The sequence below is a fragment of the Ranitomeya variabilis genome, chromosome 1, assembly GCF_051348905.1.
Source record: "Ranitomeya variabilis isolate aRanVar5 chromosome 1, aRanVar5.hap1, whole genome shotgun sequence".
Taxonomy (NCBI): domain Eukaryota; kingdom Metazoa; phylum Chordata; class Amphibia; order Anura; family Dendrobatidae; genus Ranitomeya; species Ranitomeya variabilis.
The window spans coordinates 610,666,550-610,738,074 of record NC_135232.1 but is presented as its reverse complement, the minus strand read 5'-3'; the positions used below and the strand labels follow the sequence as shown (position 1 = coordinate 610,738,074).

Below are 71,525 nucleotides of genomic sequence, written 5' to 3'. Positions count from 1 at the left end.
TTAAAGGGGGGGTACTGTTGTGAATTAGACTTTTTTGGCTCCCTCTTGTGGTCACTAGTGATATGACTCTGGGATTGTCTTTCCTCAGTTTGGCACCCACCTGGGTCGTTAGTCCAGGGGTGTTGCTATATAAACTTCCTGGTTTCTCAGTCCTGTGCCTGGCATCGTTGTAATCAGTTCCTTTCTGTTTGCTCCTGTCTGCTGGTCTTGGATCTTGCAAAATTAAGCTAAGTCCTGCTTCCTTGTTTTTTGGTTATTTGCTTTGCTCTTATTTTTTGTCCAGCTTGTACTAAATGTGATTCCTGATTTTGCTGGAAGCTCTAGGGGGCTGGTGTTCTCCCCCCGGGCCGTTAGACGGTTCGGGGGTTCTTGAATATCCAGCGTGGATATTTTTGATAGGGTTTTTGCTGACCATATAAGTCATCTTACTATATTCTGCTATTAGTCAGTGGGCCTCTCTTTGCTAAATATCTAGTTCATTCTTACGTTTGTCTTTTCTCCTTACCTCACCGTTATTATTTGTTGGGGGCTTGTATCCAACTTTTGGGGTCTTTTCTCTGGAGGCAAGAAAGGTCTATCTTTTCCCTTCTAGGGTTAGTTAGTTCTCCGGCTGGCGCGAGACGTCTAGAACCAACGTAGGCACGTTCCCCGGCTGCTGCTATTTGTGGTGCTAGGATTAGATATATGGTCAGCCCAGTTACCACTGCCCTATGAGCTGGTTTTTTGTGTTTGCAGACTTGGTATGTACTTTTGAGACCCTCTGCCATTGGGGTCATAACAGTATATCCTCCATGGTGGTTTCTCAATGCATGCTCCCTGCTAAGGTTATAATCGCTGGCAGTGAGCTGCCAATTTCGGTGTTTGTGGATAGTGGTTCAGCCACAAATCTCATTGATGAGGAGTTTGCGCGCACAGCAGATTTTAGGATTGAAAAACTGCCTCATCCTATCCGCGTGGTCACCATCAATGCTACTCCTCTCTCACAGGGGGAGATTACTGAATTTGTGGCTGAGGTGAAACTCCACATTGCGGTTCTACATTCCGAGCAGGTTACATGTAAGGTGCTCAGGAATCTTCCTGCTCAGGTGGTTTTGGGTTTTCCATGGTTGTCTATGCACAACCCGCTAATTGACTGGAAAACTCAGGACATAATTCAGTGGAGCGAATTCTGCCAGGAGAATTGCCTGGCCACATGTGTGTCTGCTGTGACTTCAAGCGTTCCGGAGTCACTTCTGCATTTTGTGGATGTGTTCTCTGAGAAGGGTTGTTCAGAGTTGCCGCCACATCGCCCCTATGACTGTACTATCAGATTTAAACCAGGGGCCAAATTGTCTAAAACAAGGATGTTTAACATCTCCGGTCCGGAGAGACAAGCATTAAAGGATTACAATGATGAAAGTTTGAGCAAAGGGCACATCAGGCCTTCATCCTCGCCTGTGGCAGCAGGGTTCTTCTTTGTGAAGAAGAAAGATGGCGGATTACGCCCGTGTTTGGATTTCAGGGAGTTGAACCAGATTACGGTTCGTGATCCATACCCTATGCCACTAATACCAGATTTGTTCAACCAGGTGGCAGGTGCTAAGTGGTTTACCAAGCTTGACCTCAGGGGGGCGTACAACCTCATAAGAGTCCTTCAAGGTGATGAGTGGAAGACGGCTTTTAATACCCCTGAGGGTCATTTTGAAAATTTGGTGATGCCATTTGGGTTGACTAACGCACCTGCAGTGTTCCAACATTTCATTAATGATGTGTTTTCGCATGTTTTGGGGAAATTCGTTATCGTGTACCTAGATGACATTCTCATATATTCTTGCGACCGTGATACTCATTTAGATCATGTCAGGCAGGTGTTACAGCTTCTCAGAGAGAATAAGCTGTATGCTAAACTTGAGAAATGTGTATTTTCTGTTCAAGAGTTGCCTTTCTTGGGTTATATTGTGTCTGCTTCTGGTTTTAAAATGGACGCCGCTAAGGTGCAAGCGGTGCTGCATTGGGAATGTCCTGATAACCTGAAAGCACTTCAGCGGTTCCTTGGGTTTTCTAACTACTATAGGAAATTTATCAAGGATTTTTCCATCATTGCTAAACCGCTAACTGACATGACTAAAAAGGGTACCAATTTCTCTGTTTGGCCTGAGGCTGCTGTGCGCGCATTTGAATTTCTTAAGAACAGTTTTGTTTCAGCCCCCATTCTTGTGCAGCCAGACGTATCAAAACCTTTTGTTGTGGAAGTCGATGCATCTGAGGTTGGTGTGGGGGCGGTACTATCTCAAGGCTCATTTTTGAGTGGTTTGCGTCCGTGCGCCTACTTCTCCAAGAAACTGTCGTCCGCCGAACGTAACTACGATATCGGCAACAGGGAGTTGTTGGCAATTAAGTTGGCCTTTGAGGAATGGCGACACTTCTTGGAGGGGTCGGTACATCAGGTTACTGTTATTACCGATCATAAGAATCTGCTGTATTTGGAGTCAGCCAAGCGACTGTCCCTTAGGCAGGCTCGCTGGGCATTGTTTTTCACGCGGTTCAATTTTGTTGTCACTTACAGACCAGGGTCTAAAAACACTAAGGCGGATGCTCTGTCCAGGTGTTTTCCGGGGGGAGAACCTCGGGAGGATCCAGTACCCATCCTCCAAAAGGGTGTTGTGGTTTCGGCTCTCACTACCGAGGTTGAGGCTGAGATTGCCGAGGCTCAGGAGGAGGTACCATCTGAGCTTCCCATCAACAAATCTTTTGTACTGCTTCATCTCCGCTTAAAGGTTTTGGCGGAGCATCATGATGCTGTCCTGGCTGGCCACCCAGGGGTTAGAGGTACCTTGGAGTTGGTGTCACGTCGGTTTTGGTGGCCCAAGATCCGACAGGATGTGGTCTCATACGTGTCAGCTTGTACCACGTGCGCTAGGGCTAAGACGCCCCGCTCCCGTCCTGTTGGCACACTACTTCCTCTTGAGGTACCTAGTAAGCCATGGACGGAAATCTCCATGGATTTCATCACTGATTTGCCCTCATCAGCTGGGAACACGGTCATCTTGGTGATTGTTGATCGGTTTTCAAAAATGTCGCACTTTGTGTCTTTGCCTTCGTTGCCTAACGCTAAGACTCTGGCTCAGGTATTTGTGCAGGAGGTGGTCAGACTTCATGGGGTTCCGTCTGACATCGTGTCTGATAGGGGTACTCAGTTTGTGGCAAAATTTTGGAAAGCATTTTGCTCACGGCTGGGGATCAAGTTGTCTCATTCTTCTGCGTTTCATCCTCAGTCAAATGGTCAGACTGAGCGTATGAACCAAAATTTGGAACAGTACCTACGCTGCTTTGTCTCTGATAACCAGGAGGTGTGGTCTGCCTTTCTTCCTTTGGCTGAGTTTGCCATCAATAATCATCGCCAGGAGTCGTCTGGGGAGTCTCCGTTTTTTTGTGTTTACAGGCTACATCCTCAATTTTGTACTTTGAGTCAGAGGGGCTCTTCCGGCGTTCCGGAGGAGGACCAGTTAGGAGCACAATTGTCATCAGTCTGGAGGAGAGTTAAACAGCGCCTGTTGAGTGTGGGTGCTAGGTACAAACGTGTGGCTGACAGTAGGCGTGTGCGCCAGGTCCGGACCTGAGTGTGGATAATTGGGTGTGGTTATCCACAAAAAACATAAGACTCAAAATACCGTCCCTTAAATTGGGTCCACAGTTTATTGGTCCATTTAGGGTCACCGCCGTCATTAACCCAGTAGCGTACCGATTGGAGCTCCCTACGGTGTATAAGATACACAACGTGTTCCACAGGTCTCTTCTAAAGAAGGTGGTGGGTTCTGTGGACGCGGCGTCTATGCCACCTCCAGTCTTGGTGGATGGTAATTTGGAATTTGAAGTCTCCAAGGTGGTTGACTCTCGTGTAGTGCGCCGCACTTTACAGTACTTGGTACACTGGCGTGGTTATGGGCCTGAGGAGAGGTCCTGGGTACCAGCCTCGGACATTCATGCGGATCGGCTGGTCAGGTTTTTTCGTCGCCATCTAGACAAGCCGGGTCCTATAAGCCGTGAGGGCCCTGGGGTCCCTCGTATTAGGCGGGGTACTGTCATGTCGGACGCTGTTCAGACCAGGCCGTTCGACAGACAGCGGTAATTCCGCTTTTGACCACTATGTGCTCATTGGCGTCGGCTAGATTTTATCTAGCTGTTTCGGGGTTAATTTACCGGATGCTCGGATTGGAAACTGGGCCATGCCCATTGCCTTTAAATAGTTCTCCTGGACATTGGGCATCGCCGATTATAGCTTCTGTCTTGTGCGTTGTTATCTCGGTCTGGAGTGGTGAGCTGGTAGTTGGAGATTCGTTGCTGGTGGTGTATTTTCCTTTGTCTTATTTACTCCTTCCTATATTTGTATTTATTTTGCCCTGCACATTTTTAGTGTAATCCTGAGTGACTGCGGCGTGGTGTATATTTTCCGTTATCCTTGTCTGTGCTAACTGTGGGTATTGGTGTATTACCTCTTCACTGGGTGGTGGGCGGAGGTTTCAGCCTAGGGTTGAAACAGGAGACAGGGTGAGGTTCGAGGCCTGGACATGCACACCATCAGTGTAAACTCCAGGTAGAGGGTCAGACAGGATTTCCCTAGTCTGAGGGAAATTGCAGGGGCCCGGGTTATTAGCTCTTGCCCACCTAGTCTCCCCGTGACATATATATTTTGAAATAAAATGTAATATCTCTGAATTTTGTGTCTTATTATTTTTTTTTTAATTATGTATTGTGTCATTTTGTATGATTTATCAAAATATAAATAAAATATTATATTTATTGATGAATATTTCTTTCGGGTTTATATATTGATTTAATATTCATTAAAACTTTTTTATTTATTGGATATTTTGGTATTTCTTTTCTATATAGGATTTTGTCAATCCACCATGAGTGCTTCAAAGTCTAGCTTGCCTATTGAGGGCCATGCTCAGCAATCTCCCAAAATTCACGGAGAGTAATATAATACTGTGGGACTGGAAAGAGCGGTTTAAGAGCATGTTGCGGATGCACCCCATGACCCCTGCTATGCAAGCTGAGAATGCTGTGATGGCCCTGGATGGTGAGGCTCGGTGCTCTGTCAATTTTCATCCCCCCATGAGCGGGATTCTCTGGATAAAGTGATGCAGATCCTGGAAGAAATGCATGAGGATCCCACCAACGTTGAGGAGTTATGGATGCGACTGTTCCACCGCATCCAGAGGGAAGGAGAGTCTGTGATCCAGCATATTAATGCATTGCAGGAGGTGAATGTGCATATCGTTAAGTGGGATGATGTGGGGGCTATAGGAGCGGGACCCCCTGATGTGATACTGAAGGATCACTTTGTGTCAGGTCTCAGGGACGTTCTGCTTAAACAAGCCTTGCGAGAGTGCCTGCATACTAAGCCACGTATGACCTTCCTAGACATAGGGGCGGAAGCGTGCGTGAGAGCAGGAACAGTGGACGGCGGCCTTAGCAGGGATGGTCTGGAGCAATGAGGTTCCCACCCCGCCAGCAGCTGAGCCAGAGTGGGCCCGGGAAATCTGGACGGAAAGACAGGAAATGCGGGAAGAGTGGTCCAGCCTTAGAAGAGTCCCCACTTCAACCCAAAGTTCGTCAAGAGATAGGAGTGATTCGGACTCATGCTTGTTCGTCAAGCCTCGCCAGGGAACGGGACAACCCTATGCAGAATGGAATCCGACTGCATCCATTTACCTTCGAAATTACTCTGGAGGGTTCAACCATAACTCCCAAGCAGCATGCTCGCTGTCTTGGGGTCATATTCGACACCGATCTTTACTCCCTATATCCGATCACTCACTCGCTCTTGTCACCTGCATCTTAAAAACATCTCCAGAATCTGACCTTTTCTCACCTTTGAAACTGCTAAGACTCTTACTGTCGCTCTTATTCATTCTCGTCTGGACTACTGCAACTCTCTTCTGATCGGTCTCCCTCTTACCAAACTTTCTCCTCTCCAATCCATCTTGAATGCGGCAGCCAGGGTCATATTTCTGTCCAACCGCTTCACCGATGCCTCCATCTTGTGCCAGTCATTGCACTCGCTACCCATTCGCTACAGGGTCCAGTATAAACTCATCTCTCTCACCCACAAAGCCCTCCACAGTTCTGCACCACCTTATATCTCCTCTCTCATCTCTGTCTATCGCCCTACACGTGCCCTCCGTTCTACAAATGACCTAAGGCTAACATCCCCCATAATCCGAACCTCACACCTCCGTCTACAAGACTTCTCTCGTGCTGCGCCAGCTCTCTGGAATGCACTTCCCCAGACGATCAGACTGATACCTAGCCCCGACCTATTCAAGCGCGCTCTAAAAACCCATCTCTTCAAACAAGCCTACCACATCAACTACTCAGTAAACTAACTTTGCCCTGTTCCCTCCTTCCAAATATTATTCTAAATCTGCACCCTACTATTCATCTGTCTCCACACCCTCCATGCTCATGATAACTGCACTTGATACTTGACTATTGCACTTAAACACACGGGCTGATGACCAGATCATGCAGCTTTATATGAAAATCCCTATTTATTATAATTGCCAGACCTGAAATAACAAGCACTTTTCACCTATTGTGTCCCCCCATTTCCTTGTAGATTGTAAGCTTGCGAGCAGGGACCTCACTCCTAATGTCACTGTTTAAATTGTCTTAACTTGTATTGAATTTGTCTGTATATGTCCCCGCTTAATTGTAAAGTGCTGCGGAATATGTTGGCGCTATATAAAGATTATTATTATTATTACCTGCCTTACATATGCAGCGCCCCAGAGTCCTGGTCGTTGCAGTAATGTCATTCTTCCACCAGGGACAGTGATGTTACGTCTGAAGGCAATAAAGGAGATCTCTTTACCAGGTATCACAAACCATACAACACACTTCACACTCCAGCCCACCAGGGGGAGCTATGCTCCTATTTATTAGGGCACTCTTCACAATTACCGTATATACTCGAGTATAAGCCGAGATTTTCAGCCCAAATTTTTGGGCTGAAAGTGCCCCTCTCGGCTTATACTCGAGTCATGATCGGTGGTGGGGTCGGCGGGTGAGGACTGTCATATACTTACCTGCTTCCGGGGCTCCTGGCGCTCCCCCTGCCCGTCCCACGGTCTCCGGGTGCCGCAGCCTCTTCCCCTGAGCGGTCACGTGGGACCGCTCATTAGAGAAATAAATAGGCTGCTCCACCTCCCATAGGGGCGGAGCCGCCTATTCATTTCTCTAATGAAGCGGTGCCGGTGACCGCTGATAGAGAAAGAGGCTGCGGCACCGAAGACAGGCAGGGGGAAGGAGCGGGACGCCGGGAGCAGGTAAGTATCGCATATTCACCTGTCCGCGTTCCACACGCCGGGCGTCGCGCCATCTTCCCGGCGTCTCTCTGCACTGACTGTGCAGGTCAGAGGGCGCGATGACGCATATAGTGTGCGCGCCGCCCTCTGCCTGATCAGTCAGTGCGGAGAGACGCCGGGAAGATGGCGCCGAGGAGCTGCAAGCAAGACAGGTGAGTATGTGTTTTTTTTTTTTTTTTTATTGCAGCAGCAGCAGCACAGATTTATGTGGAGTATCTATGGGGCAATGGTGCAGAGCATTATATGGCAGAGCTATGGGGCAACGGTGCAGAGTACTATATGGCACAGCTATGGGGCAACAGTGCAGAGCACTATATGGCACAGCTATGGGGCAACGATGCAGAGCACTATATGGCAGAGCTATGGGGCAACGGTGCAGAGTACTATATGGCACAGCTATGGGGCAACGGTGCAGAGCACTATATGGCACAGCTATGGGGCAACGGTGCAGAGCACTATATGGCACAGCTATGGGGCAACAGTGCAGAGCACTATATGGCACAGCTATGGGGCAACGGTGCAGAGCACTATATGGCACAGCTATGAGGCAACGGTGCAGAGCACTATATGGCACAGCTATGAGGCAACGGTGCAGAGCACTATATGGCACAGCTATGGGGCAACGGTGCAGAGCACTATATGGCACAGCTATGGGGCAACGGTGCAGAGCACTATATGGCACAGCTATGGGGCAACGGTGCAGAGCACTATATGGCACAGCTATGGGGCAACGGTGCAGAGCACTATATGGCACAGCTATGGGGCAACGGTGCAGAGCACTATATGGCACAGCTATGGGGCAACGGTGCAGAGCACTATATGGCACAGCTATGGGGCAACGGTGCAGAGCACTATATGGCACAGCTATGGGGCAACGGTGCAGAGCACTATATGGCACAGCTATGGGGCAACGGTGCAGAGCACTATATGGCACAGCTATGGGGCAACGGTGCAGAGCACTATATGGCACAGCTATGGGGCAACGGTGCAGAGCACTATATGGCACAGCTATGGGGCAACGATGCAGAGCACTATATGGCAGAGCTATGGGGCAACGGTGCAGAGCACTATATGGCACAGCTATGGGGCAACGGTGCAGAGCACTATATGGCACAGCTATGGGGCAACGGTGCAGAGCACTATATGGCACAGCTATGGGGCAACGGTGCAGAGCATTATATATATGGCACAGCTATGGGGCAACGGTGCAGAGCATTATATATATGGCACAGCTATGGGGCAACGGTGCAGAGCATTATATATGGCACAGCTTTATGTGGAGCATCTATGGGGCCATAATGAATGGTATGGAGTATCTATTTCTAATTTTGAAATTCACCGGTACCTGCTGCATTTTCCACCCTAGGCTTATACTCGAGTCAATAAGTTTTCCCAGTTTTTTGTGGCAAAATTAGGGGGGTCGGCTTATACTCGGGTCGGCTTATACTCGAGTATATACGGTAGGTAAAACTGGTGGTCTGGATAGGAAGTTAGGCAGAAGCTGACTGGGCTTCACCCAGGCAGCACCTGTGCTGTCAGGCAGAGAGGGAGGAAGAACACCTAATAGCTGCTGACAGAGTGGGTCCCTGTCAGAGACCTAGACAGAAGGCCATAGAGCTACGTCGGCCCGGCGTGCGACAGCATCCTAAGACAGAGACACGAACAGCGAATTGTGTTGTAGAGGGTGAGAAACTAAGTCATAGCAAAAGGAGAGGTCCTGGATTCGTGGCATTCAGGCCACCTGGTGTTGTGATGAGGGAATCCCTGTATAGGGGTACACCTTGCCAGGTGCTCCACTACGTGGTACAGTGTTTTGATCCAGAGGCTCTTTCCCTCTGACACCTTTTTGTTTTTACCTTGTTAATATCTTTTGGTTTATGAGATCCACTCTCCTGTCTTTTGAGTATCGGGTATACAGCCGCCACTGCACCATCAGTGGTCTAGTGAGTCCACTATACCTTGTCACACCCTTATAAAACTGTGTCCTGTAGTTGTCTTGTTCCATGCAAAGAGTCTCTAGAGTATCCTGTAATAATTATAGGGGATAACTCAGGAGACTCTTTGCGTGGAACAAGACAACTACAGGACACAGTTTTATAAGTGGTAAAGTCTATATTATCACACGGTGATTCAAACAGGAGCAGAGATAAACTCAAGTCCACAACACTTGGTGTAAATATTAAAAGCAGCTTAGCAGTCTATAGGAAACTTCAGAGGAAAATGCAATCAAGCAGAAAGTCTATGAAGCACAGTTATTCTTGAGGATACTTGACACGAATAAATCCTTGTCTTGGTCCAAACACAGATAGATAAGCTTATAAGGCAGTTCAAATCATATCTTAGCTCAACCAGGGAGGCCTGGTTAATAGTCTCAGGTTTTTGCAGAGCAGAAACAGCTTACATGTCCAGCAAATGCAGATGGAAGTAAACACGAGCAGCTGATGGAGGATTACTGGAAACTGGTGTATGCAGCAGGAACTCAGAGCAAAGTAGCAGGATCACCACACAGGTTCACAGGAGCAGGTATATAGCCGGGGAGTAATCAGAGGTCAGGAGCCGGATGCAAGGCAGAATACTCTAGCACAGACTGAAGGCTGGGGTGGAGTTTTATAGCAGGAAGACAGTGCACATGAGACCAAAGATGCCATCTTGGAAAAGGGCAGTAATGCACAAAAGGTAAAAAATGTTCAGTCATTACACACAGCTCCTCCCGGAGCCTCCTGATGCTCTTATTTGCTTTTTCATGCAGAGGTGACTAATAACCCGGGAACCAAAAATGGAAACACACTCCAGGGGCCCCGGAGCCCCCATCCTTCCTCAGTGAGGATGGCCTCACCTCCGTGAGCACTCAGCTTTCCTCTGGAAGGACATCATTATGCATGCTGGCAGGCTTATCCTCCATGTTGAAGGCTGTGGCTTCTCTGGGTGTCCACAGAGTCGGGGAAAGTAGGTGCCACATTACTGTGACTCCTGGTGGAAGATCTCACCCCGAGTCCTCCGATGTGCAGACCGGTTGCTGGCTTCTCCTGGTCCCCACCAGCCTGGTTTGGGGAACAGAAGCCTGGGACTAGGCTCCGTCACTCATCCCAGGAATCCCACTCCCTCCTTGGGTAGGGGGGGAAGCAGGTCCCCAGGTGGAAAGTTCCTGTTTCTCTGAGTTCAGGAGCATACAGCAGGATCAATAGAGACTACACTCTCCAATTACCACAGTGAGCAACAACTGACCAGAGCTGCACTCACTATTCTGCTGATGCACTCACTGTGTAGATACATTGCATTACTAATCCTGAGTTACATCCTGTATTATACTCCAGAGCTGCACTCACTATTTTGCTGTTGCAGTCACTGTGTACATACATTACTGATCCTGAGTTACACCCTGTATTACACTCCAGAGCTGCACTCACTATTCTGCTGGTGCAGTCACTGCGTACATACAGTATATTACATTACTGATCCTGTACTGATCCTGAGTTATAGTGGGGAAAGTATTTAGTCAGCCACCAATTGTCCAAGTTCTCCCACTTAAAAAAATGAGAGAGGCCTGTAATTGACAACATAGGTAGACCACAACTATGAGAGTCAAAATGAGAAAACAAATCCAGAAAATCACCTTGTCTGATTTGGAAAGATTTATTTTGCAAGTTATGGTGGAAAAAAAGTACTTGGTCACCTAAAAACATACGAAGACTTCTGGCTCTCACAGACCTGTAACTTCTTCTTTAAGAGGCTCCTCTGTCCTCCACTTATTACCTGTTGTAATGGCACCTGTTTGAACTTGTTATCAGTATAAAAGACACCTGTTCTTAACCTCAAACAGTCACACTCCAAACTCCACTATGGTGAAGACCAAAGAGCTGTCGAAGGACACCAGAAACAAAATTGTAGCCCTGCACCAGGCTGGGAAGACAGAACCTGCAACAGGAAAGCAGCTTGGTCTGAAATCAACTAGGGGGGCAATAATAAGAAAATGGAAGACATACAAGACCACTGAATCTCCCTCGAACTGGGGCTCCACGCAAGATCTCAACCCATGGGGTCAAAATGATCACAAGAACGGTGAGCAAAAATCCCAGAACCACATGGGGGGGGACCTAGTGAATGACCCGCATAGAGCAGGGACCACCGTAACAAAGGCTACCATCAGTAACACACTAAGGGTACTTTCACACTAGCGTTGTACGACGCACGTCGCAATGCGCCGTGCCGACGCATACTGTGAAAAAAAAACAACGGGGGCAGCGGATGCAGTTTTACAACGCATCCGCTGCCCCATTGTAATGTCCGGGAAGAAGGGGGTGGAGTTCCGGCCGCGCATGCGCGGTCGGAAATGGCAGAAACGACGCACAAAAAACATGTAACTTTTTTGTGACGACGGTCCGCCACAACACGACGCATCCGTCACACGACGGATGCAACATGTGGCAATCCGTCGCTAATGCAAGTGTATGGAGAAAAAACGCATCCTGCAGGCAATTTTGCAGGATGCGTTTTTTCTCCAAAACGACGCAATGCGACGTGCGTTGTACGACGCTAGTGTGAAAGCACCCTTAGCCGCCAGGGACTCAGATCCTGCAGTGCCAGACGTGTCCCCCTGCTTAAGGCAGTACATGTGTTAGGGCTAGCGGAACGCACCGAATGAATATAGAGATTTTATTATAATAGATGCGTTCGCAGCCCGGGGTCCACCGTGCAGGCGAACCTGCTGCTAGCCAACGGCGGAACTATATGGCGGTATGAGCGAACTCTGTTACTTCACAGAATAGCCGTGAACTCAAAGCACTGCGCCCTGTTAGACCTCACAGTGGCACAGGCTAACTACCCAAACGAGAGCAGTCAGTGGTCATGCACACACACAAAACTCCTAGCCGGAGGTGGCAGCGTTCTAGGGGCTTATTTCAGCCGGGTCCCTGAACACAATCATACATGACCACACTGGCGCAAAGTACATAACTTAGAACAATACTAGCGCATGGCCGTGCGGCCATGCGAGCCTTAAATAGTTGCAGCACGTACAGGACCTTCCTAGAAGGACCAATGAGAGGCTGCCACAGAGCGTGAGCACCAACAGGACCTTCCTGAAGGACCAATGGCCTAAGCTGCAGTATCTGATCATGTGACCCTCGATCTCCACTGAGAGATCTTACTCTGGGCATGCTCAGAACGAGAAAAGCAGGACTTAGTCCCAGAAGCGTCTGCTCGCCGCTGCCCAGCACTGACTTCAATGGCAGAAGCAGGGAAAGCAGCAGTAACTATGTACAGAGTCAGACTGAACGAGACGCTGGGACCGACGTCTCCGCTGAGCAGGCTCCACTGCGGCAGAAGAATGGGAGACCGCAGCGGAGATGGACCGAGATTCCCCCTGTGCAAAGGCGGGAACTCGACCCCTAACATTACCCCCGCTCCTACGGCCCCGCCCTCCTTGGGCCTCGCTACGTTCGAAGGCAGCAATGAGCTGCGGAGCCCGAATGTGCTCAGCAGGCTCCCAGGACCTATCCTCAGGACCGTAACCCTTCCAGTCCACCAAATAAATTTTTTTGCCACGAACCACCTTGCACCCCAAAATAGCGTTCACCTCGTAATCGTCCGTAGACGAACCCGATGTCCCGGCAGATGACTCAGAAAACCGGGACATGTATACGGGCTTAAGGAGGGACACATGAAAGGTGTCAGAGATACCTAGGCGTGGAGGAAGGGCTAGACGGTAGACCACAGGATTAACCTGTTCGAGGCCCTTGAAGGGACCCAAGTAGCGAGGTGCAAACTTAGCGGACTCAACACGCAGCCTGATGTTACGAGCGGAGAGCCACACTAAGTCGCCAGGAGCAAAGGTCGGGGCAGGGCGCCGATGTGCATCGGCGGAGGACCTCATTCTCTCCTTGGAGGCCCGGATAGCATCCTGAGTGCGGTCCCAAATGTCTCGTGCCTCCACTGCCTAGTCTGCCACCCTGGAATCAGCAGAGGACACGGGCATGGGCACAGGAACCCGCGGATGTTAGCCGTAATTAAGGAGGAAAGGAGTCTGACCGGTGGAGTCGGCTACAGCGTTGTTAAGAGCAAACTCAGCCCACGGTAACAAGGATGCCCAGTCTTCCTGCCTGGTAGAAACAAAATGTCGTAAATAAGTGACCAGAGTCTGATTGGCCCTCTCAACCAACCCATTCGTCTCGGGATAAGCCGAGGAGAGATTTAACTCAATTCTGAGTAGACGACAAAGCTCCCTCCAGAATCGAGATGCAAACTGGGGACCCCGGTCACTGACAATCTTGTCCGGCATACCGTGTAAGCGAAAGATATGCTTGATGAACAAGGCTGCCAGAGCCTGTGTAGAAGGAAGGTAGCCGTGGAAGAGGCACTAAATGAACCATTTTGGAAAAATGGACGGTGATCACCCAGATAATGGTGCAGTTACGAGACTTGGGTAAGCCCACCACAAAGTCCATCCCGACCATCTCCCAGGGCCTGTCTGCCACCGGCAGAGGGTAAAGCATCCCAGCTGACCGTTGCCGAGGAGACTTGTTCTTGGCGCAAGAGACACACGCCCGAACATAGTCTGCGACATCAGGAGCCATATGCGGCCACCAGTATGTCCTCGCCAGTAACTCAGATGTCCTTTGGGAACCAAAATGTCCACCCACCCTGGACGAGTGTGCCCAAGAGAGAACCTCCGGTCGCAAACTGGAAGGTACAAAAGTCTTGCCCGGAGGCACAGACTCTAGCGAAACCGGGGCCACAGTTCTCAGGCTCTCAGTGGGGACAATAAGCCGAGGCTCCTCTTCCTCCTCCACAGATAACACAACGGAGCGAGAGAGAGCGTCGGCACGAATGTTCTTCTCCCCAGAAAGAAAATGGAGGGTGAAATGGAACCGGGAGAAGAACAAGGACCATCTGGCCTGGCGAGAATTTAACCGCTGGGCTGTCTGCAGGTACACCAAATTTTTATGATCTGTGAAGACTTGGAAGGGAAAACGAGCTCCCTCCAAGAGATGTCTCCACTCCAACTTCATGGCTAGCAACTCCCTGTCCCCGATGGAATAATTCCTCTCTGCTGGTGAGAAGGTCTTAGAAAAGAAGAAGCAAGGATGCTTCTGACCTTGAGCATCCTTTTGGAAGAGGACTGCTCCAGCACCAACAGATGAGGCATCCACCTCCATGATAAATGGCTTATCAACATCGGGGCGATGTAGGATGGGAGCGCTAGCGAAGTGTGACTTAATGGAGTTAAAGGCCTTGGAGACCTCCTCAGACCACAATTTGGGATTTGCTCCCTTCTTGGTGAGGGCAATCAAGGGAGCTACCAAAGTTGAGAAGTGCGGAATGAACTGGCGATAATAATTAATGAACCCCATAAAGCGCTGCACCGCTTTAAGAGAATGGGGTTCCTGCCAGTGCATCACAGCCTGTAGTTTGGCAGGATCCATAGCCAATCCCTGGGCGGAGATGATATAGCCAAGGAAAGGTAAGGACTCCTGCTCAAACACACACTTCTCCAACTTGGCATAGAGGGAGTTTGCCTGTAGGAGATCGAAGACTTTGCAAACATCTCTCCGGTGGGAGTCAATATCTGGAGAGTAGATGAGAATATCATCCAGATAGACTACGACCGAGGTGGAGAGCATATCCCGGAAGATGTCGTTCACAAAGTCTTGGAAAACGGCTGGGGCATTGCAGAGCCCGAAGGGCATCACCAGATATTCATAGTGCCCATCCCTGGTGTTAAAAGCCGTCTTCCATTCGTCCCCCTCATGGATGCGAATCAGGTTGTAAGCACCCTGCAGATCTAATTTAGTAAATACTCTTGCTCCCCGAAGCCTATCGAAGAGCTCAGATATCAGGGGCAAAGGATATTTATTCTTAACGGTGATGGCGTTAAGACCCCTGTAATCTATGCATGGACGCAGTTCCCCATTCTTCTTCTGCACAAAGAAAAACCCAGCCCCAGCAGGTGACACTGACTTCCTGATGAATCCTCTTGCCAGATTCTCTTGAATGTACTGAGACATTGCCTCCGTCTCCGGGAGAGATAACGGATAGACTCGACCCCGGGGAGGCTCAGCACCAGGCAAGAGGTCAATGGGACAGTCATAGGGGCGATGGGGCGGAAGGGTCTCAGCCGCCTTTTTGGAGAACACGTCCGCATAAGACCAATATTGCTTGGGGAGAAAGGATAGATCTGCGGGTACCTCTGTAGTAGCAACCTGAACGCACTCCCTCTGGCACCTACCCCCACAAGATTCACCCCAACCCAAAATTCTGCCTGAAGACCACTCGATATGAGGAGAGTGGTACCGTAGCCATGGTATCCCCAACAGGACCTCATCTATTCCCTCAGGAATGACGAGCAGAGATATAATCTCCTGATGGGATGGCGACATGGACAGAGTAAAAGGGACGGTCTGGTGTGTTATCTGTGAGGGCAGTGTCGACCCATTCACCACTCGTACCGTTCCTGGTTGAGCTAGCATAACCAGGGGTATTGCGTGACGTTGGGCGAAGGCTGAAGACATAAAATTGCCCTCCGCCCCAGAATCCATGCAGAGCTCTACCGAGTGGGAGGATGAGCCTATAATAATTGTCCCCTTAAAGGACAATTTGGAGGCAAACGTCGCCGTGTCTAGTGTACCTCCACCTACTACCACTAGATGCTGACGTTTCCTCGACCGCTGGGGACATCTGGTGGCAAGATGTCCTGACTGCTGGCAGACATGACAGACCTTGAGTGCACAAGCGGTCCGGGACTTAGATCCCGCTCGTGACACTTCCATGGCCTCATGTGACTCAGGAACCAGTACCGGAGATTCCAGAGGTTTGGCGAAGGTGGGAGCCAGCCGAAACCTCTGTCTACACTGTGCTCGCTCAAACCTCCGCTCGTTAAAACGGAGGTCAATACGAGTAGAGACAGTTATTAATTCCTCCAGTGTGGCAGGAATCTCCCTAGTGCCCAGAGCGTCCTTCACGTGATCAGCCAGCCCCCTCCAAAATATGGGGATAAGGGCTTTATCCGACCACTCCAGCTCAGAAGCTAATGTACGGAAGTGGACGGCAAAATGGCTGACCTAGGACACACCCTGAGTTAATGCCAGCAGTTGGAGCGCCGTGTCATGGGTGACGCGAGGTCCTAAAAAGACCTGTTTCAAAGTGCTCAGGAACAACGGAGCACTCTGCACCACATGATCGCCACGCTCCCACAGCGGTGTAGCCCATTCTAACGCCCTGTCCGACAAGAGGGACACAATAAATCCCACCTTAGCCCGCTCTGTGGGAAAACGTGCAGCCAGGAGCTCGAGGTAAATAGAGCACTGACTCACGAATCCCCTACAGTATTTGCTATCTCCAGAAAATTTTTCTGGTAGCGGGAGGTGAGATAATGTCAGAACAGGGGTGGCAGTGGACAAGGTTGCTGCAGCCATGCTAGCAGCCTGTACAGCAACCGCGGTTACATCCAAAGCTGAGGTTGAGCTCTCAAGAGCTGCCAACCTACCCTCCAGCTGCTGGATATACCGCAAAGATTGCTGAATGTCCGCCATTTACTAGCCAGACCCTGGCACTAGTATTGTGTTAGGGCTAGCGGAACGCACCGAATGAATATAGAGATTTTATTATAATAGATGTGTTCGCAGCCCGGGGTCCACCGTGCAGGCGAACCTGCTGCTAGCCAATGGCGGAACTATATGGCGGTATGAGCTAACTGTTACTTCACAGAATAGCCGTGAACTCAAAAGCACTGCGCCCTGTTAGACCACACAGTGGCACAGGCTAACTACCCAAACGAGAGCAGTCAGTGGTCATGCACGCACACAAAACTCCTAGCCGGAGGTGCCAGCGTTCTAGGGGCTTATTTCAGCCAGGTCCCTGAATACACAAACACAAACTCCTCGCCAGAGGTGCCAGCATTCTACGGGCTTATTTCAGCCAGGTCCCTGAACACAATCATACATGACCACACTGGCGCAAAGTACATAACTTAGAACAATACTAGCGCATGGCCGTGCGGCCATGCGAGCCTTAAATAGTTGCCGCACATACAGGACCTTCCTAGAAGGACCAATGAGAGGCTGCCACAGAGCGTGAGCACCTACAGGACCTTCCTGAAGGACCAATGGCCTAAGCTGCAGTATCTGATCATGTGACCCTCGATCTCCACTGAGAGATCTTACTCTGGGCATGCTCAGAACGAGAAAAGCAGGACTTAGTCCCAGAAGCGTCTGCTCGCCGCTGCCCAGCACTGACTTCAATGGCAGAAGCAGGGAAAGCAGCAGTAACTCTATGTACAGAGTCAGACTGAGCGAGACGCTGGCACCGACGTCTCCGCTGAGCAGGCTCCACTGTGGCAGGAAAAGAATGGGAGACCGCAGCGGAGATGGACCGAGATTCCCCCTGTGCAGAGGTGGGAACTCGACCCCTAACAACATGTCCGGGTCCGTATGAAGTTTGCTAGACAGCATTTGGATTATCCAGAAGAGTACTTGAAGAATGTCATATGGTCTGATGAAACCAAAGTAGAACTGTTTGGTAGAAACAAAACTCATCGTGTTTGGAGGAGACAGAATGCTGAGTTGCATCCAAAGAACACCATACCTCCCGTGAAGCATGGGGGTGCCAATATCATGCATTGGGGCTGTTTGTCTGCAAAGGGACCAGGACGACTGATCCGTGTACATGAAAGAATGAATGGGGCCATGTTTTGTGAAGTTTTGAGTGCAAACCTCCTTCCATCAGCAATGGCATTGAAGATGAAACGTGGATGGGTCTTTCAGCATGACAATGATCCCAAGCACACTGCCAGGGCAAAGGAGTGGCTGCGTAAGAAGCATATGAAAGTCCTGGAGTGGCCTAGCCAGTCTCCAGATCTCAACCCTATAGAAAACCTTTGGAGGGAGTTGAAAGTCCATGTTGCCCAGCGACAGGCCCAAAACATCACTTCTCTAGATGAGATCTGCATGGAGGAATGGTCCAACAAACCACCAACAGTGTGTGCCAACCTTGTGAAGACTTACAGAAAAGTTTGACCTCTGATTGCCAACAAAGGATATGTACCAAAATACGGAGATGAAATTTTGTTAATGACCAAATACTTATTTTTTACCATAATTTGCAACATAAATCTTGCCAAATCAGACAAGGTGATGTTCTGGATTTGTTTTCTCGTTTTGACTCGTAAAGTTGTGGTCTACCTATGATGTCAATTACAGGCCATTCTCATCTTTTTAAGTGGGATAACTTGCACAATTGGTGGCTGACTAAATACTTTTTTTCCCCACTGTACATCCTGTTTTATACTCCAGAACTGCACTCACTGTTCAGCTGGTGGAGCCACTATGTAAATACATTACATTACTTATCCTGTATTATACTTCAGAGCTGCACTTACTATTCTGATTCTGGAGTCACCGTCTACATAAATTACATAACTTATCCTGTACTGTTCCTGAATTACATTCTGTATTATACCCCAAAGCTGCACTCACTATTCTGCTGTTGCAGTCACTATTCTGCTGGTGCAGTCACGGTGTAGAGTGGTTTGCGAAAGTGTTGGCATTTTTCTACCTCACTACCTGGAATTTCACTGTTTTTTTAAGGGTTTGCATCAGTTCATGGAAAGAACATGCCTCCTTTTGCGGCAATTACAGCTGCAAGTCACTTTGGTTAAGTTTCTATGAGCTTTCCACATCTTTCTAATGGGATTTTTGCCCATTCCTCATGGCAAAACTGCTCCAGCTCCTTCAATTTAGATGGTTTCTTTTGGTAAACAGCAATCTTCAAGTCTGACCACAGATTCTCAATTGGATTAAGGTCTGAGCTTTGACTAGGCCACTTTAAAATATTTACACTTTTCGCCTTAATCCACCCGAGTGTTGCTTTAGCATTATGCTTTAAGTCATTGTCTTGTAGGAAGGTGAACCTCCGTCCCAGTTTCAAATCACTGACAAACTGGAGTTTTGCTCAAGAATATTCCTGTACTTTGCACCATCCATCTTTCCCTTGACTTGGACCATTTTCCCCGCTCCTGCAGCATCCCCACAGCAGAGAATGCCAAGAGTGTGCAAAGCTGTCAAAGCAAAAGGTGGCTACTTTGAAGAACACACTTTTTTAACAAAAATATAATTATAACAAAGTATATAATTCCATATGTTTTAATTATAGTGCTTTGGAACAAAGCACTATACTGTTATTCCACCGTGGTAAACTTCTTCTTATTATTATTATAGTGCTTTGGAACAAAGCACTATACTGTTATTCCACCGTGGTAAACTTCTTCTTATTCTTATTATTCAGTCCGCACGTAATGCGGCCCGAACCGCTAAACTCACAGACTCCAGTGAGGTGTCATTTCGAAGCCAGCGTCCCCAAGAGGTGTGCTAAGTATTTTTCGTGTCGATCGGATTTGTAGTTTTTGCGCAATTTGTGTTTGAAAAAAGTCTTTCAATGCGTTTCAATGGAGAAATTTTCCTATACGTTTATAATGGGCTGGTTTCTGAGGCAATTTCTAAAAATAACTGCCACCTGGCTGATTAGCTCATTGATATGCGCAGTCAGACACAGTTACTATGCCAACGCCTATAAAGTCTACATCAGCTCACCAGGTCACAAGTTTTGTCAGATAATATCAGCTCTTAAATTGACAGTACAGCACAATTCCAAACCACTATCCGTAGTCTTATGATTATTAGACTGTGGCCCGATTCTAACTCATCGGGTATTCTAGAATATGCATGTCCACGTAGTATATTGCACAGCCACGCAGTATACAGTGCAGAGCCGTGCAGTACACAGCGCAGAGCCGCGCAGTACACAGCGCAGAGCCGCGCAGTACACAGCGCAGAGCCGCGCAGTATAAAGCGCAGAGCCGCGCAGTACACAGCGCAGAGCCGCGCAGTACACAGCGCAGAGCCGTGCAGTACACAGCGCAGAGCCGCGCAGTATAAAGCGCAGAGCCGTGCAGTACACAGCGCAGAGCCGCGCAGTACATAGCGCAGAGCCGTGCAGTACACAGCGCAGAGCCGCGCAGTATAAAGCGCAGAGCCGTGCAGTACACAGCGCAGAGCCGCGCAGTACACAGCGCAGAGCCGCGCAGTATAAAGCACAGAGCCGCGCAGTACACAGCGCAGAGCCATGCAGTACACAGCGCAAAGCCGCGCAGTATAAAGCGCAGAGCAGCGCAGTATAAAGCGGAGAGCCGCGCAGTACACAGCGCAGAGCCGAGCAGTACACAGCGCAGAGCCGCGCAGTAGACAGCGCAGAGCCGTGCAGTACAGAGCGCAGAGCCGCACAGTATAAAGCGCAGAGCCGCGCAGTATACCGCGCAGAGCCGTGCAGTACACAGCGCAGAGCCGCGCAGTACACAGCGCAGAGCCGCGCAGTACACAGCGCAGAGCCGCGCAGTATACAGCGCAGAGCCGCGCAGTACACAGCGCAGAGCCGCGCAGTACACAGCGCAGAGCCGCACAGTATAAAGCGCAGAGCCGCGCAGTACACAGCGCAGAGCCGCGCAGTACACAGCGCAGAGCAGCGCAGTACACAGTGCAGAGCCGCACAGTACACAGCACAGAGCCGCGCAGTACACAGCGCAGAGCCACCCAGTATACAGCGCAGAGCCGCGCAGTACGCAGCGTAGAGCCACGCAGTATGCAGCGCAGAGCCGCGCAGTATACAGCGCTGAGCCGCGTAGTATACAGCGCAGAGCCCCGCAGTATACAGTGCAGAGCCCCGCAGTATACAGCGCAGACACGCGCAGTACACAGCACGGACACGCGCAGTACACAGCGCAGAGCCGCGCAGTACACAGCGCAGAGCCGCGTAGTATACAGCGAAGAGCCACGCAGTATATAGCGCAGAGCCGCGCAGTACAAAGCGCAGAGCTGCGCAGTATACAGCGCAGAGCTGCGCAGTATACAGCGCAGAGCCGCGCAGTATACAGCACAGAACGCGCAGTACACAGTGCAGAGCCGCGCAGTACACAGCGCAGAGCCATGCAGTACACAGCGCAGAGCCGCGCAGTACACAGCGCAGAGCCACGCAGTACACAGCGCAGAGCCACGCAGTATACAGCGCAGAGCCGCGTAGTATACAGCGCAGAGCCACGCAGTATACAGCACAGAGCCACGCAGTATACAGCACAGAGCCACGTAGTTATACTGCCCAGTCACGTAGTATATTGTCCAGTCACATAGTATACTGCATATCCCTGTTAAAAAAAAAAAGAATTAAAATAAAAAAGTTACATACTCACCTCCTGGAGCGGCCGGTATCTGATGGTTGTTGTACCTCCTAGAGCAGCCGGTACACGATGCTTGTTGCACCTGGAGTGGCCGGTACCCGATGCTTGTTGCGCGCTCCGGTCCCAAGAGTGCATTGCGGTCTCACGAGATGATGACGTAGCAGTGTTGTGAGACAGAAAGACGGAAGTGCCCTTAGACAATTAGATAGTAGATTACCCCGCTCACCAATTCGGAACCCGAGAGGCCCGGCCCACCAAATCGGACCCCGAGGGGCCCGGCCCACCAAATCGGACCCAGAGTGACCCCGCCCCCTAAATCAGACCCAGAGTGACCCCGCCCACCAAATCGGACCCAGAGTGGCTCCGCCCACCAAATCGGACCCAGAGTGACCCCTTCCACCAAATCAGACCCAGAGTGACCCCTTCCACCAAATCGGACCCAGAGTGACCCCTTCCACCAAATCGGGCCCAGAGTGACCCCGCCCACCAAATCGGACCCAGAGTGACCCCACCCACCAAATCGGACCCTGAGGTGCCCAGCCCACCAAATCAGACCCTGAGGTGCCCAGCCCACCAAATCGGACCGAGTGACCCCACCCACCAAATTGGTCCCTAAGGTGCCCCGCCCACCAAATCGGACCCAGAGTGGCTCCGCCCACCGAATCGGACCCAGAGTGGCCGCGCCCACAGAATCGGACCAAAAGTGACCCCGCCCACCGAATCGGACCTAGATTTACCCCGCCCACAAAATCAGACCCAGATTGACCCAACCCACCAAATCGGACCGCCTGAGGGGCACCCAAGTGTGAAAGTCTTGCAGGGGCAGCCCGGGCACCATTCCAAAGCACTATCTGTAGTTCCTTCAGGAAATACCCATCTAGTTATTATTATAGTGCTTTGGAACAAAGCACTATACTGTTATTCCACCGTGGATAACTTCTTCTTCTTCTTATTATTATTCAGTCCGCACGTAATGCGGCCCGAACCGCTTCACTCACAGACTCCAGTGAGGTGTCATTTCGAAGCCAGCGTCCCCAAGAGGTGTGCTAAGTATTTTTCGTGTCGATCGGATTTGTAGTTTTGGCGCAATTTGCGTTTGAAAATGTTTTTTCCCCTCATTGTAATGCTTTTCAATAGGGAAATTTTCACATAGGTTATAATGGCCGGGTTTCTGAGGCAATTTGAAATGTACCTGCCACCTGGCTGATTAGCTCATTGATATGCTCAGTCAGGCCCAGTTACTATGCCAACGCCTGCGAACTGTACATGACCCTAGCAGGACAGTTTTGGCAGATAATATCAGCTCTTAAAGTGATAGCACAGCACAATTTCAAAGCACTATCTATAGTCTTATTATAATTATTGCCCCGCTCACCAAATCGGACCCAGCCCGCCAAATCGGACCCAGAGTGGCGCCGCCCGCCAAATCGGACCCAGAGTGGCGCCGCCCGCCAAATCGGACCCAGAGTGGCGCCGCCCGCCAAATCGGACCCAGAGTGGCGCCGCCCGCCAAATCGGACCCAGAGTGGCGCCGCCCGCCAAATCGGACCCAGAGTGGCGCCGCCCGCCAAATCGGACCCAGAGTGGCGCCGCCCGCCAAATCGGACCCAGAGTGGCGCCGCCCGCCAAATCGGACCCAGAGTGGCGCCGCCCGCCAAATCGGACCCAGAGTGGCGCCGCCTGCCAAATCGGACCCAGAGTGGCGCCGCCCGCCAAATCGGACCCAGAGTGGCGCCGCCCGCCAAATCGGACCCAGAGTGGCGCCGCCCGCCAAATCGGACCCAGAGTGGCGCCGCCCGCCAAATCGGACCCAGAGTGGCGCCGCCCGCCAAATCGGACCCAGAGTGGCGCCGCCCGCCAAATCGGACCCAGAGTGGCGCCGCCCGCCAAATCGGACCCAGAGTGGCGCCGCCCCCCAAATCGGACCCAGAGTGGCGCCGCCCGCCAAATCGGACCCAGAGTGTCGCCGCCCGCCAAATCGGACCCAGAGTGGCGCCGCCCGCCAAATCGGATCCAGAGTGGCGCCGCCCGCCAAATCGGACCCAGAGTGGCGTCGCCCGCCAAATCGGACCCAGAGTGGCGCCGCCCGCCAAATCGGTCCCAGAGTGACCCCGCCCGCCAAATTGGTCCCAGAGTGACCCCGCCCACCAAATCGGTCCCAGAGTGGCCTCACCCCTTTAGGGGCTACAACTACCAAGCCAGCGCCTGAGGGGCACCCAAGTGTGAAAGTCTTGCAGGGGCAGCCCGGGCACCATTCCAAAGCACTATCTGTAGTTCCTTCAGGAAATACCCATCTAGTTATAGTGCTTTGGAACAAAGCACTATACTGTTATTCCACCGTGGTAAACTTCTTCTTATTCTTATTATTCAGTCCGCACGTAATGCGGCCCGAACCGCTAAACTCACAGACTCCAGTGAGGTGTCATTTCGAAGCCAGCGTCCCCAAGAGGTGTGCTAAGTATTTTTCATGCCGATCGGATTTGTAGTTTTTGCGCAATTTGTGTTTGAAAAAAGTCTTTCAATGCGTTTCAATAGAGAAATTTTCCTATACGTTTATAATGGGCTGGTTTCTGAGGCAATTTCTAAAAATAACTGCCACCTGGCCGATTAGCTCATTGATATGCGCAGTCAGACACAGTTACTATGCCAACGCCTATGAAGTCTACATCAGCTCACCAGGTCACAAGTTTTGTCAGATAATATCAGCTCTTAAAGTGACAGTACAGCACAATTCCAAACCACTATCTGTAGTCTTATAATTATTAGACTGTGGCCCGATTCTAACTCATCGGGTATTCTAGAATATGTATGTCCACGTAGTATATTGCACAGCCACACAGTACACAGCGCAGAGCCGCGCAGTACACAGCGCAGAGCCGCGCAGTATAAAGCGCAGAGCCGCGCAGTATAAAGCGCAGAGCCGCGCAGTATAAAGCGCAGAGCCGTGCAGTATAAAGCGCAGAGCCGTGCAGTACACAGCGCAGAGCCGCGCAGTACACAGCGCAGAGCCGTGCAGTACACAGCGCAGAGCCGTGCAGTATAAAGCGCAGAGCCGTGCAGTACACAGCGCAGAGCCGCGCAGTACACAGCGCAGAGCCGCGCAGTACACAGCGCAGAGCCGCGCAGTACACAGCGCAGAGCCGCGCAGTACACAGCGCAGAGCCATGCAGTACACAGCGCAAAGCCGCGCAGTATAAAGCGCAGAGCCGCGCAGTACACAGCGCAGAGCCGCGCAGTACACAGCGCAGAGCCGCGCAGTACACAGCGCAGAGCCACGCAGTACACAGCGCAGAGCCTCGCAGTACACAGCGCAGAGCCGTGCAGTATAAAGCGGAGAGCCACGCAGTACACAGCGCAGAGCCGCGCAGTACACAGCGCAGAGCCGCGCAGTACACAGCGCAGAGCCGCGCAGTACACAGCAGAGCCGCGTAGTACACAGCGCAGAGCCGAGCAGTACACAGCGCAGAGCCGCGCAGTACACAGCGCAGAGCCGCGCAGTACACAGCACAGAGCCGCGTAGTACACAGCGCAGAGCCGAGCAGTACACAGCGCAGAACCGCGCAGTACACAGCACAGAGCCACGCAGTACACAGCGCAGAGCCGCGCAGTACACAGCGCAGAGCCGCGCAGTATAAAGCGGAGAGCCGCGCAGTACACAGTGCAGAGCCGAGCAGTACACAGCGCAGAGCTGCGCAATACACAGCGCAGAGCCGCGCAGTACACAGCGCAGAGCCGCGCAGTACACAGCGCAGAGCCGCGCAGTACACAGCGCAGAGCCGCGCAGTACACAGCGCAGAGCCGCGCAGTACACAGCGCAGAGCCGTGCAGTATAAAGCGGAGAGCCACGCAGTACACAGCGCAGAGCCGAGCAGTACACAGCGCAGAGCCGCGCAGTACACAGCGCAGAGCCGCGCAGTACACAGCGCAGAGCCGCGCAGTACACAGCGGAGAGCCACGCAGTACACAGCGCAGAGCCGAGCAGTACACAGCGCAGAGCCGCGCAGTACACAGCGCAGAGCCGCGCAGTACACAGCGCAGAGCCGCGCAGTACACAGCGCAGAGCCGCGCAGTACACAGCGCAGAGCCGCGCAGTACACAGCGCAGAGCCGCGCAGTACACAGCGCAGAGCCGCGCAGTACACAGCGCAGAGCCGCGCAGTACACAGCGCAGAGCCGCGCAGTACACAGCGCAGAGCCGCGCAGTACAGTGCAGAGCCGCGCAGTACACAGCACAGAGCCGCGCAGTACACAGCGCAGAGCCGCGCAGTATACAGCGCAGAGCCGCGCAGTACACAGCGTAGAGCCACGCAGTATGCAGCGCAGAGCCGCGCAGTATACAGCGCAGAGCCGCGTAGTATACTGTGCAGAGCCCCGCAGTAAACAGCGCAGAGCCGCGCAGTACACAGCGTAGAGCCACGCAGTATGCAGCGCAGAGCCCCGCAGTATACAGTGCAGAGCCCTGCAGTATACAGCGCAGAGCCGCGCAGTACAAAGCGCAGAGCCGCGCAGTATACAGCGCAGAGCCGCGCAGTATACAGCGCAGAACGCGCAGTACACAGTGCAGAGCCGCGCAGTACACAGCGCAGAGCCGTGCAGTACACAGCGCAGAGCCGCGCAGTACACAGCGCAGAGCCACGCAGTATACAGCGCAGAGCCGCGTAGTATACAGCGCAGAGCCGCGTAGTATACAGCGCAGAGCCGCGTAGTATACAGCGCAGAGCCACGCAGTATACAGCGCAGAGCCACGCAGTATACAGCACAGAGCCACGTAGTTATACTGCCCAGTCACGTAGTATATTGTCCAGTCACATTGATATATCGGGTATTCTAGAATATGCATGTCCACGTAGTATATTGCACAGCCACGCAGTATACAGTGCAGAGCCGTGCAGTACACAGCGCAGAGCCGCGCAGTACACAGCGCAGAGCCGCGCAGTACACAGCGCAGAGCCGCGCAGTATAAAGCGCAGAGCCGCGCAGTACACAGCGCAGAGCCGCGCAGTACACAGCGCAGAGCCGTGCAGTACACAGCGCAGAGCCGCGCAGTATAAAGCGCAGAGCCGCGCAGTACAAAGCGCAGAGCCGCGCAGAGCCGTGCAGTACACAGCGCAGAGCCGCGCAGTATAAAGCGCAGAGCCGTGCAGTACACAGCGCAGAGCCGCGCAGTACACAGCGCAGAGCCGCGCAGTACACAGCGCAGAGCCGCGCAGTACACAGCGCAGAGCCGCGCAGTACACAGCGCAGAGCCGCGCAGTACACAGCACAGAGCCGTGCAGTACACAGCGCAGAGCCGCGCAGTACACAGCGCAGAGCCGCGCAGTACACAGCGCAGAGCCGCGCAGTACACAGCACAGAGCCGCGCAGTACACAGCGCAGAGCCGAGCAGTACACAGCGCAGAGCCGCGCAGTACACAGCGCAGAGCCGCGCAGTACACAGCGCAGAGCCGCGCAGTATACAGCGCAGAGCTGCGCAGTACACAGCGCAGAGCCGCGCAGTACAGAGCGCAGAGCCGCACAGTATAAAGCGCAGAGCCGCGCAGTACACAGCGCAGAGCCGCGCAGTACACAGCGCAGAGCCGCGCAGTACACAGTGCAGAGCCGCACAGTACACAGCACAGAGCCGCGCAGTACACAGCGCAGAGCCACCCAGTATACAGCGCAGAGCCGCGCAGTACGCAGCGTAGAGCCACGCAGTATGCAGCGCAGAGCCGCGCAGTATACAGCGCTGAGCCGCGTAGTATACAGCGCAGAGCCCCGCAGTATACAGTGCAGAGCCCCGCAGTATACAGCGCAGACACGCGCAGTACACAGCACGGACACGCGCAGTACACAGCGCAGAGCCGCGCAGTACACAGTGCAGAGCCGCGTAGTATACAGCGAAGATCCACGCAGTATATAGCGCAGAGCCGCGCAGTACAAAGCGCAGAGCTGCGCAGTATACAGCGCAGAGCCGCGCAGTATACAGCGCAGAACGCGCAGTACACAGTGCAGAGCCGCGCAGTACACAGCGCAGAGCCGTGCAGTACACAGCGCAGAGCCGCGCAGTACACAGCGCAGAGCCACGCAGTATACAGCGCAGAGCCGCGTAGTATACAGCGCAGAGCCGCGTAGTATACAGCGCAGAGCCACGCAGTATACAGCACAGAGCCACGCAGTATACAGCGCAGAGCCACGTAGTTATACTGCCCAGTCACGTAGTATATTGTCCAGTCACATAGTATACTGCATATCCCTGTTAAAAAAAAAAAGAATTAAAATAAAAAAGTTACATACTCACCTCCTGGAGCGGCCGGTATCTGATGGTTGTTGCACCTCCTAGAGCGGCCGGTACACGATGCTTGTTGCACCTGGAGTGGCCGGTACCCGATGCTTGTTGCGCGCTCCGGTCCCAAGAGTGCATTGCGGTCTCACGAGATGATGACGTAGCGGTGTTGTGAGACAGAAAGACGGAAGTGCCCTTAGATAATTAGATAGTAGATTACCCCGCTCACCAATTCGGAACCCGAGAGGCCCGGCCCACCAAATCGGACCCCGAGGGCCCCGGCCCACCAAATCGGACCCAGAGTGACCCCGCCCCCTAAATCAGACCCAGAGTGACCCCGCCCACCAAATCGGACCCAGAGTGGCTCCGCCCACCAAATCGGACCCAGAGTGACCCCTTCCACCAAATCAGACCCAGAGTGACCCCTTCCACCAAATCGGACCCAGAGTGACCCCTTCCACCAAATCGGGCCCAGAGTGACCCCGCCCACCAAATCGGACCCAGAGTGACCCCACCCACCAAATCGGACCCTGAGGTGCCCAGCCCACCAAATCAGACCCTGAGGTGCCCAGCCCACCAAATCGGACCGAGTGACCCCACCCACCAAATTGGTCCCTAAGGTGCCCCGCCCACCAAATCGGACCCAGAGTGGCTCCGCCCACCGAATCGGACCCAGAGTGGCCGCGCCCACAGAATCGGACCAAAAGTGACCCCGCCCACCGAATCGGACCTAGATTTACCCCGCCCACAAAATCAGACCCAGATTGACCCAACCCACCAAATCGGACCGCCTGAGGGGCACCCAAGTGTGAAAGTCTTGCAGGGGCAGCCCGGGCACCATTCCAAAGCACTATCTGTAGTTCCTTCAGGAAATACCCATCTAGTTCTTATTATTATTCAGTCTGCACGTAATGCGGCCCGAACCGCTTCACTCACAGACTCCAGTGAGGTGTCATTTCGAAGCCAGCGTCCCCAAGAGGTGTGCTAAGTATTTTTCGTGTCGATCGGATTTGTAGTTTTGGCGCAATTTGCGTTTGAAAATGTTTTTTCCCTTCATTGTAATGCTTTTCAATAGGGAAATTTTCACATAGGTTATAATGGCCGGGTTTCTGAGGCAATTTGAAATGTACCTGCCACCTGGCTGATTAGCTCATTGATATGCTCAGTCAGGCCCAGTTACTATGCCAACGCCTGCGAACTGTACATGACCCTAGCAGGACAGTTTTGGCAGATAATATCAGCTCTTAAAGTGATAGCACAGCACAATTTCAAAGCACTATCTATAGTCTTATTATAGTGCTTTGGAACAAAGCACTATACTGTTATTCCACCGTGGTAAACTTCTTCTTATTCTTATTATTCAGTCCGCACGTAATGCGGCCCGAACCGCTAAACTCACAGACTCCAGTGAGGTGTCATTTCGAAGCCAGCGTTCCTGAGAGGTGTGCTAAGTATTTTTCGTGCCGATCGGATTTGTAGTTTTTGCGCAATTTGTGTTTGAAAAAAGTCTTTCAATGCGTTTCAATAGGGAAATTGTCCCATACGTTTATAATGGGCTGGTTTCTGAGGCAATTTCTAAAAATAACTGCCACCTGGCTGATTAGCTCATTGATATGCGCAGTCAGACACAGTTACTATGCCAACGCCTATGAAGTCTACATCAGCTCACCAGGTCACAAGTTTTGTCAGATAATATCAGCTCTTAAAGTGACAGTACAGCACAATTCCAAACCACTATCTGTAGTCTTATGATTATTAGACTGTGGCCCGATTCTAACTCATCGGGTATTCTAGAATATGTATGTCCACGTAGTATATTGCACAGCCACGCAGTATACAGTGCAGAGCCGCGCAGTACACAGCGCAGAGCCGCGCAGTACACAGCGCAGAGCCGCGCAGTACACAGCGCAGAGCCGCGCAGTACAAAGCGCAGAGTCGCGCAGTATAAAGCGCAGAGCCGCGCAGTACACAGCGCAGAGCCGCGCAGTACACAGCGCAGAGCCGCGCAGTACACAGCGCAGAGCCGCGCAGTACACAGCGCAGAGCCGCGCAGTACACAGCGCAGAGTCGCGCAGTATAAAGCGCAGAGCCGCGCAGTACACAGCGCAGAGCCGCGCAGTACACAGCGCAGAGCCGCGCAGTACACAGCGCAGAGCCGCGCAGTACAAAGCGCAGAGTCGCGCAGTATAAAGCGCAGAGCCACGCAGTACACAGCGCAGAGCCGCGCAGTACACAGAGCAGAGCCGCGCAGTACACAGCGCAGAGCCACGCAGTACAGTGCAGAGCCGCGCAGTACACAGCGCAGAGCCGCGCAGTACACAGCGCAGAGCCGCGCAGAGCCGCGCAGTACACAGCGCAGAGCCGCGCAGTACACAGCGCAGAGCCGCGCAGTACACAGCGCAGAGCCGCGCAGTACAAAGCGCAGAGTCGCGCAGTATAAAGCGCAGAGCCGCGCAGTACACAGCGCAGAGCCGCGCAGTACACAGCGCAGAGCCGCGCAGTACACAGCGCAGAGCCGCGCAGTACAAAGCGCAGAGTCGCGCAGTATAAAGCGCAGAGCCACGCAGTACACAGCGCAGAGCCGCGCAGTACACAGAGCAGAGCCGCGCAGTATACAGCGCAGAGCCGCGCAGTACACAGCGCAGAGCCGCGCAGTACACAGCGCAGAGCCGCGCAGTACACAGCGCAGAGCCACGCAGTATACAGCGCAGAGCCGCGCAGTACACAGCGCAGAGCCGCGCAGTATACAGCGCAGAGCCGCGCAGTACACAGCGCAGAGCCGCGCAGTACAGAGCGCAGAGCCGCGCAGTATACCGCGCAGAGCCGTGCAGTGCACAGCGCAGAGCCGCGCAGTACACAGCGCAGAGCCGCGCAGTGTAAAGCGCAGAGCCGCGCAGTGTAAAGCGCAGAGCCGCGCAGTACACAGCGCAGAGCCGCGCAGTACACAGCGCAGAGCCGCGCAGTACACAGCGCAGAGCCGCGCAGTACACAGCGCAGAGCCGCGCAGTACACAGCGCAGAGCCGCGCAGTACACAGCGCAGAGCCGCGCAGTATACAGCGCAGAGCCGCGCAGTACACAGCGCAGAGCCGCCCAGTATACAGCGCAGAGCCGCGCAGTATACAGCACAGAGCCGCGCAGTACACAGCGTAGAGCCACGCAGTATACAGCGCAGAGCCGCGCAGTACACAGCGTAGAGCCACGCAGTATACAGCGCAGAGCCGCGCAGTATACAGCGCAGAGCCGCGTAGTATACAGCGCAGAGCCCCGCAGTATACAGTGCAGAGCCCCGCAGTATACAGCGCAGAGCCGCGTAGTATACAGCGCAGAGCCACGCAGTATACAGCGCAGAGCCACGCAGTATACAGCGCAGAGCCACGTAGTTATACTGCCCAGTCACGTAGTATATTGTCCAGTCACATAGTATACTGCATATCCCTGTTAAAAAAAAAAAAAAGAATTAAAATAAAAAAGTTACATACTCACCTCCTGGAGCGGCCGGTATCTGATGGTTGTTGCACCTCCTAGAGCGGCCGGTACACGATGCTTGTTGCACCTGGAGTGGCCGGTACCCGATGCTTGTTGCGCGCTCCGGTCCCAAGAGTGCATTGCGGTCTCATGAGATGATGACGTAGCGGTGTTGTGAGACAGAAAGACGGAAGTGCCCTTAGACAATTATATAGTAGATTACCCCGCTCACCAAATCGGACCCCGAGGGGCCCGGCTCACCAAATCGGACCCAGAGTGACCCCGCCCACCAAATCGGACCCAGAGTGACCCCGCCCACCAAATCGGACCCAGAGTGGCTCCGCCCACCAAATCGAACCCAGAGTGACCCCTTCCACCAAATCAGACCCAGAGTGACCCCTTCCACCAAATCGGACCCAGAGTGACCCCACCCACCAAATCGGACCCTGAGGTGCCCAGCCCACCAAATGAGACCCTGAGGTGCCCAGCCCACCAAATCGGACCGAGTGACCCCACCCACCAAATTGGTCCCTAAGGTGCCCCGCCCACCAAATCGGACCCAGAGTGGCTCCGCCCACCGAATCGGACCCAGAGTGGCCGCGCCCACAGAATCGGACCAAAAGTGACCCCGCCCACCGAATCGGACCTAGATTTACCCCGCCCACAAAATCAGACCCAGATTGACCCAACCCACCAAATCGGACCGCCTGAGGGGCACCCAAGTGTGAAAGTCTTGCAGGGGCAGCCCGGGCACCATTCCAAAGCACTATCTGTAGTTCCTTCAGGAAATACCCATCTAGTTATAATTATTGCCCCGCTCACCAAATCGGACCCAGCCCGCCAAATCGGACCCAGAGTGGCGCCGCCCGCCAAATCGGACCCAGAGTGGCGCCGCCCGCCAAATGGGACCCAGAGTGGCGCCGCCCGCCAAATGGGACCCAGAGTGGCGCCGCCCGCCAAATGGGACCCAGAGTGGCGCCGCCCGCCAAATCGGACCCAGAGTGGCGCCGCCCGCCAAATCGGACCCAGAGTGGCGCCGCCCGCCAAATCGGACCCAGAGTGGCGCCGCCCGCCAAATCGGACCCAGAGTGGCGCCGCCTGCCAAATCGGACCCAGAGTGGCGCCGCCCGCCAAATCGGACCCAGAGTGGCGCCGCCCGCCAAATCGGACCCAGAGTGGCGCCGCCCGCCAAATCGGACCCAGAGTGGCGCCGCCCGCCAAATCGGACCCAGAGTGGCGCCGCCCGCCAAATCGGACCCAGAGTGGTGCCGCCCGCCAAATCGGTCCCAGAGTGACCCCGCCCGCCAAATCGGTCCCAGAGTGACCCCGCCCACCAAATCGGTCCCAGAGTGGCCTCACCCCTTTAGGGGCTACAACTACCAAGCCAGCGCCTGAGGGGCACCCAAGTGTGAAAGTCTTGCAGGGGCAGCCCGGGCACCATTCCAAAGCACTATCTGTAGTTCCTTCAGGAAATACCCATCTAGTTCTTATTATTATTATTCAGTCCGCACGTAATGCGGCCCGAACCGCTAAACTCACAGACTCCAGTGAGGTGTCATTTCGAAGCCAGCGTTCCTGAGAGGTGTGCTAAGTATTTTTCGTGTCGATCGGATTTGTAGTTTTGGCGCAATTTGCGTTTGAAAAAAGTGTCTCAATGCATTTCAATAGGGAAATTTTCCAATACGTTTATAATGGGCCTGATTTCTGAGGCAATTTCTAAAAATAACTGCCACCTGGCTGATTACCTCATTGATATGCGCAGTGAGACCCAGTTACTATGCCAACGCCTATAAACTCTACCAGCCCACCAGGTCACAAGTTTTGTCAGATAATATCAGCTCTTAAAGTGACAGTACAGCACAATTACAAAGCACTATCTGTAGTCTTATCATTATTGCCCTGCTCACCAAATCAGACCCAGCCCACCAAATCGGACGAGAGTGCCCCCGCCCGTCAAGTCGGACCCAGAGTGGCGCCGCCCGCCAAGTCGGACCCAGAGTGGCGCCGCCCGTCAAATCGGACCCAGAGTGGCGTCGCCCGTCAAATCGGACCCAGAGTGACCCGGGCCACCAAATCGGACCCAGAGTGACCCGGGCCACCAAATCGGACCCAGAGTGACCCGGGCCACCAAATCGGACCCAGAGTGACCCGGGCCACCAAATCGGACCCAGAGTGACCCGGGCCACCAAATCGGACCCAGAGTGACCCGGGCCACCAAATCGGACCCAGAGTGACCCGGGGCCACCAAATCGGACCCAGAGTGACCCGGGGCCACCAAATCGGACCCAGAGTGACCCGGGCCACCAAATCGGACCCAGAGTGACCGGGGCCACCAAATCGGACCCAGAGTGACCCGGGCCACCAAATCGGACCCAGAGTGACCCGGGCCACCAAATCGGACCCAGAGTGACCCGGGCCACCAAATCGGACCCAGAATGACCCGGCCCACCAAATCGGACCCAGAGTGACCCGGCCCACCAAATCGGACCCAGATTGACCCGGCCCACCAAGCCTCAACCCTGAGGGGCTACAACTACCAAACCAGCGCCTGAGGGGCACCCAAGTGTGAAAGTCTTGCAGGGGCAGCCCGGGCACCATTCCAAAGCACTATCTGTAGTTCCTTCAGGAAATACCCATCTAGTTCATAGTTGTGATGCCTTCAGTGTGAATTTACAATTTCCATAGTCATGAAAATACAGAAAAATCTTTAAAATGAGGTGTGTCCAAACTGATATATATATATATATATATATATATACACACACACTATATATAACCATTTAAACAGGCGGATTGGACACCCGTTAAAGGCAGCGTATGGCTTCAGGGGGTGCGGTTTACAAAGCAAGAGGAACAGAGCTATTACATTTTATATATTTAATACAGAAAGGTAGGTAGTGCCTATAGGAAATATATAAAGATGACACAAAAGTGAAACAAAACAATACAGTACATACAATTACATAAATAAAAAGGAATAACGAAAGACAATTACTAAACCTGATGATGCAGGAATGGCTCTTACCTTTATGAAAGGAAGCGCTCTGATCAGGAAAGTGGAACTCTCAAAGCGAACTATATCTTCCGGAATGATAGATGGACAGACACCAAAACGGCTTATTATATCAATACACCCACATACCTCCCATTGGTGAGCTCACATGAGGGCTGGTTGTGGGATGTGCTAGGTCTGTGAGAATTTTATGCGATCCCTAAATTTCAGGATATCTTTGCCCCTGGAGGTCCCAGGTAGTAGATATTGTTGTCATGCTTCCTATTGCAATCTTGCTCTATAGAGATGAAACATGACATGGATAGTATCATCCATTTGACAGATATTAAGTTGGAGGGGTTAGAACGCCCTTATGGTGATGGGAATAAATGTGTTATGTTCATCCCTTCGCTACAACGCTGAAAATATATCTCCCATAAATACTGTATCAACACAAATCCCAATATTCATCAATGACAACTGGCTCCCCAACATCTCAAAACTGTGCTTTGATCAGACGAAGCTCTATCCCTGGGTACTTCCCCAACTCTTCGTAAACGGATAGCAGTCTTAGTGGATAGTTCTCAGAACAGGTCTTGGTGTAATTACCTGGTCACTGCAGGAGACCCCTTCAATGGAGGTTGAATGTTAGGTCTTTCTCACTTACCCAGTTAAAATTAATTCCACATGTTCATTGTGGAATCCTACTTCAATGGAGGTTGAAGTGTTCGTTTTTTTTCTCTCTTTTCCGAGCTATAATTATTCCCATATGTTCAATGCCAGAGTGTTTGGTCCCCTCTTCAAAGAGGTCTTATGGATTTTAATTCCTCATCAACTCCCTTCTCTTCTGTTGATTTGCATGCTTAAGTGCCTCCCTTAGTATTCGGTCAGGATAACCTTTTGAAAGAAATCTTTGGAGTAAATAATCCGCCTTGGTTTTAAAGTCTTTCGCGTCTGAACAGTTTCGCTTCACCCCAAGATATTGGCGCTTAGGTATCCCCTTCTTCAGGGAGTAGGGGTGGTGACTTTCCCACCTCAACGAGTTGGTGGAGGTGGGTTTACGAAAAACGGTGGTATCAAGGGTATCCCCCCCTCCTCGACCTCGTGATTAAGACATCAAGAAAGGGGAGCACATTAAGGTCTATCTCGGAGGTGAATCTAAGGCCAATCTCACTTTTATTCAATAGATAAATTAATTCTTGAAACATATCCTTAGTACTCCGCCACAAAGCAAAAATGTAATCTATGTGACCCAAAGGTCAATGCAGCTGATGAAGTTTCTGTATTTGTCTGAAAAAACAATGGTATCCTCCCACCAGCCCAGGAACAAATTGGCGTAACTTGGTGCGCATGGATTACCCATGGTGGTGCCACTGAGCTGATGGAGGATTTTGCCATCGAAAGTAAAGAAATTTCTATGTAACACGAAGCCGAGGAGACTTACCACCAACTCGTTGTGGGGGACAAATTGACATCCCCTAGTTGCCAAGAAATGTTTAACACCTGTGATGCCATAACTGTGTGGAATTGATGAATAGAGCGATTCCACATCTATACTTGCCAAGTATACCTCTGGCTCTATATTAATGTTCTCTAATTTACTTAAGAGGTCTGCCGTGTCCCTGATATAGGAGAGAAGAGAACTCATGAATGGTCTAAGAATTTCATAGAGATATGAACCCTACATTGTGGCTTTTACATCCAATTCCTGATACAATGGGCCTCCCTTTTAAAGGGGTAAACCCGTTGTGTATCTTGGGTAGTGCGTAAAATGTCGCTGTGACCGGATGTTTTGGAAGGAGGTAGGTGTACTCATGCTGGCTAATTAAATCCTCTATCTTAGCTCTATCAAGAATAGTTTTAAGCTTATGTCTTGTTTCCTCAATTGGATTTCTTGTTACCCGTGCATATGTAGTTCGGTCATCTAGAAGGGAAAGACATTTCTATATCCATCCACATTCATTATGACTATATTTCTGGCGTGTCTGCATTCCACCATGCGGTCCACGGTCCGGAAGCTATCACGGAGATCGGGAGGTATGTTCTAGTTGCGTTCTGACACATGTGCACTAACCGGAAATGATAGAAGACGCCAAGCAATTAAGAGGGGGAACAGGAAACTACTTAAGGAGGGTACTGTGGATGGTGATTTTATCCTTACCAAACATAGATTGAGTCTGAACCTAAAACTTGGGTGACTGTACATCCGAGCCACCTGCCAATGCAGGGGCTTTTGAATTCCCACAATTTTTACATTTCTCTCCCCTGATGAATCCCCCCGAATGGGGGAAGAAACGTGTAGGAGATCCTACATGGTTTGGTAGGCACAATTTATTAGTCTTACTTGGGGACTGTCCTTGTAAGGGCAGGAGCACTACAGGGGCACGACCGGGGTAAAATAGAAACTCTTCCCTTCTCCCTGATTTATATAATTTGTCATATGTGCTCCTGCAACCGGCAGAAAGAGACTACAGATTTGGTGAGATAAAACCATTTTTTATTGAGCACTGCTTACATTGAGCACTTTATCACTGTTTTGTCTTGTTGTGAATTATCCATTAGTTTTAATAGGAACATATTTATTAAAAGTTATGCTTTAGTTTATAAACTGCCTCTCCTGGCTATTCGTATACAGAGGACATAAAGGTATGTTGGACAGAATACGCCTTATTTGCTGATTTTTATATACAGTCACTGTGTACATACATTACTGAACCCGAGTTACATCCTGTATTATACTCCAGAGCTGCACTCACTATTCTGCTGTAGCAGTCACTGTGTACATACATTACATTACTGATCCTGAGTTACATCCTGTATTATACTCCAGAGCTGCACTCACTATTCTGCTGGTGCAGTCACTGTGTACATACATTACATTGCTGATCCTGAGCTACATCCTATATTATACTCCAGAGCTGCACTCACTATTCTGCTGGTGCAGTCACTGTGTACATACATTACATTACTGATCCTGAGTTACATCCTGTATTATACTCCAGAGCTGCACTCACTATTCTGCTGGTGCAGTCACGGTGTACATACATTACTGATCCTGAGTAACATCCTGTATTATACCCCAGAGCTGCACTCACTATTCTGCTGGTGAAGTCACTATGTACATACATTACATATCCTATATTATACTCCAGAGCTGCAATCACTATTCTGCTGGTGGTGTTAGATAATGGAGCGCTCACATTGGACAGACTTTCAATCTGTCATAACTTTATTGTCCAAATAAGAAAACCATGACATGATGTGTAATAAATACAGTCCATTCAGTGAGTCTGCCATTGGTATCTCATTCCATGCGGGTGGAGCACTTGTGGGATTTTCACCAGCGTTTCCTGGTCTCTGATAGGCTGGGAGCCATCATCACACAAAGATTCGATGACTATAAATTCCCATTTCCATCTGCCATATTGCACACATACGACCATGTAGAGAGCACTGGATGGTACCAGATACATGAGAGGATCCAGGATAAGAAAACGGATGGCTCTTGCATTCCGCAGGGGCAGGTCCACTGTGACTCTGCAGTCTTGGACCGCGCCCCTGATTAGATGGACTCAATCTGTTTGCGCACTTTCTCCAGTGCTCGCCGATCCAGTGTCCTCTGCCGTGAAATCACCAGGAGGGAAAGTGCAACGGTCCCCGCCAACATGACCCCCACAAACTGCCAGAACACCCGCTTCTCCATGGGGGCAGAGCGACAGCTGTGGGGAAGGGGCAGAGGCAGTTACACTGGGAGAACGCACCCAGAGCCCCCTAGACCCAGGGGACCACTCACCTCTTATACTCTGACTTGTCGGAGGCGGTGCAGGCGACCTGCTCGATGAACCCGGTGATGCTGCACTGACCAAGGGTCTTCTGTAGGGGGGAACAAGATGGCGGTTATCATTATATAGCGCTAGGGAGGAGTGTGAGCTTCACAGATGAGGACATGTGACTACGAGAGGGGGCACTCACCGCCTCAAACTGGCTACAGCTGTAGCACTCCTGGGATATAGTGTACTCCTCTGTCTGCCAGCAGGGGGTGCTCACAGCTGGGGGGTCTGCAACAAAGGACATCGGGGGTCACATAACAGGATGGGGGGCACAAAACATAACACGTGTAGGTCAAAGGGCACACGTACCGCGCAGCACCAGAGACTGCTCCTCCTGCGCAGGAAATGACAGCAGCCAACTACAACGAAGACAGCAAGATCACTGACAACTGAGGTGGGGGAGAGGAAGGTATATAAAGTGACACCCAGGAGATGAGGGGACGGTATATAATGTGACACCCAGGAGATGAGGGGACGGTATAAAGTGTGACACCCAGGAGATGAGGGGACAGTATATAATGTGACACCCAGGAGATGAGGGGACGGTATATAATGTGACACCCAGGAGATGAGGGGACAGTATATAATGTGACACCCAGGAGATGAGGGGACAGTATATAATGTGACACCCAGGAGATGAGAGGACGGTATATAATGTGACACCCAGGAGATGAGAGGACAGTATATAATGTGACACCCAGGAGATGAGGGGACGGTATATAATGTGACACCCAGGAGATGAGGGGACGGTATAAAGTGTGACACCCAGGAGATGAGGGGACAGTATATAATGTGACACCCAGGAGATGAGGGGACAGTATATAATGTGACACCCAGGAGATGAGGGGACAGTATATAATGTGACACCCAGGAGATAAGGGGACAGTATATAACGTGACACCCAGGAGATGAGGGGAGGGACGGTATATAACGTGACACCCAGGAGATGAGGGGAGGGACGGTATATAACGTGACACCCAGGAGATGAGGGGACGGTATATAATGTGACACCCAGGAGATGAGGGGGCAGTATATAATGTCACACCCACGAGATAAGGGGACAGTAAATAATGTCACACCCAGGAGATGAGGGGACAGTATATAACGTGACACCCTGGAGATGAGGGGACGGTATCTAAAGTGACACTCACGAGGGGACAGTACACAATGTGCCACCGGGGCTGGGAGGGGACGCTATATGAGGGGCAGCTCTCACCGGTGGACGCTCAGCAGAAGGAAGCCTCTCAGGATACATCCTGTCGTCTCCATCTCTCTTGTCACGATGCACTTCCTACTAGAGGATTCAGCACTTCCGGCCGCGCCCTCTTGTGGCTGAAGGTAGACTAACAGCCCTGTCCGGAGCGAGGGGGTGTGCTGCCCTCCGGTGGTGATTGGCGGTGTTGGAGGGGACGGTGATATTTCGTGTTGGGGGTCTGGGACGCAATTGATGGGGCCATTGGGGGGGGGGCATTGGGGGGGGGGGGGGCAGTGTAGTGATGGGCAGTCCGGCTCTTTTTGGTGATCCGGCTCTTTTTTTAAATAAAAATAGATTTTACACTGTCATCGTTCCCGGTCTTTGCCTGTAAAGTGACAGCCTCATGATACACCTGTATAAGTATCTAGTGAAGCAGTAAAGGCTGTTTTTTAGCATTGCTGTTTCTGCAGATTGTTGGCTTTTGTGAACGGAGCCCGCGCTACTCGGTTGTAGTCCTAAGGCTGGGTTCACACTGCGTTAGCAGCAGCCCGCTCAGCACATACGGTAACGGGCTGCTGTTAACGCAAGTGCCAACGTTTACATCGCGCTAGCGCAGATAGAGCTAGAAGATGCTCTATCTGTGCTAGCAGTGACGGACCCGAAACTTGCGTCTCGGGGTCCGTCACTCAATGACGGCACATCGCTAGTGATGTGTCCGACATTGCAGTCAATGGCGGCCATAACGGACTACGTTACACCGCGTTTATGCTGCTGTGTAACGTAGTCCGTCTAACGGACACCATTAACGCAATGTGAACCCAGCCTAACCTGTATTACTTTGTAATATGTGCCGTTTTCTGTACACGTCCTTTCTGAATTATTAAGTGCTGTGCTATATGTTGGTGCTGTATAAGATTGTAATTCATAAAAATAAAGGCATGCTGCAAGCACTGTGCTAAGGCTACTTTCACACTAGCGTCGGTACGGGGCCGTCGCTATGCGTCGGCCCGATGTACCGACGCACGTTGTGAAAGAAATGAACAACGGGGGCAGCGGATGCAGTTTTTCAACGCATCCGCTGCCCATTGTGAGTTCCGGGGAGGAGGGGGCGGAGTTCTGGCCGCGCATACGCGGTCGAAAATGGCGGACACGAGGCACAAAAAAAGTTACATGTAACGGTTTTTTGTGCCGACGGTCCGCCAAAACATGACGCATCCATGTGGTAATCCGTCGCAATGCGTCGCTAATGAAAGTCTATGGAGAAAAAACGCATCCTGCAGACAACTCTGCAGGATGCGTTTTTTCTCCAAAACAACACATTGCGACGTCCGTCACACAACGCTAGTGTGAAAGTAGCCTTACACGCACACTGTACACACTACACACACTGTATACATACACACTGTATACACATACACTGTACAAACACACACACTGTACACACACTGTATACACACACACACACACACACACACACACACACTGTGCAAAGCATACGGAATAGTAAACTTAGTTTATTTCAACCTGGAACAGAAACGTATAAATGCTACTATACCATGGTATCAACTTCTCCTGCTGCTGGTACACAGCACTACAAATCCCAGCAAGTCAAACAGAATATGGCAATGCAACCCTAGTTACATACCAAGTTTATTAACAGTTAAGTTACAGTAAGGCCATGTTCACACTTTGCGGTTTTTACCACGGAACCGCGGCGTTTCTGCAGCTGCGGGTCCGCAGCAGTTTCCATTGCGTTTACATTTACATGTAAACCTATGGAAACCGCAATCCGCTGTGCACGTGCTGCGGGAAAAACCACGCAGAAACGCAGCGGTTTACAACCCGCAGCATGTCACTTCTTTGTGCAGAATCGCAGTGATTCTGCACCCATAGAAATGCATTGATCCGCTAACTTCCCGCATGGGGCTGTGCCCACGTTGCGGGAAGTAAGCGGATAATGTGCGGGTGGTACCCGGGGTGGAGGAGAGGAGACTCTCCTCCAGGCCCTGGGAACCATATTTGTGTGTAAAAAAAAAGAATTAAAATAAAAAATCATGTTATACTCACCTCTCAGCGCTGCATGCGGCCGTCCGGTCAGAGTTGCTGTGCGAACAGGACCTGCGGTGACGTCGCAGTGACATGACCGTGACGTCACGAAGGTCCTTCTCGCACATCATCTTTGGAACCGGACCACCGGGTGCAGCGCCGAGGACATCGGGACGTCAGAGGGTGAGTATATAAACTTTTTTTTTAATTTTAACATTACTATTGATGCTGCATATTGCTGCATATGTAGCATCAATAGTATAGGCGGAAACCCGCAGCGGAAACCGCGGAACAAACCGCGATAAATCTGCAGGGATAACCGCAGCGGTTTTGCCCTGCAGATTTATCAAATCCGCTGCGGGAGAACCCGCAGAGGTCACCCGCAAAGTGTGCACATGGCCTTACACATAGAAACAGTTTAAAGAGATTGTCCATGACTAAGGCTAGTTTCACACTAGCGTTAACTGCAATACGTCGCCAATGCGTCGTTTTGCCGAAAATACGCATCCAGCAAAAGTTCTTGCTGGATACGTTTTTTCGTCAGACTAACATTAGCGACGCATTTGCGACGCATTGCAAAACGTCGCGTCCGTTTTGCGACGCTTGGGCGTGTGGTAGCGGACCGTCGGGAGAAAAAAATGTTACATGTAACGTTTTTTGCTCCCGACGGTCCGCTTTTTCCGACCGCGCATGCGCGGCCGGAGCTCCGCCCCCACCTCCCCGCACTTCCCCGCACATCACAATGGGGCAGCGGATGCGTGGGAAAAATGCATCCGCTGCCCCCGTTGTGCGGCGGAGACCACGCTAGCATCGGGAACGGCGGCCCGACGCACAGCGACGGGTTGTTCCCGACGCTAGTGTGAAAGCCTTAGATGTCGGTTTTGCAAGCCTGCGCGAAAATCTCGCAGTACGGATGCCATACGGATTACATACCGAGGATGCCATGCGCAAAATACGCTGACACACCCTGACTACGGATCACTATTTTGGGAACATTTCTCCGTATTACGGCCGTAGTACGGACGTAAAAAACGGACCGTATTGTCTTACGCCGAGTGTGACGCCGGCCTAAGGCTGGAGTCACACATGGCGTAAGACAATACGCCACGTATTATACGTCCGTACTACGGCCGTAATACGGAGAAATGTTCCCAAAATAGTGATCCGTAGTCAGGGTGTGTCAGCGTATTTTGCGCATGGCATCCTCCGTATGTAATCCGTATGGCATCCGTACTGCGAGATTTTCGCGCAGGCTTGCAAAACCGACATCTAATGGATTTATGTGCTCAAATGTTAGGGAAAACATATATACAGTATATATATATATATATATATATATATATATATATATATATGTCATTGAGACACATATATATATTCTGTATTTAGATTTCATTCAGCGCGATATCTGTGAACAGCCGGTAATTCAATTGCCGGCTTTTCATTTCTCCTGCACAAACCCGACATGATATGAGACATGGTTTACATACAGTAAACCATCTCATATCCCCTTTTTTTTGCATATTCCACACTACTAACGTTAGTAGTGTGTATGTGCAAAATTTCAGCGCTGTAGCTGCTGAAATAAAGGGTTAAATGGCGGAAAAAATTGGCGTGGGCTCCCGCGCAATTTTCTCCGCCAGAGCGGTAAAGCCAGTGACTGAGGGCAGATATTAATAGCCAGGAGAGGGTCCATGGTTATTGGCCCCCCCGTGGCTAAAAACATCTGCCCCCAGCCACCCCAGAAAAGGCACATCTGGAAGATGCGCCTATTCTGGCACTTGGCCACTCTCTTCCCACTCCCTGTAGCGGTGGGATATGGGGTAATGAAGGGTTAATGTCACCTTGCTATTGTAAGGTGACATTAAGCCAGATTAATAATGGAGAAGCGTCAATTATGTCACCTATCCATTATTAATCCAATTGTTGGAAAGTGTTAAAAAACACACACACACATGATTAAAAAGGATTTTAATGAAATAAACACAGCGGTTGTTGTAATAATTTATTGTTCTCGCAATCCATTTCCAGGCCCTCGCTTGGCAAAATAATAAACACACAAGATACATACCTTCTGATGTCAGATCACGTCCCACGAAGTAATCCATCTGAAGGGGTTAACTAATATTACAGGCAGAGCTGCGATAAACCACTCGCTCGTGCCTGTAATCCCCGGGTGCTGAAAGGAAAGCAGGATCTATACTTACATTGAGTCGCGGTGAGGCGCCCTCTGTTGGATGTTCTCCTGAGCTGCAGCCTGGGAACTTTTTCCCACGCTCCAGGTCATATGAGGACATCCACCAGGGGGCGCATCACCGCGACTGAAGGAAATGTAGGTCAATGACCTACATTTCATTCATTCGCCGGGGATTACAGGCACGGAGCACAGCTGCATTAGCAGGGCTCCTGCCTGTAATATTAGTTAACCCCTTCAGATGGATTACTTCGTGGGACGAGACGGTTCACCAGAAGGTATGTATCTTGTGCGTTTATTATTTTTCCAAGCGAGGGTGTTCCTGATGGATTGCGAGAACAATAAATTATTACAACAACCGCTGTGTTTATTTCATTAAACTACTTTTAAATCATGTGTGTGTGTGTTTTTTAACCCTTTCCAACAATTGGATTAATAATGGATAGGTGTCATAATTGACGCCTCTCCATTATTAATCTGGCTTAATGTCACCTTACAATAGCAAGGTGGCATTAACCCTTCATTACCCCATATCCCACCGCTACAGGGAGTGGGAAGAGAGTGGCCAAGTGCCAGAATAGGCGCATCTTCCAGATGTGCCTTTTCTGGGGTGGCTGGGGGCAGATGTTTTTAGCCACGGGGGGGCCAATAACCATGGACCCTCTCCTGGCTATTAATATCTGCCCTCAGTCACTGGCTTTACCACTCTGGCGGAGAAAATTGCGCGGGAGCCCACGCCAATTTTTTCCGCGATTTAACCCTTTATTTCAGCAGCTACAGCGCTGAAATTTTGCACATACACACTACTAACATTAGTAGTGTGGAATATGCAAAAAAAAGGGGATATGAGATGGTTTACTGTATGTAAACCATGTCTCATATCCTGTCGGGTTTGTGAAGGAGAAATAAAAAGCCGGCAATTGAATTACCGACTTTTCACTAACACCGCTGCGTATTTCTCGCAAGTCACACTGCTGGTCCGTGTGGAATCCGTATTTTTCTCGCCCCCATAGACTTTCATTGGCGTATTATTTGCGCAATACGCTGACAAACGCAGCATGCTGCGATTTTGTACGGCCGTAGAACGCCGTATAATACTGAACCGTAATATACGGCTAATAGGAGCAGCCCCATTGAGAAGCATTGTGCCGTATGTAATGCGAGTTTTACGTACGTAGTTTTTGTGCTCTTACGTCCGTAAAACACGCATGTGTGACGCCGGCCTAATTGTGTACCAACCTCTCCACATTTCTCTGTGTACCGAGCAGCAGCCCACAAATGATCAGTGGAACTTTTTTTTATCACAGCTTCAATGCTCTAATTGAAAAATTTGGGGCACAGCTCTTCTGTGGGGTTCACTCCAGAAACATATCAGTGCTCCCTGGTGCCCATCACCCTGGCAGCGGCTGTACTTTCCTGGACATGATTAGTAAATACTAACCACTGCATATGGTAGCACCCTGTGAGGTGCGGAGTATGCCAAGAGCGACCACCGAGGCCCTGTACCAAGAACATCTCTGGAGGCCCGCCCTATGCCAAGAACATCTCCCGGGGCCCTCCCTATGCCAAGAACATCCCTCGAGGCCAGCCCTATGCCAAGAACATAGCTCAAGGCCAACCCTATGCCAAATAAGTCTTCTGAGGCCTGCACTATGCCAAGGACGTCCCTTAAGGCCCGCTGTATACCAAGAATGACTCTCAAGGTCCACCCTATGCCAAGAACGTCCCTCAAGGCCCACCTTATGCCAAGAATGTCCCCCAAGGCCCGCCCTATGCCAAGAACGTCACCTGATGCCCGCTCTATGCCAATAACTTCCCTCGAGGCCCGCCCTATGCCAAGAACATAGCTCAAGGCCAAACCCTATGCCAAAGAAGTCTTCTGAGGCCTGCACTATGCCAAGGACGTCCCTTAAGGCCCGCTGTATACCAAGAATGACCCTCAAGGCCCACCCTATGCCAAGAACGTCCCTCAATGCCCGCCCTTTCCCAAGAACTTCCCTCAAGGCCCACAGTATGCCAAGAACGTCCTTTGAGGCCCACCCTATGCTTAGAACATAGCTCAAGGCTGACCCTATGCCGAAGTTTTCTGAGGCCTGCCCTATAACAAGGATGTCCCTTAAGGCCCGCTATATACCAGGTATGACCTTCAAGGCCCACCCTATGCCAAGAACGTCCTTCAAGGTCCACCGTATGCCAAGAACGTCCCTCAAGGCCCACCCTATACCTTGAACATCACCAGAGGCCTGAATTATGCCAAAAACTTCCCATAAGGCCTGCCCATTGCCAAGAACGACCTTCAAGGCCCGCCCTATGCCAAGAACTTCCCATAAGGCCTGCCCTATGCCAAGAACGTCACCTAAGGCCCACTCTATGCCAAGAACATCACCTAAGGCCCGCCCTATGCCAAGAATGTCCCCCAAGGCCCGCCCTATGCCAAGAACGTCACCTGATGCCCGCTCTATGCAAATAACTTCCCTCGAGGCCCGCCCTATGCCAAGAACATAGCTCAAGGCCAAACCCTATGCCAAAGAAGTCCTCTGAGTGTCTGCACTATGCCAAGGATGTCCCTTGAGGCCCCCTGTATAACAAGAATGATCCTCAAGGTCCACCCTATGCCAAGAACGTCCCTCAATGCCCGCCCTATCCCAAAAACATCCCTCAAGGCCCACCCTATGCTAAGAACATAGCTCAAGGCCGACCCTATGCCAAGAACATCCCTCAAGGCCCACCCTATGCCAAGAACGTCCCTCAAGGCTCGCTCTATACCAAGAACATCACCAGAGGCCTGAATTATGCCAAGAACTTCCCATAAGGCCTGCCCATTGCCAAGAACGACCTTCAAGGCCCACCCTATGCCAAGAACTTCCCATAAGGCCTGCCCATTGCCAAGAACGACCTTCAAGGCCCGCCCTATGCCAAGAACTTCCCATAAGGCCTGCCCAATGCCAAGAACATCACCTAAGGCCCACTCTATGCCAAGAACATCACCGGAGGCCTGAATTATGCCAAGAATTTCCCTTAAGGCCCGCCCTATGCAAAGAACGTCCCTCAAGGCCCACCTTATGCCAAGAACATCGCTCAAGGCCCGCCCTATGCCAAGAACGTCACCTGATGCCCGCTCTATGCCAAGAACTTCCCTTGAGGCCCGCCCTATGCCAAGAACTTTCCTTGAGGCTCTCCCTGTACCAAGAAGTATCCTTGAGGCCCACCGCATGACAAGAATATCCATCGAGGCCCTGTCCTATGAGAATGTCCCTCGAGGCCCCGCCACATGTCTGGAAAGCCCCACGCAATGCATCGTTTACCGGATTTCCATGCAATGCCATCATGTACCATATATGATACATGAACCTTGGTCTACTGAACCACCGCACGACCAGATCTACCCTCTCCTAGTATATCCTCCCCCATCCCCTGTAGACTGTGAGCAGGGTCGGTGTTTGGCACAGGCAGACCAGGCAGACGCCTGGGGCCCCCACCTAGAAAGGGGGCCCCCTGTTTCTGCAGCCCCTGTATGAAGTGCCCAGAGGGTGTACAGCAGTGAATAATACTGTGCATTGCTCTGTTGTTATGGAATGTCTCTCCCAAACCCCCCTTGAGACCCCCTCAGTGATGTGATTTACTCATGTGGTCCTGGAGCTCTGTGCTGTTTGCTGTAGGATCAGGTTTCACAGTCACATACAGCAGCCATCAGCATGGGCTCTGACCACAGTCACTAAATCACTGCTTGTAATCTGACAGGGCGACCTGCTGTCACTACTCTCTGGATGACATAAGACAGGAATATTGTCTGCTGAATCAGGATCTTTATTATATTGAAATAAATGAATTCCCATGTGAAATAATAAGGGTAAACCATACACATATAGTACAGGTGTGCATAGGAATCAGCGTTTTTGGTGCATTTTTTTTTGCAGCCAAAGCCTGCTCTCTTGGCAGTAAAAACACTGCTTTCAAAACACCCATTTTTTAGGGTATGTGCAGAGGATCCGGAAATGGCAGCCCTTTGGATGCAGTGGACACGTGTGGTGTCCAAAGTGCTGCCATCTTTTGAACACAGGTGATTCCGCATGTGTTCATTGAACCGAGCAGAATCACCGCGTCCTATACATTGCACGGGTGAGATTTCTCTTGCGGAGACTCATGACATGCTGCAGCCTGGACAGATGCGCAACATGTCCGTCTCTGCAGGTGAGGTGCAGGTATCAGTGCACGCATAGTAGAGATGGAATTTCTTGAAATCCCATCCACTATACTGTAACATGTGGCCGCTGCTGGTTGGACGCTGCACAAGTACACAGCAGCCGACCTGCAGCGTTTTCTGATTGTGGGCACATACCCTTAGAGCTTTTGCGGTTTGTTTGTTTTTTACAGTATGTATTTTGTCTACAGTACATGTTTAATAAAGTTAGTGTTATTCTCAAAAAATGCAGCGAAAAACAACATTGCAACATTTGCAGCATTTTTTAAACTTTTTCATTGCTTTCTACGGGTGAAAAAAATTGCTGACATGCTGCAGATTTAAAAAACGCTGCAGTTGTGAAATTAAGTCAGGGGAAAATAAAAGGGTGTGCAGGAGATTTCTGAAAATCTCAGTTTTTGCTTGTGCTGTAAAATGCTGTAAACTTCTTATTTGCAGAAGAAAGAGCTGCAAAAATTCTGCATATGAACATGGCGAAAAGCTGCTTTATAAAGTGCCAGCAAAACATAGGAGATTTCCGAAATCTCCTGCAGGCGCTTGTTTGTTTTCTGACTGGATTTCAGAACTGTATCGCTTTTTAAATCTGCAGCGTGTCACTTCTTGCAGTGTGTTTTCACCCATAGAAAGCAATGAAAGAATAAGAAAGCTGCAGATATTGCAACGGCATTTTACACTGCAATTTTTTAAGTGGTTTTGGTGAATTAAACTATTAGGTCTCGTTCACATGTTCAGTATTAGTAATGCAGAAACAGCAGTGGAACAATGAGGCTATGTGCACACGTTGCGGAATCTGCCGTGGATTTTTCCACGCAGATTCCTAAAAATTTGCAGGTAAAACGCCCCGCAATTTAACCTGCAGATTTACCGCAGATTTATCGTGGAATTACCGCGGTTTTTGTGCGGTTTTAAACAGCGTTTTTACCCCTGCGGATTCCTATTATGGAGCAGGTGTAAAACGCTGCGGAATCAGCACAAAGAATTGACATGCTGCAGAAAATACAATGCAGCGCTTCCGTGCGGTATTTTCCGCAGCATGTGCACTGCGGATTTTGTTTTCCATACATTTACATGGTGCTGTATAACGCATGGAAAACTGCTGCAGATCCACAGCAAAATCCGCAACGTGTTCACATAGCCTGAGAAGCACGTCACCACTTCTGTATTTCTCTCCCTCCTGGTTTTGGCTTACATATGCTGATTTGAAATACTGTCCAAACACTCAACGTGCGAACATGGCCTTAAACATACTGTAGACAAAGCAAACATCCTCACTCCAAAAAAAAGCTGAAAAAAGTGTGAAGAACACCACAAAACAAGCTGAAAAACAGGGGTTTTGAACACAACATTTTTACTGCTAATAGAAAAGGTTTTGGCTACTGAAAAAAATGCTGCATGTGAGCATAGTCTTAAGGTACCGTCACACTAACCGACGCTGCAGCTATACAGACGATGCCGATCGCTGCAGCGTCGCTGTTTGGTCGCTGGAGAGCTGTCACACAGACCGCTCTCCAGCGACCAACGATGCCGAGGTCCCTGGGTAACCAGGGTAAACATCGGGTTGCTAAGTGCAGGGCCGCGCTTAGTAACCCGATGTTTACCCTGGTTACCAGTGTAAAATGTAAAAAAAACAAACTACATACTCACCTTCGTGTCCCCCGGCGTCCGCTTCCTGCACTGACTGAGTGCCGGCCCTAACAGCAGAGCGGTGACGTCACCGCTGTGCTGTGCTTTCACTTTACGGCCAGCGCTCAGTCAGTGCAGGAAGCGGACAGCGAGGGACGTGTGACAGACAGCAGAAGGTGAGTATGTACTGTTTGTTTTTTTACATTTTACACTGGTAACCAGGGTAAACATCGGGTTACTAAGCGCGGCCCTGCGCTTAGTAACCCGATATTTACCCTGGTTACCATTGTAAAACATCGCTGGTATCGTTGCTTTTGGTGTCAAACACGACGATACACGCCGATCTGACGACCAAATAAAGTTCTGAACTTTCAGCAACGAACAGCGATATCACAGCAGGATCCTGATCGCTGCTGCGTGTCAAACACAACGATATCGCTAGCCAGGATGCTGCAACGTCACGGATCGCTAGCGATATCGTTTAGTGTGACGGTACCTTTACTCTAAATCACTATGTCTACATGTGGTGTTACATAGGACTGCATGTGATATATACTAAATTATCTGTTCTCAGAGAGTTAGCAGTTTTATCTGAAGAGTTAAAAAAAAATTATAAGAGGGGGTTGGGGGCAACTCTTTGTCTTGGGCCCCCAATCTTTTCTAACCCTAGCAACGCCCCTGCGTACAGCTAATAGTGGCAGACCCGTTGGCCGATATAAGGCCCCTAAATATGGGGGCCACAGTGCAATGTTATCATTTGGGGCCCCCACTTTAAATTTTTGCCTAGGGCCCCACTTTGTGTAAAACCGGCCCTGACTGTGAGCCCTCGGGGGCAGGGTCCTCTCTCCTTCTGTATTTGTGTGTGCCTTGTATTGCTCATGTTTATTAGTACTTGTCTATGTATGCCCCTTTTTTCACATGTAAAGCGCCATGGAATAAATGGCGCTACAAAAATGAATAATAATAATATCGGGAAGACCCCCTGAGATGCGTAGTGCACCAAGAACGCCCTAGAAGAGCTGTCATATACACCCCACAGTGGCCGTTTTGGAGATGCTTTGATCCCCCTCGTCTGGTCTTGTCACAGTCGCTCAGATCCTTGCGGCCATTTTTCTTCTTCTGTTGTCACCATATGTCAGTGTCATCACTGCACCGGCCACTGGTATTAATGTTGTGGCTGACTGGTGGATACATAGGAGCAGATTTATGATAACTGTCTTCATTTCCCCTAGCTACCAATCACAGCACAGCTTTCATTTTACCAGAGAAATATAAGTGAAAGCTGCATGCTGATTGGTTGCTAAGGGCCAGTGTTGATATATATTCAGGACTCTGACTCCAGCGCTTTTAGAAATTCCTCTTTATTACACCATACCTCCTGCGGTATTAGTGCCACCCTGGGATCCACAGGAAGTATCATCACTGGACAAGCTGGTAGTCAAGTCTCGTGGAGCTGGATGTCCAGGAGTTATTTATTATTGTGCAGGTGATTGGTCATTGTGTGGCCCCTCACATAGAGTACAGTCACATACATAAATCTGAGCACAGGGTTGCAGGACAGAGCCGCAGAAAAACCTCTAGTCACAGTCAAAACTGCAGCAACGATTCATCTCCATTTGTGGTGGACTACAAATCCCAGCATGCCACATACTACATACATCCTCATTACATCCCCAGTCCTTCATCCAATCCCCAGCCTGTGGTCCATAATCATTTCCGAAGATCGGGGAGGGATCACCCCAAAATAGGAGGAGGCCCAGTGCCGGCCGGTGAGGTCTGTTCCCTGAGGCCCACATTCACAGTCCACATCTGGGTCCCCCTGGCCCCAGTACAGTCCGCTACTCCTAGATTATAAGGCTTCTAAGGAAGGTCCCTGCCTGGTACTGGGGACAACGCCAATTAATTCTGTATTAGTTCTATATCTGGATGAACGGTGCCCTTATGGACGAGGTGCCACTAATCTCCCTCCGGCCAATTCTTAGATCACAGAACACTTATTGCTTCCCTTCTTGGAGGAGCTCTTTAAATCCACCGGATCTTTCAGCCCATGAGCCTGCAAAAAAAGAGAGAGAAAAAAAAAAAAAAAGAGTCATCAACGGGGGCTTGGGGTTTGGACAGTGACTACAGAGGTCTCACTTACCGCCCTGCGTGACATCTGCATTAGGATGTCAGTGGCCAATGCATTAAAAGCCTGCGGAGAGAAGGGGACGAGTCAGTAGAGAAGAATCCAGGACACTAGGCTCTGTGGCTGAAATATAGCGGGTCACTCACCTCGTCCACATTCTGACTGGACTTAGCACTCGTCTCAAAGAACCGGATTCCGTGATCCTTAGCAAGCTGACAGGCAAGGGGGCGTAAAAAGGATATGATAAAAAAGGTAGATATGTTATCAAAAAGGTACACAAGAACAGCGCAGAGGTGCCCCTCAGAGTGCGCCGGACACACGGGCAGAGGCGCCCCCAGAGCTCGCCGGACACACGGGCAGAGGCGTCCCCAGAGCACGCCGGACACACGGACAGAGGCGTCCCCAGAGTGCGCCGGACACACGGGCAGAGGCGCCCCCAGAGCTCGCCGGACACACGGCCAGAGGTGTCCCCAGAGCGCGCCGGACACACTGGCAGAGGCATCCCCAGAGCTCGCCGGACACACTGGAAGAGGCGTCCCCAGAGCGCGCCGGACACACGGGCAGAGGCGTCCCCAGAGCGCGCCGGACACACGGGCAGAGGTGTCCCCAGAGCGCGCCAGACACACGGGCAGAGGCATCCCCAGAGCGCGTCAGACACACGGGCAGAGGCACCCCCAGAGCGCGTCGGACACACGAGCAGACAATGATTCCAATCACACAGGACACGCGCTCACCTTTTCCCCTCGCTCTTTTGGGACTTTCCGTCTGCTCTCTATGTCACATTTATTCCCCAGAAGCATCCGCTCTACACCCGGAGCAGCGTTCTGCAGGAACAAAAACATGTCACAGGAAAGGAACAGTCCATCCCACTCCCCCCCCCCCCCCTAAAATGACCAAACCAAGTCAAGAGTCCAATAGAGTAAGAGCATGTAGTGTTCCTCACTCTCCAACAACCCAAACGCTCCAGGCCTTCAGAGCTGCAGGACCCCACACTCACCGAAGATGTTCCTAATCCTTTGGAATGGATATGCGCCCCAAGCAGATCTTCGATACTTCTTACCTTTTGGACTTACGGACCTTGGACTACACTCACCATCTGGACATCTAACAGCCACTACTCCCTAGGGTCCTCTAATAATCTTCCGCCTTCTGTTGCTGCTCCGATCACTCACCTCTTTTATGCTCTTCATCCAGTTCTGAATATTTTCAAAGGATCGCTCGTCCGTGATGTCATAGACCAGGATGATCCCCTGAAACACAAAGCCACTATCCCCTTATATTCGAATACATAGTAGGTTGCCATAGGGAGCAGGCCTCCAGCAGACGTTGCCTCCTGCTGGATGACTGGTAGAACTGCAGCATAAAAGATCAGAGCCCGTCCTGGTAGAGTGCATCAGTATTGGAGCCCTGTTTTCTATAAGCTATGAAGATGAGGTACTCACCATTGCTCCCCGATAATAGGCCGTAGTGATGGTCTTGAACCTCTCCTGTCCAGCCGTGTCCCTAAAAGATACCAGTCATCAGTTGCCTACCCACTAACCCACAAAGGTGCGTACAATTGGTCATTTTCGGGTTATTGCTAGTGATGAGCGAACGTGCTCAGATAACGTGTTATGCGAGTATCTTGGGCGTGCTCGTATATTATGTTCAAGTCCATGTGGCTGCATGATTTGCGGCTGTTATAACATGTTAGCCAAGCACGTTCACTCATCACTAGTTATATCATTGAGTAGATGTATCAGGGAGGTTATATCAGTTGTTTGGGATTGTCCATTTAACACTCAGTGCTGCTACAGAACCTCTTGAACGTCCCGCCCCTCATTGACTCACCAGACCTGCAGTTTGATTTTCTTCCCTTGGATTTCGGTCGTTCGAATCTTAAAGTCGATTCCTGCCAGAAAAAGGTGAAACTATTATAAGAATTGCCCATGGTGCCAATCAGGATACTGGGAGAGTGGGGTGTCAGTGGCCATATTGTGGGGATCATTCTGTGGTCACCCAACTTTCCTGAACTCCAGCGTGTGGTCATTCTGGACTCACACAGGAGGAGTCATACCACCATCATGTTGCAGATTTCGGTGTTTTTACCCTTCCCCCCTTCCAAACTACAAGGACAACTAGGGGCAGGAAGGAAGATGAGGAATCCTGAGTGACAGTGGATTAGCATTGGTGCGTCTTCCTGCTTTTGTTACCAAGATAAAATCATAAAACTGGGGAAGTCTCCAACGTCGCTGCGTTAAGTCAGTCACCGGAGCCAGTCTGACAAATCTATAAAAAAGTTAGCATATAGTGGTCTATACTGCTAACACCAATGTGATGCATAGTCCCTCCTAGATGACAAAATGGGAGACTCGTAATCCCAAGATGGTGTCTCTGCCGCCAACTACGATATGAGCACAGAGCGTGAGGCTGACATACAATGGAAGATTTGGACGAAGAGCCGAGCAAAGATACCATTTTCATATAAGATACAACGCAATAGCACCACAACCATACACAAGGAAGGATGAAAAACCAGTGACTATACACAGTATGCACAACACAGTACAGCAACATACCTGATGTAACAACACAACCATACACAAGGACGAGAAACCAGCGACTGTACACAGCGTGCACTACACAATACAACAACACCCCAGATGTAACAACACAACCATACACCAGGAAGGACGATAAACCAGTGAATGTACACAGTGTGCACAACACAAGACAGCAACACTCCAGATATAACAATACAACCATACAAAAGGAAGGACGAGAAACCAGCGACTGTACACAGGGTGGACAATACAGCCACACACTGGACGTCACATAACACAACCATACACAAGGAAGGACGATACACCAGCGACTGTACACACCATGCACAATACAGCCACACACCAGATGTAACTGTAACAACACAACCATACACAAGGAAGGACGATAAACTAGCGAATGTACACAGTGTGCACAACACAAGACAGCAACACTCCAGATATAACAATACAACCATGCAAAAGGAAGGACGAGAAACCAGCGACTGTACACAGGGTGCACAACATAGTACAGCCACACAACCATACAAAAGGAAGGACAAGAAACCAGCAACACTACACAGCATGCACAACATAGTACAGCCACACACAATTATACCCAAGGAAGCACGAGAAACCAGCAACTGTACACAGTGTGCACTTCACAATACAACAACCATCCAGATATCACACAACCATACAACACAAGGAAGGATGAGAAACCAGCAACTGTACACAGTGTGTACAACACAATACAGCAACACACCAAATGTAACAACACAATCACACACAATGAAGGACGATAAACCAGCAACTGTACACAGCGTGCACAATACAGCCACATACTGGACATAACACAACCATACACAAGGAAGAATGAGAAACCAGTGACTGTACACAGTGTGCACAACACAATACAGCCACATGCCAGATGTAACAACACAACCATACCAAAAGAAAAACGAGAAACCAGCAACTGTACAAGGCGTGCACAACACAGCAACATATCAGTAGTAACAACACAATCACACACAAGGAAGGATGAGTAACCAGTGAAGGTACACAGCGTGCACAACATTGTACAGCCACACAACACACACACACAAACACAACCATTCTCAAGAAAGGATGAGTATCCAGTAAAGCTACACAGTGTGCACAATATACTACAGCCACACACCGGATATAACACCACAATCATGGACAAAGGGAGGGACAAAAAACCAGAGCCTATACACAGCGCGCACTACACAATACAACAACCATCCAGAAATAACACAACCATGCACAAGGAAGGACGAGAAACCAACAACTGTACACAGTGTGCACAATACAGCCACACAATGGATATAACAACACAACCATACACAAGGAAGAACGAGAAACCAGCGACTGTACACAGGGTGCACAATACAGCCACACACTGGCATACCTCCCAACCGTCCCGATTTCAGCGGGACAGTCCCGCTTTGGCACCGGGGTCCCGCTGTCCCGCTTCGGGCATTTAAAATCCCGAATTTGCGGCCGCCGGTGAAGCCCCGCCCACTTCCGGGACGTAGAGAGAGCCAGCCTGTTTTTTTTTTTTTTTTAATAAAAGCTGCCTCCTGACCGCCCGCGCAACACCCCCCCCCCCTCCCGCCCCCTGTGCGGCGCTGCCACGCTGAAGGAGAGAGCCTGCAGCAATCAAGAAGAAAGGTCAGCGATTCACTACCTCTGGCTGTGTGTGCACGGAGCTCCGGCTTCTGCTCTTAGCTGCTATCCCGGCAGAGAAGGAGAGACGGGGGAGGTGCCGGGATAGTGCAGAGCTGTGAGCAGGAGACTGAAGACTTCAGCAGAGAGCTGCACATGGACATCAGCCGCCCCTGCATCACAGAGGAGATTGTGTGTGTGTGATGTGTGTGATGGCTGCGTGTGTGTGTGTGATGGCTGCGTGTGTGTGTGTGTGTGTGATGGCTGCGTGTGTGTGTGTGATGGCTGGGTGTGTGTGTGTGATGGCTGGGTGTGTGTGTGTGATGGCTGTGTGTGTGTGATGGCTGCGTGTGTGTGTGTGTGATGGCTGCGTGTGTGTGTGTGTGATGGCTGCGTGTGTGTGTGTGTGATGGCTGCGTGTGTGTGTGTGATGGCTGTGTGTGTGTGATGGCTGTGTGTGTGTGATGGCTGTGTGTGTGTGATGGCTGTGTGTGTGTGATGGCTGCGTGTGTGATGGCTGCGTGTGTGTGTGATGGCTGCGTGTGTGTGTGATGGCTGCGTGTGTGTGTGATGGCTGCGTGTGTGTGTGATGGCTGCGTGTGTGTGTGATGGCTGCGTGTGTGTGTGATGGCTGCGTGTGTGTGTGTGTGTGATGGCTGTGTGTGTGTGTGTGATGGCTGCGTGTGTGTGATGGCTGCGTGTGTGTGATGGCTGCGTGTGTGTGATGGCTGTGTGTGTGTGATGGCTGCGTGTGTGTGTGTGATGGCTGCGTGTGTGTGTGTGATGGCTGCGTGTGTGTGTGTGATGGCTGCGTGTGTGTGTGTGATGGCTGTGTGTGTGTGATGGCTGCGTGTGTGTGATGGCTGCGTGTGTGTGTGTGATGGCTGCGTGTGTGTGTGTGTGTGATGGCTGCGTGTGTGTGTGTGATGGCTGCGTGTGTGTGTGTGATGGCTGCGTGTGTGTGTGTGATGGCTGCGTGTGTGTGTGATGGCTGCGTGTGTGTGTGATGGCTGCGTGTGTGTGTGTGTGTGATGGCTGCGTGTGTGTGTGTGATGGCTGCGTGTGTGTGTGATGGCTGCGTGTGTGATGCATTTGTGTCAAAGCTGCATGTGTTTGTGAGCTGCGTGCGTGTGTGAGCTGCGTGCGTGTGAGCTGCGTGCCTGTGTGTGAGCTGCGTGCCTGTATGTCATTATACAGTATGGAGCATCATGTGTGGTCATTATACAATATGGAGCATCATGTGCGGTCATTATACAGTATGGAGCATCATGTGCGGTCATTATACAGTATGGAGCATCATGTGCGGTCATTATACAGTATGGAGCATCATGTGCGGTCATTAGACAGTATGGAGCATCATGTGCGGCCATTATACAGTATGGAGCATCATGTGCGGTCATTATACAATATGGAGCATCATGTGCGGTCATTATACAGTATGGAGCATCATGTGCGGTCATTAGACAGTATGGAGCATCATGTGCGGCCATTATACAGTATGGAGCATCATGTGCGGTCATTATACAGTATGGAGCATCATGTGCGGTCATTATACAGTATGGAGCATCATGTGTGGCCATTATACAGTATGGAGCATCATGTGCGGTCATTATACAGTATGGAGCATCATGTGTGGTCATACAATATGGAGCATCATGTGCGGTCATTATACAGTCTGGAGCATCATGTGCGGTCATTATACAGTATGGAGCATCATTTGCGGTCATACAGTATGGAGCATCATGTGCGGTCATTATACAGTATGGAGCATCATGTGCAGTCATTATACAGTATGGAGCATCATGTGCGGTCATTATACAGTATGGAGCATCATGTGCGGTCATACAGTATGGAGCATCATGTGTGTTCATTATACAGTATGGAGCATCATGTGCGGTCATTATACACTATGGAGCATCATGTGCGGTCATACAGTATGGAGCATCATGTGTGTTCATTATACAGTATGGAGCGTCATGTGTGTTCATTATATATTATGGAGCGTCATGTGTGGTCATTATATATTATGGAGCGTCATGTGTGGTCATCGTACAGTATGGAGCATCATGTGTGGCCATTATACAGTATGGGGCACTGTGTGGCCATATTTTTTTGTTTATAATTATTGTATATGAAACAGTGTGATCGGCAGTGCTAAATGGGTGTGGTTGGGATGTGGATATGGGTGTGACTAATTATGAATGGGTGTGGTCAGAGGCGTGGCCTAAAATTTGCCGCGGCGCGCAAAGCGCGCCGCAAACTTTGTCCCTCTTTCCCATCTTCAAAAGTTGGGAGGTATGACACTGGATATAACAACACAACCATACACAAGGAAGAACGAGAAACCAGCGACTGTACACAGCGTGCACAACACAGCAACACATCAGATCTAATATCACAGCCATACACAAGGACAAGAAATCAACGACTGTACACAGCGTGCACAATACAGCCACACACCAGATGTAACAATACAATCATACACAAGGAAGGACGAGTAACCAGAGAAGGTACACAGCGTACACAACATTGTACAGCCACACACACAAACACACACAACCATTCACAAGAAAGGAGGAGTATCCAGCGAAGGTACACAGCCACACACTGGATAACAACCCAATCATACACAAGGAAGGACGAGTAACCAGTGAAGCTACACAGTGTGCACAATATACTACAGCCACACACCGGATATAACACCACAATCATACACAAGGAAGCACGAGAAACCAGCAACTGTACACAGCGCACACAACATAGTACATCCACACATAGCAACACAACCATACGCAAGGAAGGACAAGAAACCAGTGACTGAATACAGCCACACACTGGCTATAACAACACAACCACTCACAAGGAAGGATGAGAAACTACAGCAAAATACAATATAAAGATATAGAAACAGTACAATAATCAACGAACACCACAAGATACAGAACCGGTTCACACACAGACCTTGCAGCTCTGGTGGCCAGGCCGAGCTCGCCCACAGAGCTAACAGTCTACACTCTAGCTCTAGCTGGCTGTATGAGATCCCACGGCCAGAGGGGAAGGGCAAGGACAAGTTACCTATGGTGGAGATGTAGGTGTTGTTGAAGCTGTCCTCAGAGAAGCGGACGATCAAACAAGTCTTCCCCACCCCACTGTCTCCGATCAGCAACAGCTTGAAGAGATGGTCATAGGATTTTGCCATATTGACCTGGTGAGGAAAAGAGGAGAGCAAAAGTAAAAAAAAAAAAAAAAAAGAGAGAGCCAAAAGAGGAGGAGGAGGAAGAGAGGACAGGGGCGAGGAAGAGGCGAGGAGAGGAGGAGGGGGAGCCGCTGGGAGACAACTCAGGATTGGCCAGGAAAAAAAAAAGAAGAGAAAAACCTGCAGGAATGAAGGAAAGAATAGGAAGAGGAGGCACTCCACCCGGGACACAGGAGACACCAGATTAGAGGAGGAGGCGCTCATCCCGAGACACAAGGGTCACTAGGGAAGAGGAGGAGGTACTACACCAGGGACACAGGAGATACCTGGGAAGAGGCACTGTACACAGGACCCTGAAGATACCAGGGAAGAGGAGGAGGCACTCCACCCGGGGACCCAGGAGACACTAGGGAAGAAGAGGAGGAACTCCATGCAGGGACACAGGATACACCAGAGAAGAGGAGGAGGCACTCCACCCTGGACTACTAATCAGACCAAGATAGAGGAGGAGGCACACCACCAGGGGACCTAGGAGACACTAGGGAAGAAGAGGAGGAACTCCATGCAGGGACACAGGAGACACCAGAGAAGAGGAGAAGGCACTCCACCCGGGGACCCAGGAGACACTAGGGAAGAAGAGGAGGAACTGCATGCAGGGACACAGGAGACACCAGAGAAGAGGAGGAGGCACTCCACCCGGGACTACTAATCAGACCAAGATAGAGGAGGAGGCATACCACCAGGGGACCTAGCAGACACCAGGGAAGAGGAGGAAGCACTCTAACCTGGCCAGAACTCAGGAGACACCCGGGAAGAAGAGGAGGCACTCCACCAGGGAACACAGGAGACACCAGGGAAAAGTAGGAGGCACTCCACCCGGGACCACAGGAGACACCAGAGAGGATAAAAAGGCTCCCCATTCGGAAACCCAGGAGACACCAGGGAAGAAGAGCAGGCACTCCATCCGTGGACACTGACGACACCAGGCAAGAGGAGGATGCACTTCACCAGGGACCACAAATGACACCAAGAAATAAGAGGAGGCACTCCACCTGGGGACCCAGGAGACATTAGGGAAGAAGAGGAGGCACTAGACACAGGAGACACCAGGGGAGAGGAGAAGGAACTCCACCCAGGAACGCAGGAGACACCAGAGACAAGGATGAGGCACTCCACCCGAGACTACAAATGACACCAGGGAAGAAAAGGAGGCACTCCACCTGGGACAGAGGAGCCACCAGGAAAGAGGAGTAGGCAATCCATCCCGGGACAGATGAGCCACCAGGGAAAAAGAGCAGGCACTCCACCCGGGACAGAGGAGACACCGAGGAAGAAGAAGAGGAGGCACTCCACCCAGGACCCAGAAGCCACCAGGGAAGAAGAGGAGGCACTCCACCCGGGACCAGGAGCCACCAGGGATAAAGAGGAGCCACTCCACCCGGGACCCAGGAGCCACTAAGGAAGAAGAGTCACTCCACCCGGGACCCAGGAGCCACTCCACCCGAGACCCAGGAGCCACGAAGGATAAAGAGAAGTCACTCCACCCAGGACAGAGCAGCCACCAGGGAAGAAAAGGAAGCACTCCACCCGGGACAGAGGAGCAACCAAGGAAGAAGAGGAGGCACTACACTTGGGACAGAGGAGCCACCGGGGAAGAAGAGGAAGCACTCCACACGGGACAGAGCCACCAGGGAAAAAGAGGAGGCACTCCATCCGGGACCCAGGAGTCACCAGGGAAGAAGAGAAGGCACTCCACCTGGGACCCAGAAGCCACCAGGGACGAAGAGAAGGCACTCCACCTGGGACCCAGAAGCCACCAGGGAAGAAGAGGGGGCACTCCACCTGGGACCCAGAAGCCACCAGGGAAGAAGAGGGGGCACTCCAGCCAGGACAGAAGAGACACCAGGGAAGAAGAGGAGGCACTTCACCCAGGACAGAGGAGACACCAGGGAAGAAGAGGGGGCACTTCACCCAGGACAGAGGAGCCACCAGGGAAGAAAAGGAGGCACACCACCCGGGACAGAGGAGCAACCAAGGAAGAAAAGGAGGCACTACACCCGGGACCCAGGAGCCACCAGGGAAAAAGAGGAGGCGCTCCACCCGGGACAGAGGAGACACCAGGGAAGAAGAGGAGGCACTCCACCTGAGACCCAGGAGCCATCGGGAATGAAATGGAGGCACTCCACCCGGGATCCAGGAGACACCAGGAATGAAGAGGAGGCACGCCACCAGGGAAAAAGAGGAGGCACTCCACCTGGGACCCAAGAGCCACCAGGGAAAAAGAGGAGGCACTCCACCTGGGACAGAGGAGACACCAGGGAAGAAGAGAAGGCATTCCACCTGGGACCCAGGAGCCATCAGGTATGAAAAGGAGGCACTCCACCTGGGACCCAGGAGCCATCAGGGATGAAAAGGAGGCACTCCACCTGGTACCAATGAGCCAAAAGGGATGAAGAGGTGGCACTCCACTCCGGACCCAGGAGCCACCAGGGATGAAGAGGAGGCACTCCACTCGGAAACCACCAAGGAAGAAGAGGAGGAACTGCACCCGGGACCCAGAAGCCACCAGAGAAGAAGAGGAGGCACTCCACCCAGGACAGGGGAGACACCAGGGAAGAAGAGGAGGCACTTCACCCTGGACAGAGGAGCCACCAGGCAAGGGGAACCACTCCACCCTGGATCCAGGAGCCACCAGGAAGAAGAGGAGGCACTCCACCCAGGAGCCACCAGGGAAGGGAAGGCACTCCTCTCTGGACCCAGGAGCCACCAGGGAAGGGGGCACTCCACCAGGGACCCAGGAGTCACCAGGGAAGGGGATGCACTCCACCAGGGACCCAGGAGCCACCAGCGAAGAAGGGGAGGCTCCACCCAGGACCCACCAGGGAAGGTGACACACTCTACCTGGGACCCAGGATCCACCAGAAAAGGGTATTCACTCCACCCAGGACCCACCAGAGAAGGGTAGGCACTCCACCCGGGACCCAGGAATCACCAGGGAAGAGGAGGCTCTCCACCCAGGACAAAGGAGACACCAAGGAAGAAGCAGCACTTCGCCTGACACACAGGGCATGGAGATCACTACCACAGGAGATACCGTGTATGGAAAAGAGAAACCGGGAAGTGTGACACAGAGAAGGTGCAAAGGGAAAAGTGTGACACATAAGTCAGGAGAGACCACTACCCAATACTTTACTATAATTTATATGTAAAAACCAAACCACAACAGGATAACCTGGGATCCTAGATATATGGAAAAACCTAAAAAACAAGGACCCCTAAAATCTAACTTTTATTCAACAACATTTAAAACTCTCTTAACAAAAACAAGAAATAAGTAATTAAATAAGCAACAAGTTGTGTACCTGTTGGATCCTAGGAAATAACTACACTTAGCCCTACCTGGCAGTGGGGGTAGGCACCCTAATTTGCTGCGGTAGGTGCCCCCACTCAGCGTAGGCTAACCCTCAGAAAACCCTAGAAATCCCTAAATAAGGAACCCTGAAAAAATACTAGAAAATCCCTAGAGGGAAAACACTACCTAGCAGTGGGGGTAGGCGCCCTAATGTAAAGCGGTAGGCGCCCCCACTCCGCGGCGACTGGCCCTAGAATCCCTACAAAATCCCTAAATCGGGATAGAATAAAGAAATGTGCCCAAAACTCCCAAACACCCAAAAAAAAAATTAAATATTTTTTAAAGAACAAAAAAATGAAAAAAATGAAAAAATGCACAAATATTGAAAAAAACGTGAAACAAGATCTCACCAATTATATAGATGTGCCCAGGAATCGCATAGCAAACATCTATAACTAGAGCAAATTATGCCCCACAAAAAAGTACGTCAAATAAATAAGTAGGACCATTTATGTCCTACTTATTTATTTGACGTACTTTTTTGTGGGGCATAATTTGCTCTAGTTATAGATGTTTGCTATGCGATTCCTGGGCACATCTATATAATTGGTGAGATCTTGTTTCACTTTTTTTCAATATTTGTGCATTTTTTCATTTTTTTCTTTTTTTGTTCTTTAAAAAATATTTAATTTTTTTTTGGGTGTTTGGGAGTTTTGGGCACATTTCTTTATTCTATCCCGATTTAGGGATTTTGTAGGGATTCTAGGGCCAGTCGCCGCGAAGTGGGGGCGCCTACCGCTTTACATTAGGGCGCCTACCCCTACTGCTAGGTAGTGTTTTCCCTCTAGGGATTTTCTAGTATTTTTTCAGGGTTCCTTATTTAGGGATTTCTAGGGTTTTCTGAGGGTTAGCCTACGCTGAGTGGGGGCACCTACCGCAGCAAATTAGGGTGCCTACCCCCACTGCCAGGTAGGGCTAAGTGTACTTATTTCCTAGGATCCAACAGGTACACAACTTGTTGTTTATTTAATTACTTATTTCTTGTTTTTGTTAAGAGAGTTTTAAATGTTGTTGAATAAAAGTTAGATTTTAGGGGTCCTTGTTTTTTAGGTTTTTCTATCATTTATATGTCTCAGTCTCCACTTCACCCTCCACAGGCAACTGATCAGTGTGAAATTCCCCATTGCTCTGTCCTCTACCCAAGTCCCAAAGCACCCATGTGTTACCCTTTCCTGGTTATAAACAGATTAGTTTTCTCCCCCCTCTGGCAGCTGTATAGTCCCTAGTTTCTGGATCAGTCTCCTCGCCCCTCTGGCAGCTGTATAGTTCTCAATAAATTCCTGGATCAGTCTCCTCCCTCCGCTGGCAGCTGTATAGTTCCTGCTTAGTTTCTGGATCAGTCTTCTACCCCTTCTAGCAGCTTTATAGTTCCTGGATTTGTCTATTCCCCCCTCTACCTGCTATATAGTTTCTTCTGCGGATTCCTCTGCGGGTTTTCAACTGCACTTTCCTATTGGTGCTGGTTGAAAACCGCTGCGGAATCCGCACAAAGAATTGACATGCTGCGGAAAATAATCCGTGGAATTTTCCGCAGCATGTGCACAGCGGTTTTTTTTCCCATAGGTTTACATGGTACTGTAAACTTTGGGAAAACTGCTGCGGATCCGCAGCGTCAAATCCGCTGCGGATCCGCAGCAAAATCCGCAGCGTGAGCACATACCCATATAGTTCCTGGATTTGTCTCCTCTCCCCCTCTACAAGCTATATAGTTCATAGTTAGTTCCTGGCTCAGTCTGCTCCTGCGCCCCCCTCTGGCAGCTGCGTAGTTGCCAGTAAGTTTCTGGATCAGTCTCCTCTCCCCTCTGGCAGCTGCATAGTTGCCAGTAAGTTCCTGAATCGATCTCCTCCCCCCTCTGGCAGCTGTATTTTCCCTAGTTAGGGTATGTGCACATGAATGCTGCGGGTTGGACGCGAGGGTACGTGGATGTGGTGGCCTCCTTATGAATCTAGCTCATCATTCAGCCACTATGTAAGAAACGGGCAGAATAAAAAAATGCTAAAAGTCACAAATCGCAGCTGGTAACCACCGTGAACGCCACCACAGCCCCTGACAGTGTGTACAGCGAGGCGGAAAATTATCCATGCAATATATACAAATGTAAACGTTAGTGTCTGGTCCTGCAGAACTGCAGTGTACTGAGTGTAGGACTCAGGTGGGCTAAGGCACTGGAGTGGTCAGCTGCTCGGCCTAGCCCCTCCTCAGTGCTAGGTACCACAGAACATGTCCTGACTTGTCTCCTCCATTGCTCTGCCTTATGTTTGGTTACCGGGCCCTACAGTTACCCTGCCCCGGCCGTTTACCCTCTGTCCTTGGGACACAGAGATTCCTGAACGCTCTATGCTCCCCCCACACCAGCTCTTGCCCCCAATGTGGATGAAAAGCTATCCCAAAGATCGCCAATGACCTTCCTAAGATGGCGGGCCGCCACCTCCATTGCGTCACTTCCGGGCGCTGAGCCTCTCTGCCTTATATAGAGCGTTCCGTTTCCGGTCTCCCTCCTTTTCTGCAGCGGCCGCGTCCTGAGAACATGCCTGTGAGTGCGGGGAGCGGAGCTGGGCCTGGGATGGTGGAGTGCGGTTGGGAAAGCGGGGTAGTGACTAGGGTGGGGGATTATATAATGGGGAGTTCTGCTGGGGGCGCGGAGAGGGTGGTAACGAGGGCGAAACGCGGGCAAGATGGCGCAGCGAGGCCTGGAGTAGAGGCTTCCTGTATCACTATGTGAGTGGGCCCCAACCAGTGAGCTCAGGGGTCTGCGTGTACTGATTGGGGGGCGGTGCTATGGTTACCTGTGCTGCTGCCTAATGGGGGTCTCAGCTTTGTGTCCTTTCACGGTAAATTTGACCCCAAGGGCTGGTGATTGGGGGCTAATTTACCAGATAATAAGGTTACATCTGCTGAACGGGGTATGTGCTGGTTACAATGCTTTTTGGGGTCTGAAGTGGAGTTCAGGGGGTGTATATTTACTATGGGTCTCTACAGCTGAGTTTATATCGGGGTCTATTTAAGTTTTGAGGATTTTTTTTTTTGTCTCTATGGGTGCCTTTTGGTTTTTTTTTTCTTTTTTGGTGTCTCTATAGGTGACTAGGAGTATGGGTGTGTTTTTAGGGGTCTCTATACCTGGGTTTGGGAGGAGGAGTTAATTGGGGTCTAGATTTCAGTTGTTGGGTGAATAATTAATTATTTTGGGTCTCTACAGGTTGCTTGGGGAGGGGGGTCTATGCAGGGGGTATGTATTTTTGTCGTGAATTAGAGGATAACGGTTTTAAGGTCTTTTCTGCTCCCTCCACAGCTCGCTAAAGACCTCCTGCACCCCTCTCCCGAGGAGGAGAAGCGGAAGCACAAGAAGAAGCGCTTGGTCCAAAGCCCCAACTCCTACTTCATGGACGTCAAGTGTCCAGGTGAGTGTTTGGATGGGAGGGTCTTGTTCTATATTGCTACCTGTGCAATGTCTGACCATGTCCACCTTCGTGTCCCTGCAGGTTGTTATAAGATCACCACGGTGTTCAGCCATGCTCAGACGGTCGTCCTGTGTGTGGGCTGCTCCACGGTCCTCTGCCAGCCCACAGGCGGCAAGGCGCGACTGACAGAGGGTGAGTTCTGTGCACGTAGAGAAACTAATCATTGCTGATTTACTTGTATGTGGGCTATACAGCATGGGTTAAAGGGCTTTTCAAAATCTGGAAACCCCCCATTTAAAGGCAGTGTTTGGTGAAAACAAGGCATTTGTCCAGAGGATGACTAACGTGCTGACTGGTGGAGGTTAGACTGCTGCACTACTCATTCCCTATGGGTCTGGTGTGCTCTGTGCCAGGCTTTTGCTAACAGCACCTTAGTGTGACTACATCTATGGTCGGGCATCTCGCCTGCTGCACAACCTTGTAACGGGTTAAAAATCCCCCATTCTGGTGATTCCAACCATCGAGATACAACCTGTCCTAATGGGTATTTTTCACCAGACAGCCCCTATAGCTGTTATACAGGGATCACTCACTAGAGAACATTACCCCATCATGTGTAGGAGAAATGTTACCGCTTGCAACATGTGTACATGAAAACCACACTGACAACTGTGCACCTGCCATAACTGTTTGGTCTGGTTTTGTTGGTACAGTCAGTGTTTCTCTTGTCAGTAAAATCACAGTGCTGGAAAGCAGCTCAGGTGCTGGCATTGGTGCCTGTAGACTTACATGTGTGATAAAGGTGTGACATTGGGGTATGTGCACACGATCAGGAATTGGCAGTGCTTTGGATGCAGCACATGTCTGCTGTGTCCAAAGCGCTGCTGTCGAACGCAGGTGATTCCGCATGTGTTCATTGAACTGTGCAGAATCACCGCTCCCAATACTGATGAAACTTGCCTTGCTAAGGCTTGCGTCTCCACAAGATAGACATGTTGAGGTCTGGAAAAATGCTCCGCAGGTGAGCTGCGGGCTTCTGGATGCATGGTGGTCTTGAGAGTTCTTGCTGGATGCTGCGCAAGTATGCAGCGTTTACTGATCATGTGCACATACCCTAATGAAACAAGTGGATGTCTGGCTGAGGCCTAATCCTGGGGACTGCGTAGTGCATTTACACACGTAACCACTAGTGATGAGCGAACATGCTCAGATGAGGTGTTATCCAAGCACGCTAGTGTGCGAAGTGTCTTCGGTGTGCTCTATTTGCTCTGGCTGCATGTCCTGTGGCTGTCAGACAGTTGCAACAGATGCATGGATAGCCTTTTTGTTAGGGAATCCATGCATGTTACAGCTGTAGAACGGCCACTGGACATGCAGCTGCGGTGACTCGAGCATGCTAAAGATGCTCCAATACTATTGGTTCTGATAACACTTTATTCAAGCCTGTTTGCTCATGACCTCCAGTACTCTTTAACTGTCCAGTGTCTCATAAAAAAAAAAACACAGCAAGAATACAGGCTTTCAAGTGCACAATGCTGTGGAATATGTTGGCGCTGTATAAATACAATGATTTACACAAAATTGGAAGCGCATTGGCACTAAATGGTACCATGGATGAATCTCACAAAGGCCTCATAAGACAAAGTACTTTTAATTTAATGTCGGGGTGCCCCTACTGTGGCCATAGTCCAGGGGATCTTTGTACTGTCGGGGTGCTCCTACTGTGGCCATGGTCCAGGGGATTCTTGTACTGTCGGGGTGCTCCTACTGTGGCCATAGTCCAGGGGATCTTTGTACTGTCGGGGTGCTCCTACTATGGCCATAGTCCAGGGGATCTTTGTACTGTCGGGGTGCTCCTACTATGGCCATAGTCCAGGGGATCTTTGTACTGTCAGGGTGCTCCTACTGTGGCCATAGTCCAGGGGATATTTGGCCACAGTAGGAGCACCCCGACAGTACATAGTCCAGGGGATCTTTGTACTGTCGGGGTGCTCTTGTAGACACCTGTCAGGATGGTGCTTCAGCTGCTGACTCTTCTTCTCTCCTCACAGGTTGCTCTTTCAGGCGGAAGCAGCATTAGATGTGGACGCTCTGGATCCGTGCGGTGGCAGTGCCATTTATGTCTGGAGAGTGGACTGTACATGGCAGCGGGGGCCAGGCTCTGCTGACCCCAGGACACTGTAGCCTCTACCCTGACTGTCAATAAATTTTGTATACAATTTGATTTTGTGTTCAGAATGTTATTTCCAGGAATTGTTGGACCCCTGAGAGGTGGGGGTGTCTTATGTCCATTAAACAACATTGAATGATCCTGCTAATTTTGTGTTTGATTGTGGCTCATGGGGAATTGTCATAACAGAATAGAAGTGGACCTTCTATGGTGAGAAATCAGGCAATACCTGGGGAGGGGGGTGAAAGGTAGAAGGATATTCAGAAACTAGTCTACTCTATGTTCTGACTGAGTGGAGATGCGTGTCCAGACAAGTTCCATGAGGTACAGTACAACAACCACAGAAGTCTGATGAAAGCACTGAAAGTGACAGGATGGCATGTGCAGTGCAATGCAGCTCTACACAATGAGGTGGTGAAGCAGGTTAGGTGGGGTAGGAAATCAACCTGAGCCTGGTTCAGGGTGACCGGTCATAGGTTCTTCACAGGAAATCTTCCACAATGTGGCGGTTGTGATGTTGGCAGATTGGTCAATGTTATAGCTAATGAATTATACCTTTCAGTTGGTATGGCTTCCAGTATTTGTCAACTTAGTTCCAGGTGGGTGCTACCAATGTGGCTCAAGCAAAAAAAATCACGTTGCTAGCAATTTAGCAGAGTAATTTCTATTCTTGAATTACTATGGGTGATTGAACATGGGTCCCCCACTGTGATCCTGAGACCAAGCAATTGATGCACAAGGGGTATCCAGCAGCTAGCTGGTGACAGCTTTTTGGGGTACAGAAGGCATCATATTTAGATTTCTGGCCACACAATCACTGGATACACTAATGCTCCAGCAATAGAGGCGCTGTGAGGCTACTGCAGAGAATGTCTGTAGACAGTTGTGATTATTATACAAACTGTGTTGTTGCTTGATCTGCGTATAATTCACAAACTGCTATCTGGCAATGGGGATTCACCATCCACCCAACAGTATAAATCTGGCTCCCAGTGAATATTTTTACTCCAGAACCTTAAGGAATTTGTGTGGGTAACATTTTCCTGATAACTGAGCAAGAAGTCTTTATTCTGTGCTGACAAATGTGCCATCACACCCTGCACATCTGGCCTCAAACTCCCATCATTGACCAGAGCTTTGCACCTATGCCAGTCTTCAGAAAGCAATGAGAAGACAGCCAGGACAGGAATTCATGTACTCCACCTTTTTAAAGCTGGTGTATCCTGGCACCAACCGCAAACTATGGGGGCAGTACCATGGGTGAATGGTCTGCTGCCACCACGTGGTGGACTCATGCGGTGACTGCTAATCTTACCTGATCCATGGAGCCCACTTTGAGGATCCACTGCCTGAAACCAGAGTTCACACCCGATTTTCCATGCAACTTGTAACATGCCTTGATGTAAAGGCAGCCTCATTACAGATGGACGAGGATGCTGCAGGGTGTCCCAAATCCCTGAAGGTCCTTGGGGATCAGAACTATACAGCTGTGATATTGCTTTGCAGAATCTCACAGCAGTCTCCAATAGGGGCAGTAACACTTAAAGGGAACCTGTCACCCCAAAATCGATGGTGAGGTAAGCTCGCCGTCATCAGGGGCTTATCTGCAGCATTCTGTAATGCTGTAGATAAGCCACCGATGTTACCTGAAAGAGGAGAAAAAGACGTTCAATTATACTCACCAAGGGGCGTCCCGCTCTGATGGCCGTCTCAGGTCCGGTACAGGGCCTCCCATCTTTATTCCATGACATCCTCTTCTGGTCTTCACACCGTGGCGCAGGCGTACTGTCTGCCCTGTTGAGGGCAGAGCAAAGTACTGCAGTGCGCAGGCGCCGGAAAGGTCAGAGACCCAACACCTGCGCACTGCAGTACTTTGCCCTCAACAGGGCAGACAGAGTATGCATGCGCCGGAGCTGCGGCGTGAAGCCCAGAAGAGGACGTCATGGAATGAAAATAAGAGGCCCCGGAGCAGACCTGATACACCCATTTGACCAGACCGCTCCTGGGTGAGTATAGTCTAACCTCTTTTTATTCGGACTCCCATGACAGCACTACGAGAGAGGGGATCCGCCCTTAAGGAACAGGAAACCTACAGATACAAAAAGGGCGGCACCTCTCCCATGCATCAGTTGGTTTCCTGTTCCTGAGGGGACTGGATCCTACAGAAGATCTCTTTATGAGGATTTCCAGGCCGGCCGGACCAATTCTGGTAGCGAGGGGGTCTCCTACCTCGGCCGGTGCGGAGTACCTGTAGTAGTCACGGTGGCCCTGGCAGGGCGGCACGGCGGTGGCTATTCAGCGTGGAGCGGTCGCCAGGGGGTGTCCTGTCTCCGGAGCCGGCGTGTGGTGAGTATGACGGTTCCCCTCCCTGTAATACTGTGGGCACCTCTGTGGGACCGGCGGCATCGTGGTGGCGCCGCCCGGAGTCTCCTGGCGAAGCCTCGGCGTCCCACGCTGTTCACAGCGCTGACAGGAAGCGCTGTGGACTCAGGGTGACGTTGGAGGGTGGAGCCGGCGGTGACTTCCGGGTCGCGGAGCTTCTGCGCATGCGCAGGGGCTCCAAGATGGCGGCGCCCACCGGAAAGTGTGCGCCAATCACCCTCAGGTGTCGGCTGATCCCCTGCAGCTGCAGGGGGGGAGGAGAGCAACCGGAAAGCGCGGCACGAGTACGCTGACCGAAGGAGGGGCTATATATCGGTCGCCAAACGTGCATTCCTTGCTTCTGGCCTCCAAATCAGGATGGAGTCCGATCAGGATCAGCAGCCTCTGCTGCTGGACGAAGCACCTCAGAAGCCTGTGGAGAAGGAGCATGGAAAAAAGAGCGATGGATCTGGCCACAGAAGCTCCTCCAGACAGGGGTCTGGAGCGTCAGCCAGGAAAAATCCCCCTCGTACTTCGGTAGCTTTCTGGGTATGGGCATCCACTGGTAAGTGATCTTCGAGAATGTTCACTCAGTGATTAGTCTCCCCCCGTATATGTTTTCACAGGGGAAGAAAAACACCAGTAAAGCAAAGCATAGGGAATGTGCCATCTGCGGGGTTCCCTTGCCTGACTCATGCCCTAAAAAGCTATGTGACCCCTGTATCCAGCAGACGGGGAGGGGGTCATGGCATTAGTTCATTAGACTAGCTTGCCTTACTTGCCCCCTCAGGTAGCAGAAGAATCCTCTTCTATTGCGGCCAGTCTGAAGGAAATGGTTAGGATGGAGGTTAAGCAGTCCATTAAGGGCCTTTCACAGTCAGGAGCCCCTAAACGGAAAACTCAGTGGTCATCGGATTCGTCGGTGGAGGAAAAGAGTGTAGAATCGGACGATTCAGCAGCATCATCCTCCTCCTCGGAAGAAGACGCTGCTCGGTTTTGTTTACCCTTGGAGAGAATAGACAAGTTAATTAAAGCGGTCAGAGGCACAATGGGTATAACAGAACCCAAGCCTCAACTGTCTAAAGAACAGATGATGTTCAGTGGGTTAGATCAAAGAAAGCGTAGAGTTTTCCCTCTGAATGAAAAGATACAAGAACTTATCAACAGAGAGTGGAAAAAAACGGAGAGGAAAGGTTCCTTACCACCTGCACAGAAGCGAAGGTATCCCTTTGACGACCCAGCAGTAGGTAGCTGGGAAAAAGCCCCAAAACTGGAT

The 71,525-nt window shown here is 50.8% G+C and overlaps 3 protein-coding genes across 4 annotated transcripts; 1 reads left to right on the top strand and 2 right to left on the bottom strand.

Annotated features, from left to right (window-relative positions):
- Positions 1 to 36,767: 36,767 nt before the first annotated feature.
- On the bottom strand, positions 36,768 to 39,477 carry JTB (jumping translocation breakpoint). The gene is made up of 5 exons (XM_077260613.1): positions 39,336 to 39,477; positions 38,429 to 38,478; positions 38,262 to 38,347; positions 38,083 to 38,162; positions 36,768 to 38,008 (listed from the first exon to the last, which is right to left on the bottom strand). The coding sequence occupies exons 1-5, from the start codon at positions 39,386 to 39,388 to the stop codon at positions 37,852 to 37,854; spliced, it is 426 nt and encodes a 141-aa protein (XP_077116728.1). The 5' UTR covers positions 39,389 to 39,477; the 3' UTR covers positions 36,768 to 37,851.
- Positions 39,478 to 50,723: 11,246 nt separating this feature from the next.
- RAB13 (RAB13, member RAS oncogene family) lies at positions 50,724 to 64,755 on the bottom strand. 2 transcript variants are annotated; one of them, XM_077260610.1, is made up of 9 exons: positions 64,725 to 64,755; positions 58,787 to 58,916; positions 53,334 to 53,394; positions 52,946 to 53,006; positions 52,676 to 52,753; positions 52,238 to 52,327; positions 51,650 to 51,715; positions 51,519 to 51,569; positions 50,724 to 51,431 (listed from the first exon to the last, which is right to left on the bottom strand). In XM_077260610.1, exons 1-9 carry the CDS (start codon positions 64,752 to 64,754, stop codon positions 51,357 to 51,359), a joined length of 642 nt encoding a protein of 213 aa, XP_077116725.1. In that variant the 5' UTR covers position 64,755; the 3' UTR covers positions 50,724 to 51,356. The 2 variants fall into 2 exon arrangements, with proteins under 2 accessions (XP_077116725.1, XP_077116726.1); XM_077260611.1 differs by lacking the exon at positions 64,725 to 64,755 and adding an exon at positions 59,234 to 59,358.
- Positions 64,756 to 64,819: 64 nt separating this feature from the next.
- Positions 64,820 to 67,942, top strand: RPS27 (ribosomal protein S27). Its single transcript, XM_077260612.1, has 4 exons — positions 64,820 to 64,853; positions 65,610 to 65,718; positions 65,800 to 65,910; positions 67,770 to 67,942. Exons 1-4 carry the CDS (start codon positions 64,848 to 64,850, stop codon positions 67,796 to 67,798), a joined length of 255 nt encoding a protein of 84 aa, XP_077116727.1. The 5' UTR covers positions 64,820 to 64,847; the 3' UTR covers positions 67,799 to 67,942.
- The last annotated feature ends 3,583 nt before the right edge of the window (positions 67,943 to 71,525 follow it).

Coding starts and splice junctions, on each gene's coding strand:
- JTB (XM_077260613.1), bottom strand. CDS start 39,388: ATGGAGACGACAGGATGTATCCTGAGAGGCTTCCTTCTGCTGAGCGTC. Junction 38,163..38,261: donor GCTGTAGCCAGTTTGAGGCG/GTGAGTGCCCCC, acceptor TCCCCCCTACAG/AAGACCCTTGGTCAGTGCAG. Junction 38,009..38,082: donor GACAAGTCAGAGTATAAGAG/GTGAGTGGTCCC, acceptor CCTTCCCCACAG/CTGTCGCTCTGCCCCCATGG.
- RAB13 (XM_077260610.1), bottom strand. CDS start 64,754: ATGGAGGTGGCGGCCCGCCATCTTAGGAAG. Junction 53,395..58,786: donor CACCTACATCTCCACCATAG/GTAACTTGTCCT, acceptor TTTTTCTGGCAG/GAATCGACTTTAAGATTCGA. Junction 51,716..52,237: donor CAAAAGAGCGAGGGGAAAAG/GTGAGCGCGTGT, acceptor CTTGCCTGTCAG/CTTGCTAAGGATCACGGAAT.
- RPS27 (XM_077260612.1), top strand. Junction 65,719..65,799: donor CATGGACGTCAAGTGTCCAG/GTGAGTGTTTGG, acceptor GTGTCCCTGCAG/GTTGTTATAAGATCACCACG. Junction 65,911..67,769: donor CAAGGCGCGACTGACAGAGG/GTGAGTTCTGTG, acceptor CTCTCCTCACAG/GTTGCTCTTTCAGGCGGAAG.